We start from the raw sequence: 69,673 nt of genomic DNA, 5'->3' as shown, positions 1-69,673 counted from the left end.
CATTCTTTTCACAAGACACAGACAATTTTAATACATTAAAAAAAAAACCTTATGTTTCAGGTGATACAAGTACTGTACTTTTCATTGATTAGTGACTGCATAGGAAATGATGCTGAAACCGTGAGGGGGTTCATGGAGTATAACTTTACATCTGCTGTGGCAACCCATGCCCTGTGGGCCAGATATTCTTGAATTTGCCTCACCAACCATTTACATCAGGCATGGGAAACTTAAATGCCGGAGGGGGCCACAGTTTTTCGTCAGTGCTACTGAGGGGGCCACCTAAGGACCACACACTTCCTGACCATATATGACAAAAATGCCCCTTTAAATATGGACAAAATACGTGCGTATGTGCAGAATGCATGCTCTCAATATATTTCATTATCTATGCATGCTTTCTCTCTCTCTCGCTCTCTCTCTCTCTCTCTCTCTCTCTCTCGCTCTCTTTGAAACTAATATGTGGCCTTTGAATACAAAGGTTAGCCTGTCCCTTCTTTCCATCTTACTTTAAGTTGCCAAGTGTTCAGGATGCTTGTCGTAGTCTTCCTATAGGCTGCTGCTCCCCTTTGGAAGGATCATTGTTGCTGCAGGAACAATAGAAAGAGTGAGAGGAAACATACCGTCCTTGGATTCTAAAAGCGTCAGCATGGACACACACACAGACGCAAGCACACTTCCGCTTGACTTAAACAGGCAGGATGTTTTTTTTGTCCTCACAGTGTAGATTACAAGTTTTCGTGGAGGATCCATCGAGCCAGCTTTGTTCATTGATCGGAGGGAGCCCCAAACTGTGGGAAAGGCCTTGAGAGGTAGTGTGAGTGCAAACTATGGACAATTTAGAGTCTTCAATAAACCTAACAAGCATGTTTTTGGAATATGGATAAAGACCACACAAATATAAGAAGAACATGCAAACTCCACACAAGAAGGCCTGGATGTGCTACCCGCTATCACACCGTGCCACCATCATACACACAGTCCAGAGTAAATTTAAACTCTTGAAGCGGTCCAAAAGTATCTTGAAACCCGTAAAAAATGCTGAAGATGTACTAGGCAGTGAAATACTGAATATGCTATCAAGCAGTCGCTCCAATTTTTAGTGCAAAAATAAACCTACAAAAATGCTTCTACGAATGGCTACTTGGATAGTCAATTGCCACCTTGTCCAACTATGAGTGTGTGCGTGAGTGTGTGTGTGTGTGTGTGTGTGTGTGTGTGTGTGTGTGTGTGTGTGTGTGTGTGGTACAGTCCAATATAGCATGCTATAGACCACAATAGCAGGTTGTAGTTAGACAGTGGGAACATTCATCAAGATTCCAAGTCTTTTTTGGTCACCGGCTCTCATTCGTCAAACTCTGTTCGTCAGTTTCACATTGCACACACATCAGCGCGCACACACACACACACACACACACACACACACACACATTCCAGCAGTCGAAGCTCTGCAGTCAAAATACCAACTGAGAATGAAAATAGATGACTAACCATACTGTGTGTTTTTGAAAACCACACTGATCTGCATTCCTGCTTTGATATACTGCAGTCCATGCAGCACATGTGATACACATTTATAAAGTGGATTGTTAAAAGCGACATGAATATTGCCTGTCAAGCTTCTGAGTGACACAGGACGAGTATTAGCCTAAAATTCCTTCTGTGACTATATGTGGAAGGCTAACAATTGATTTTTTTGTGCATCATTTTCGATACCGCTGGGGTCATTGTGGGTGAGTTTGTGGTCGAGCGGACTTTGGGCGAGAGGTGGGGTGGTAATGCCATGGACATGTTAGCAGCTAACTGTCACCTAACTTTCACAGATAGGCAAACAAAAAACCTTCACACTCATGTTCACATCTAAGGACTATTTAGAGTCTTTAGCTGAGCTAACACACATCTATTAACCAAAATGCGCAACGTACTGAAACGTCATTCATTTCAAGACTCTAACAGTGATAAATGAAACCGTGAATTTGTCAATTAGTTGACAAAATGCCCTAAATATGAACTAAAGGTTCCAGTGGAAATGCTTTAAAGTAAATGTGTCAAGTCAAGGCCCGGGGGCCAGATCCGGCCCCCCAAGTCATTTTATGTGGCCCGTGGGAGCAAATCATGTGTCTCAACTATCATGATTCTTGCTGAAATCTGTACCAAAATGTCAAATTGTTTGTCTTTAAAGAGTGTTGTTTATTTGCGTTCACCCTCTGACACAATATCGTTAATTTTCAGCATTGTGAAATGTCTTCTTTAATTTTTTTTTCATCTCTCGTAACCTAAAAACGTCTCGCGAAACTTTTGATGCATCAAACAGATGACTTTTCGTCAGGAAATTGGGCATGGTTTTTATCGACTGAATAAATGAGAATTAATTCTGATTCACGAACATACGCACAGTGGTATTACTTGGTATGGTATGGCGTATACCATACCATATAAGTTGTGCGCAGAGTAAGACATTTCTACACGCTCGTTAGTAAATGAGGTCAGTATTCTAAACTCATGAACTGAGCAGTAAAATCTTACTCACAGGTAGCTGAACTAGTTGACAAATTATCAATTAACAGGTTAATGACTTATTATATACTTCCCTGGTACAAATACATAACCATTCAACCTGATCCAGTTCACGCTGGTGTGGAGCTGGAGCACATCCTAGCTGAGCGAAAGGCTGTCAATCACAAGGCACATAGAGAGACAGACTCCACACCGGAAACATTGAGTAAATGATTGAAGTAAAGAAACGAAGAAGCCAGCAGACGAAGACTCTCAATGAAACGTGGAGTGATGAAATTTGAGTTTATTGGTTGTTTTGTGTTTGTTTTCAATCTTCCCTGTTACCTGCGATTTGCCTTGCCCTTGTAGAATGAAACGTGCTCCAGAAACAAAGCATCGATTCGCCACTCTCGGTCCTTAACATACAATGCGTCATACGTGTCAACTTTACCTTCTTTAAATAGCCAAACAGTACATGCCTAAATGTGTATACACACACACACACACACACACACACACACACACACACACACACACACACACGCACACACACACACACACACACACACACACACGCACACACACACACACATGTACGAACATGCCAATGTCAGCTGCTGATGGCAGGATGTCGCCACATGTCAGCTCCAGACACATCCCCTGGAAAAGTTTGTGTGTGTGTGTGTGTGTGTGTGTGTGTGTGTGTGTGTGTGTGTGTGTGTCTTATTTGCTGATGTAAAACAGGAAAATGACCTCTTCCTTTTTTCCTCTCCACCTCCTCTCTTCTTCCTCCCATTTTCAATACATTTGTGTCCTCTAGTGTTCTCCATCCTGAGTGATGCTTTTGTCTGCTCTCATTGTGTCACTTCCTCTCATTCTTATGTACGGACGAGCAACTTGTAAAGCCAGACCACATATTTTGTCCTCTCAGTAAGTGTAAATAAACCCAGTCGGTAACAGCACAATTGTTTACTATATGGCGAGGCAACAACACTGGTGTAAAAGAAAAAAAATGGAAAAAAAACAATGACTATAAGACAACTTGTTGTTTCTGAATTAGAATGGTTATTTACTGAATTAGGTTATTTATGAAGATTTGATTCATCATTGTTGGAGTGAAAGTGATATTGTTTGGGTAATGTTGGAAGTTGTACATTTCGAACCGCGAAGTAGCGAGGGATCACTGTACTTTTGTCTATTTGACACCAATTATTCAGTTTTTGATTACTTTATTACGATTACTAAGGTAATTATTTGGAGGGTTACTTTATTACTTTTACATATGTCCTTTTATTGAAGAGTATAAGGCGCACCTTCAATGAATGGCCTAGTTTTCATATAGAGGGCGCACTGGATTAAAAGGCGCATAGAATTGAAGATACAATAGTGGCTGAGGTTACGTTATGGATCCACTAGATGAAGCTATGCTAAAGCAAATACAATACAATACAGCTTTATTTATAAAGAGTCTTCACAACCGCTGCAGCTGTAACAAAGCGCTTTACAGAACGTCAAAAATAATATTGATCCATATGTCGCTCCCTCAGGATGTAGCGTGAAGCAGACACGAATTCCAGAAAAAAAACAGAGTTTATTTCTTGGCATAAATAAAAATAGCATTACAAAACTATAAATGAAAGACAAAAGTTATGAAAACAAGTGATTCAACAAAAAGGCACACAAACCTCATGAGTTCACATCCTCGAGGGGCTCAATATGCTTAGAGGTCTTGCTTGTCTCCTTCTTCCTTCGTTTAGTCAGTAGTTTACTGTGCTTTTGGAATGATCTTCGTTTCGTAATGGCTGCATAGGGCTCACAAAGTAGTTGTCTGTTGGAGCGTGTGTTGGCGAACGCACATGTCAATTAGTGTCGGGCAGAAGCCTTTTACGTTACAATTGGTTCCTGCTAATAATCACCACCGGATGGCATCGGAACACGAACAGGGAAACAACTCAATGGGGAATATAAAGAGACTGTGCCACTATATATGAGGCACATCGGATTATAAGGCGCACTGTCGGCTTTTGAGAAAATTGAATGCTTTTAGGTGCGCCTTATAGTGCGCAAAATACGGTACATTTTTTTGTGTCCTTTCCCTACATTTGGCCTATCGTCTAGCCTAGTCCAGTCTAGTCTAGTCTAGTCTAGTCTATTATAATATTTACTGTATTCCATAAAATTTACACCGTTTTTTTCATTTCAGTCCACCCCAAATTAGAGACTTGAATACTAAACTGTTATTGGCAACATTCAGTTAGATGTATCACAAGCAGATGACTTTACATGTGCAGAATTAAAAAAATATACAACAGCAGTAGGTTACCCTTGTCAACAAGTACTGCAGGTGCTTTCGTGTGCTGTCTAGTTCTTTTCCTCTTTTTTTGCATTGAAGTTCTAGACTAAGCGGAAGGAGGGCAAAGTTGCGTGTGCAAGTACAAATACAAACAATACACTCGCCTTACTTTCAGTCAGACATAACAAGCGGTTGTTTGATGTACTGCTATAAGATTAGATCACTTCACTTTTTTTTTCACTGTCTCGTTCTCATGCCTTCTTTGTCACAGTAAATCACATTCGAATAAGTGACTTGTCATCACCCATTTAAAAAAAAAAATTAATCTTGTACATTATGCATCATAAGAAAAATGTTTCAGTGTGGGAGACAAACAAAGGATCATACACAAAAACTATTAAATGTTCAAACAAACAAACAAAAAAAAATGTACTGCTTTAAATTTGTCCCCCGACCCCCTCCCCCCAAAAAGTTGATTATGTCACTTGAGGGAATACGTTCCCCCGCAAGACAAGAACATTTGATGCAAAACATTTTCACTCCCTTTACACTTGTAATCATTTGCACATGATGCCGTCACGGCCTTTTCTGCCTCTTTATCTCATTTATTTACTTAGTCACGGAGTAGATTTGGAGCCTTTTGGGGGCGGAGGGGAAGTATTCCTTTGCTGACAACATGGGTTCATTCAGACATCTCTTACTCACTCCAGCACGAGCTGATAAGAGAACTTGCCTTTCAAGTAAAATATATAGCTGCACCAGTTGCAATTTTGCATTTGTGGTAAATGAGGCAACAGATTTTACTGTGATGGAGAAAACAAAACGTTGTTTTTTCTTTATTCATCCATTCATCCTTGACCGCTTGTGCTTATGAGAATCGAAGCTGAACTGGAGCTGATCCTATCTGATAGCGAGCGAGAGGCGGGATCCACCCTGCAATGGTCACATGACAAACATTAATTATTTTCCTTGGTCTTTTTACATCGCAAAAAACCTGGCATTTGAAAAAGGGTGTGTAGACTTTTGTAGCCACTGTAACTTGTTCAGGGCTTTATGGTGTTGGCGGGGTTACCCGGGACAAACAGGTTCGAGGCAAAAGAGTGGCTTAAGTTCCCCTCCGATGACAACAAACAGTAAACGCAGGTCACCGGGTCCCTCGCTCGTGTATCTGATGCCAGAGGCAAACAGCATGGCCTGCTCAGTAATTCCACTCATGACGTCATCTTATCTCGCGTCTTTCTTGCTGTCTACGGTCTCCTCTGTTTCTCTCACCTACTCCTTGCCATCTACCGTCACTTTTGTCATTCATCACAATTCTGAGATTAAGGTAAAGGCCGAGAATCTTATCTCACAGGAATCTTATTTTCATTTTGCGGTCTTCAAAGGTAACTTTTTCAAATCAAATGAGTTCTGGATTAATAGCATGATGCTCTCCCTATTGGCTCAACACCAAGGTTATTGTAGTGAAGAAAAGCTAACAAAATAACGACAATTAACAGTGAATTTTTTTTCACCAAATAGAACTAAACCGAAAATGCATTTAATAAAATGAAAACTAACTGGAACGATATCTTACGTTTATAAAACTAACTAAACACGGGTGTCAAACTCAAGGCCCGGGGGCCAGATCCGGCCTGCCACGTTTGTTTGTTTGTTTGTTTGTTTATTGAACATAAAACATATATACAGTAATAATTTGACAGAAAATAAGGTAGATAAAAAAAGTAAAAAGAAAGAAATCAATCTTCATTCAACACAGTTATTATGTTCAAGGGAGTAGGAAGAAGTAAAAAACGTATCTAGTCCTACCCCGTTATGTGATTGTATCTAATAAATCATTTTTATATCAATCAGAAAAGAAAAAAGTAAGAAGAAAGAAGTCTCCATTAAGGCTCATACTTTACCCTTAACCGTGATATTTTTACAACTTTTGGTTTGTATCGGGATTATATACTTCCACACCCTGACACTCTTGTGTCAATTTTCTCTTGTATTCATAATGGATATTTATATACCTTTCTCTATTTATCAACTTAGTTCTGATTTATCATTATATTTAATGTTTTGAATTTATCATTTTAACTCTGATTGATGTAGGTTGTTTGTACTATTTTTTTGAATTTGTTTTTGAACTCAGCAAGCGATTTACTCATTTTCAGGTCCGTTTCGAGATTATTCCACAGATTAACACCTTTGATAGATACACTTCTTTGCTTGATGTTTGTTCTTGTTTTGAGTTTTTTGAATAAGTTGGTACCTCTTAAATCATAGCTGCTTTCTCGAATTTCGAAAAACCTCTGAATGTTTTGGCAGAGCAGGTTATTGTGTGCTTTGTACATTAATTGGGCGATTTTAAAGTCAACCAGGTCATAAAATTTCATCGTATTTAATTTGATAAATAGTGGATTTGTGGGTTCCGTATATTTTGATCTATTAATAATTCGAATTGCTTTTTTTTGTAGGTTGAGAATAGGGAGTGTGTTTGTTTTGCAGGCATTTCCCCATATTTCCACACAGTAGGTCATATATGGTAATAATAATGAAGTGTATAATGTGTACAAAGATCTCTTATTTAGCACTTCCTTGGTTTTGTAGAGGATCCCTACGGTTTTGGCTATTTTTCTTTTTACGTTATCGATATGTGGTTTCCAACATAGTTTTGAGTCTATTACTAATCCGAGAAACTTGGTTTCATACGCTCTTTCTATCTCATCTTAGGTGGTCCTCCGAAAGACAATCATGTGTGTCAACTCGCATGACCTTGCTAAAATCTGTACCAAAATGTCAAATTCTCATGTGTAATAAATAACAATGACTTTATACAATATTTTTTAAAATCCTATTTACATTCACTTGAACAATAGCTAACCAAATATTATAGTTGACTGATTTCAAAATTAGAAATCCATTAATTTGTTGTGTACAAGTAATTATGCGATGAGACAGTCAAACATTTTTGTGGTTTCACTGTCATAATGGGACTCCGAGGAAAGATGTAAATCCAAAGTGTCCTACGACAAAAATGAGTTTGACACCCCTGAACTACAAGTAATTAGGATTATGGCAAAAAATATTCTTATTTTTCATCTTTGTAAAGTAATACCATATATGAGATTTTAGGGTCCATTTTACGTGTTTATTTTGAAATTGCTGCATGTCTGTACAGAAGGAAGGTCAAACAGTTGTTTGAGAATTGTTGTTGACTTTGTTTGATTACGTGTATTTATTTTTTATTTATTTTGCATTCGACACATACTCCATATATTAAAAAAGAAAAACTCAACTAAAAACAAAGCTTTCCTAAAAATATAAAAATGAATAAAAACTGACAAATTTGGTGGAAAAACGAATCAAAACCAACTTAAGTGTGATTGAAGTGCGTGTCCTGGTTCCTGTTTTCAATGTGCACTGACTACTTTCTGCAGCATAATCTTCAGAAATATAACCGGTCAACTATTAATTACATTGCTGATTGCTTTTTGTAATGACCCATTGTCAGCATTACAATCGGCAAACAAAATCTCCACTGTCACTATGGGAGCTTCCACACCGGGGAACATTAATAAGAGTGCTTGGTTCCTAAGCAAAATGTGACCAACATGTGCATTGTACGAGTGAAAGAGCAGCTGTTTCACAGTCACATGGAACCGTGGCACACATAATCCCGTGTTGTCTTGCATTTGAGAGTTTTGTCACACCGAAAAAAAATAAAGTATTACATTTGGTTGTCTGCGGTCATGAATAGAAACATGCTTTGGTAATTGATTGTTGGGAAAAGATCTTGTGATGATGTTGTTGTCTTGTGACCTGATTGAAAACGGCGGCCGCACTGATGCTACCAGCAGGTCTGACGTTGAGATGGAGCACGCAGCTCTCGGTTCATACGGACTACAGTTCTGTAACGTGAATGATAGATTTTAGATAGCAGTCATGCGTGTCTCAACAAATCAGTCGCTGCAAAGTACTGTTAAAAAAAAAAAAGATGGAATTCCTAATTTATGATTACATAAAATTAGTACGGAATATGCAAGAATAATCCCTCGAACAATCTATATTAGGCACTTTTAGGGTGACACGATGGACTAGTGCTTACCACAACAGACTCATAGTTCTGAGGTTCGCGATTTCAATCTCTGCTCCGGCCTTCGTCAGTTTCCATGTTCTTCCCGTGCTCACATGGGTTTTCTCCCAGATCCTGCGGCTTTCTCCCACATTCCCAAAACATGCCACAACACATTTTCCCACGTGTTCGGGAGATTTGGTTAAAATGTGATGAAGCCAGGGATGAACTTTTTAGAAAAATCAAATTGGTGCAAACACAACACTGCACTCGTCAGAACATCATACCGACAGTGAAGCATGCTGCTGGCAGCAACATGCTTGGGGCTGCTTTTTTTTCGGGTGGGTGGGGCGGGGGGAAATCACTGGTCTTGGTGGTAGGCTTTATGAACATCTTGAAATAGCTGTCAGTGTTCTCACAAAACCTTCAGGCTTCTGCTAGAAAATGAAAGAAATGTCAGGAGAAGCCTTTGAGAAAATCGGATCTTTATTTCGGGTTTATCAGAGGCACTTGGAACGATAGGTGTGCCGTCTCCCATTTAACACGAGTTTTGGATGTGATCGGTTGTCGATTTTGATCTGATCAAAAAGATTTTTTTTAAGATTTAAGATTAAGATTTTTTTTTTTAATCTATTGAGTTGTACAAATTATAGGTCACGTAAATGATTTATCTTGGTCCATCAATCCATTATCCGAGCCGCTTATCAAATTTTTTTTCATTTCAAAAGCCTATCAGGGGTGTGTAGAATTTGTTGTCCTGATGAGATGATGTCATTAAACGTTTGGAAATACATCTGGTTGATTTATGCCGAGGAACCACCATTTCATCGCAAATTACGATGTTCAATGAAATGTTTTTTTTCTCATGAGGAAAAATATGAACAAAACAAGCACACATGTTTCATTTGATCATCTGAGTGATGTAATTTACGATCTCTGTTACTTTTTTTTTCAAGTCACAGCTGGGTCTACTCGCTGAAGGCGTCTTTACTGAAAGTTATCTTCTTCTCCTCTATTCATACATGAAAAGAGGCTGATTCAATCAGACACACTAAAGAACCGAGACAAACGCCCTACCGCTATTCTCCTCTTGTTGCTGGAAATGCTCAGTTGTTCCAAAAGTGTTTTCCAAGCTGCCCTGTTGGTCAAAGCATCACATATAGATCATGTTAATGGCAACTTTCATCTTTTTGGGATGGGGGTGCTCACATGAGGGTCATGTGGACCGACACTAAGTTGCAGTCACCTCTTCCCAAATAAAGTCTATACCAACTGAGATAACATTTGTAAAGATCATGTATCATAACATGTCAGGCAAAAGACAAAAGCAAGAGGAAGCGGACACCCTTTCACTGTCATACAGTAGCATGTTTTGCCATTTTAATATTTGTTGTTCCCACAGGGCAGAGGAAATATATGCCTCTGCGTATCGTTCGATGCAATGTTTGTATGTCTTACTGCTCCGTGTGTGTACAGTAAGCAATTGTTTGAAGATGCTGCCTGTGATGTTGGGCATTATGTGTTAGCATTAAGCTAGCACAGTTTCACAAAGTGAAATTATAAGGCTTTTAGTTGAACATTTTGGTGTTCAAACAGACTTTTTTTTAAAGAGTTAAACTTTGTTTCTTGACGGTTTTCCAATAAAATGCAGCTGCGTGTGACACATAAACAGCTTGAAACAAACACGGTGATTCTTAGCCGTCTGAGCTAGAGAGTGAGTACAGTCATTAAATAATATTTTTGAAAAGTGTGTTGAACTTTAGAGCGTGTGTGAGGAAAAACTATATTTTAAAAAAATCAGGTAGTCTCTCAATATCGCACCTTCTCACTAGCTGCATCTGGAACGTATCCCTTGTGATAAAATGGAGTTTGTTGCATATACTCTTTGGTAGGAAAAATAATACTTAGGAGAAACGTTTGCTAAGTTGTGTTTATGCATATGTGCAAGGTTGTGGTCAGCAAAATGAAGTGGATTTTGACCCTGGCAGTCTTTTCTACAGTGCTATGTGCCTCACTAATGTGCTTATGTAAACACAGTGGTCAGCTGTTGTTAGTCGTCCGCAGGGAGGAGATGTGTCGGGAGACGAGACAGAGGAGGTAGGGGGAGGGATGGTGCAAGTGTACGCCTTACACCGTTTCCCCACTGTGTAAATGTCACATGGCTCGCTGTGTGAACTTTGAGCACACATGCAAACATGGATGAGATCACACATAAAAGCCAGACGCACATACACAAGCAGCTCTCAATGGATGAGGGGTGAGGTGATGGTCTGCGGAGATTGGAGGGGAGAGTTTCATGGGAACCTACTGCAATTCCAACAGTGATAAGAGAAAGATGGTTTAGAGCAGTGGTGGCCAACCCGCGGCTCACGTGCCGCGTGCGGCTCTGTGGCTGGTTCAATGCGGCTCCTGGGCTTTCACACGACAAGCGTGGAAAACGCCTCCGCGGTGGCAATGTCATTCAAACAATGGCGCTAAATACACAGAACGTACTACGTTATCCTATCATCAATCCCGTTACTTGATTGACACAGAGGGCAACCAATCAGATGACTGAATCATCGCTCCTGTGCAAACAACGGCGCTAAGCGCTAAGATAATCAGCGAATTACCTCTGTTTTTCAGGCAGGGCTGCCCAATACAGCGATCGCAATCGACCGGGAGCCAGCGGACTGGTTCCAAGTCGACCGCAAGGGGTGGGGGGGGATTTTTGTCTTTGTGACTTTAGCTTTCGTTCATGTTCGGGCCATTCCAGCGGTTGGTCATCATGGCGTGCGTGCATATGTGCGCGAGTGCATAGTTAGGCACCCGCGTGTGTGTGTGCTTGCACGTGCGTGATCAGATAGTGGGAGGTTGGTCGATTCAAAAGTCGACCTTTGGGCAAAAAAGTGTATGTGTGTGCGTGTGCGCGCGAGGACGGGATCCCCATGTGTATGTGGCTCTTTGCAGTCACACAGTAAAAAAAATGGCTCTTAGTCTCTGACTGGTTGGCCAGCCCTGGTTTAGAGGGTTAATGTGTGTGGGATCACACTTTTGACGGAGAGCTTGTGCAATCTTACAAGAGTAAAATCACTTTTAGACACAATTATACACACTCACGCACACAAACTGTTTCAGTTTATAGTTTGCCCAAAAAGTTGGCGTTGAACTAGCTATCTGTAAATGATTCGACCTGTTGTCACTCTTGCCCCAGTAACAACACGCAATACACACACAGACGACAAACGCACGTACTTTCCCCTTCTCGTGTGCATGTGCATAAGTGACATCTTGCAGCAATAAACACTCAAACAAACAAAAATGTAAATTTGTGGCATGCATCTGTTTCTTGTTTCTCTGTGGAAATTAAATTGTTTTGTGTTGTTTGGATAGCACACATTTCCCACAGTTTGATGTCCAAAAGACCAACATGCAATCGATAAAACTAAGTCCTAAAATATTCAAGATGATGACACATTAATACAGAGGCCTCAAATATGGGCACATTTTGTCATGACATAATAGATGAAAAGTCTTTTAGGCACGCCACAAAATCTGTTGTTTTACCGAACAATTCTATGATTAAATAAAATAGAACTGCAGTCCTGACGCCATTTGTAAGTAATATTCCAGTTACAATCCACAAACGCCCCAACTGCAGGATTTATTCTTAGCTAACGGTGGTTTTCCCAGCCCGAATCTTGTGACCTAAAACATGTCCGGCTTCAAAGCTGAACATCTTATCTAACCTTAACAACCTCACCGCAAAGCCAAGGGGGCCTGGTTGGTTCCCAGACTGAATTCATTTGCAGCTCGCTGCCACGTCACAACCAAGAACAAGGCCACTAAGCAAATGTCACATGACATCTTTCGAAATAAAGAGCTTGCAGAACTTGCTGAGGGTTTTGGCTGCAGCGACTGTTTACAATGATCTGGCTGGGAGATGGACAACTTGAACACACGCTCGTCAGAAAACACGTCTGCTACTCTCCTGTTGTGCATCAGCCGAGTACATCGCGGCCGTTGTTCTGTTTGGTTATCACAAAGCCAAAGCCAAAACATTACCTCGGTCACATGCACATGAAAAGTTTAGCTTTGAGTTCACATTTGGGAGGCAAACAAAAAGTCAGTCTTTGCATCACGCTCCGATTTTATGTACAGCGATCTGAAATGATCGCAGACGTAATTTAGCCTTGCGCGGGAGAATCATTACCAGTGCTGATTTACAGTATATGTACAACACAAACACACAGTACATGAAATGTATCGAAAGAGCCTCGAAACCAAGTATGTATTATTGCAAAGGTCCTTTACTTCTGAAAGTATCAAACTTTAGTACAAACATCCTTTTGGATTGGAGCCCAGACAATCTGGTCTCAAACAACCGCAGCAACAGGTTATATTTGTTAACAAATGCTGAAATGACAAACAAAGAAAACAATCGTTCTGTACTTGGAGTACATGTGTACACCTCTCTCGACAGCCTGCTTCTGTCTTAATGATCTTAAAGGGAGAGAAAAAAAAACTGTGACAAGATTGTGTTTCATACCTCAAATGGATCACAAATTTGGTGTTTCGACTGACAGCTTGACAGTACTAACGGAAGCCGTCAAATGTCACGCTTTGTGCGCGCCACGGGTCAAATAAGTTGAGAGGAACATGAACAGAATCAGTTTAATGCCAAATATCATCAAGTATAAGCAAATGAGCACAGAATCCAGATGAACCATGACATTTGTTTCTCTCGTCTTTTAAATCATCAACATAAGCAGAGGAAGACTGGAAAAAGCTGACAAGGAAAACCGTCAACCGACAAGAGGGTCTGTGTGACCTTTGGCCTACTTCCATGTGCCGTCACTCTGCGCGGCTGCGCATAAACTGCAAGACAGGCCTCTTTGTGCGCACTTTCCCCGCCGACAAACAATGTATCGCTATCAGGATGGACACAGAGGGGCCATTCATTGGCAGCTGGAACATCTGAATGACCAAACAATTCCAATGATACAATCACAGCTTGATACTCAAATCGAAACTTGGTTTTGTCAATCTTGGTTTCCTTCTTATGACCCCACTTTTTCAGGGGGGCGGGGGGGTTATCGCTGATAAAAACCTTTCCGACTGAGGAAGATATTGGAATTTGGATAAACAGTGATAAACAAACCTTTTTATTCTATCGTAATATATTATCTTCATTTGTGCAAATGGGCACATGAACAATAATGCGCGGTCGTCATGCTTTGCCTTCTTCTTACACGTGTTTTCAATAATATGCACTTATATAAATCTTTCCATACCTCAAACTTGCTCACGCCCTTATCCCTTCTGATGCTGACACACGAAACACAAAGACCCGTTTTTACAACTGGACCTTGGAGAAAAGATACACTTGTTGACTTCTGACCTGACTTTGGGAACAACAATGCACAAAGAAGGTGTGGACGGCGCATACTTTATGTTTCGGTATGTTTTGGATGACAACATGGAGCAGAATGGACTGCAAAAGAAGTAACAGGGCGAAGTGGTCATCACTGTTGGACACTATGGAAGATGGCGCACACTCTACCAACAAGAGTATTAGCACATACTCTCTACATGGCATTTGGAAGACACTTTAGGTCCTTTTGAGTTTTAATTCAACAATAATGACAAGTAGATTGCACACAGATCAGATTGTCTAAGTCTACCATTTTACCGTGTATTGAATGTTCACCAGAGTTTGGGGGAATTTTTCAGTTGAAATATTATTTTTCCCGAATCACCCACGAATAACATAATTGTATAAATACTTTTAATAGTTTGATCCATCTTATGATCAGTTTGGTAATGTTTTTTTTTTTTTTTATAACTTGCTTATCTGAGATCAGCGATCATCTCCAAAATCCTGATCATGTAAAGTCTAATGGCAACAGATTTTGAACCATTCTATGCCTCTAAGTTTAAGGGAAGACCCTTCTCTGTTGCAATTGCACAATCGAACCTTATCAAACACTGTTGGGATGAACTAGAGAAGAGCTTGTGAGCCACCGGGGGCTTCTCTCGAGTCCAGCTTCGCTGATCTCACAGCTGGATGAATGGACAAAAAAAACAAAAAAAATCCCAGAGACACATTGCAACATCTTGTAAAAGGCTCTCAGAAGCGTGCAAGCTGTTATTGTTGCTAAGAGGGGCTAACTCCCTATTTTCTTCCATGTTCACGTCCTGCCTGCGTAATGTCCGCATACTTTTGTTCATACAGTGTGCCACAACCCAACAGATAAAAAGAGCCTTCAACAATCTGCACCTGGAAGCTATGATCTCATGATAATCAAAAAGTCTAAAAAAGGAAATGGATGACAGTCGTGGTCAAGCGCGTGCCAGCAAGCAGAGGATTTACGGTTATCCTCACTAGAAGTCATAGCGTTAAGATCCTCGATGCAGATGCAACCGAACAACTCACTTCCTGTTACGGAATAAGACTTTGATACTAATCTCTTGGCCGGGCATTGTCTTGACTTTCTTCAGATAGCATAAGCAGCGCTATGAGCACTTTAAGCATTTTAATCTTGGGCTTTTTTCCAACTGACTTGGTCAACCATCTTTGGGTTGTCTACTGCGGAGAAAAAGAACAGCGGGAGAAAGTTTGGGTCTTTCTTTGGTCTGGTCCATTTTGCTGTTTACATGCTGCGACTTCCATAATGTCCATTTGGTGCACTCGCCGTCAGACGTTCATTTTCAGTTTGGCTAATCAAATAAGTGGACTGAGCTCTAACCCCACGTAAATACGATGTTCAATTCAGGTGCTGAAAGAAGGTCTTAAAGAGATGTGATGTCTTCACATTCAAATAGAGGAAAAGAATTCTCAACAATGTTTCACTTCTTGCTGAAATCAGCCTCCTCCACCGTCCGTTTGCTGCTCCAGCAGGTCACGATAGACATCCCGACAAAGGGTGACGCTGCAGTCGGATCACCCATTGACTGGGCTAGTTCAAGGACACACGTCTTCTTGTTTTTTTCAGTGCATGCCGAAAGAGACTGGAGTTCGGTTGTGAATGTCCCACGTGATAATACAAATGTAACTTTGGTTACCATCAACACTCCTTAAAAAGGTTTGACTCAGGCTCCGAGTTCAGGTTTGTCTCGAAAGTGTTGTCAAGATAGCAATCTGGAGTGCTTTACGCCACACAGCAGTACCTTTTCCACCACGACTTGGACAAACTTTTCATCTTATCGGGCGTCTGCATTTGCTTTGTTCGCCGTTTCGGTTTCCCTCTGGAGTGCTTCTGGGAGCTTTGGTTCTGCAGGCTGGCCAATATGGCCGTGTCAAAAACTTCTTTCAGGTTTTTCTGGGTCAGCGATGAGCACTCCACGTAGGCCACGGCACCGATCTCAGCCGCACAATCTCTAGCATCGGCTGGGTCCACCGGCCTCTCTCGGTACTTAGCCAAGTCGATCAAAATCTGTGGAGAAAAACACGGTCATAACTTTCTGTATCTACTCAAAACATTTATTCATCATTAGGAAGGGAGCTTGCTTTCTTTCTATGACTTGATCGCGTCAATGTACGACAAACTTTAAACTTTTAGAGACCAGAGAGACATTTTCTACAATTCACTTCTTTTTATTTTCAACCCATTTGGGGTGCATTGAATGAGAAAAGGTTCAATTTGCCAAAGGAGAGTGATTTTTATTTTGAGTTGTCCTGTCCGCTCCTTAAATTACCCTAAATGATCACACTGAAACATAGTTTGGATCCCACCTTAATGTTAGTTTAAAATCATGCTGTCCATTTTCTATATAAGATAAGATAAGATAAGATAAGATAAGATAAGATAAGATATCCTGTATTAGTCCCACACTGGGGAAATTTACAGCCTCCAGCAGCAAGAATGTAGGCAGAAAGAAGAAGAAAAAACAAACAAACACCGTCCAATTAAGTGCAATATAAATACAAAATGGATAAATCGCAGTGCTATTTACAGTTGTTTTCCACATCATTCAATTATTAAATATTATTGTTGCTATTTTTTATTCAGCAGCCTGACAGCAGTTGGTAGGAACGAGCGTCTGTTTTGAAGCTGCCCCTCTCCCCCCCGTAGGTTTGGGGTACAAAACCACGCAAAAAAAAATGGGAAGAAGAAATAAATAAAGTAAAAAGACGAAAAGAAACTCAAACAGGGATATGCGCTGCTGGAGAGGCAGCCACTCAGGGGGCGCCATCATAAAAAAAAAAAAGACTTGTCTTCATATGCTGCCGCATATTCGTGCTGATTTTGGGTGCGAGGCAGAGTACACACTGGACTGACTATTGATCTTTTGCATGGCACAACAACGATTTACATCTATAGTTCATTTCCATCCATTCATTTTCTGATCAGCTTTATCCTCAAAAGGGTCGCTGGCGTGCTGGAGCCTTTCCCAGCTGTCTTTGGGCAGTAGGTGGGATACGCCCTGAACTGGTTGCCGGCCAATCGCAGGGCACACATAGACAAAAAAAAAAAACATTCATACTCACAATCACACCTGGGGACAATTTAGAATAAATAAATCTGATACTGTTTACTGTAATACAGATAAATCTATTGCTCGTGTTTGTGAAAACATACACATAATGAGGACCATTGTATCTTAAAGTGAAATATTGAGGAGAAAAAAAAACCCAACAACAGATGAATGAATGATGGCCCAACCTTGACATCTTCTCGGAGGTCACACTGGGTCCCAACGAGAACCAGCGGTGCGAAGGGGGCGTGCCTCCTTATCTCGGCGATCCACTTCTCAGGCACGTTCTGGAAGGAGACGGGGCTGACCACGCTGAAGCACAGCAGGAAAACGTCCGCGCTGGTGTAACAGAGCGGACGCAGCCTGTCAAACTCATCCTGCAGAGGAGGGGACACCCACATGACATCACTCAGAGGCGAGGAGGTACAGTAAGTAGTAGGGGGGTGGGGGGGGGGGTCACACATGAGTGCAATACTGTAGTACTTTTGGGGGAAGGGGGATTGACAAGGAGAGGAAGACGCAAGAACAGATGGAGGAGGGGGGAACAAGGTGACGATGATGCGCTTCCTCTGGTCTTTGAAAAAGAAGCGTGGTCTGTTGATTTTCAAAGATCAGTGCTATATATTTGCATCAGCATCATATAAAATTGTCATTTCTCCCCTCTTTTTGTCCATCCAAGGGTCACAGTGGATCCCATCGAGAGGGACGATAATGAAGATTAGCACAGCTCCACTTTGAGCGAATTGCGATGAATACTTGGCATGCTACGATGACATTCGATACTTGATGTCAGGCAAACAGCTGCAAACGCCAAGCCAGAGAATTATTTCCTTGCAAAAAGACGCATCAGCTGGTGCACTGACTCAAGTCCAACCCTCAAAACTTGACTTTTCACGACATGTCAAAACTTTTAATACATTTTTTTTGTATTAGTATTTTGTAATCTGTTCACACAAAATTAGGCGATGAAAGGAAAATAGATGATTACGAGTTTAGAATGGCTTTGGAACAAAGGAAACACAGATTGGGCTTTCCTTTCACTTGTCTTGATTACAAATAAAGTTACAGGAAGTGTGTGACCGTGCGTGCATGCGTGTGCGTGTGTGAGAGATCCATTACCTGCCCAGCTGTGTCACAAAGTTGGAGTTTGACTGGTTGCCCATCCACTGAAACCACCGCTACACACACAAGGAACACGTTTTTACACAGCATGAAATACCTATTTATATAAATTCAGCATGTTGAGGGGTTTTTAACCAATTAAGGCTAAAATAATAATTGCTTTGAATCAAAGAAAAATGTACTGTATTATGCGAACACATTTCTATGAGATGTTTGGGGGCGGAGGGGGTCACTGGCATTGTCTGTGTTTGCCTAATGGTAAGTCCGCCTCTGTAAAGCAGTTTCTGCCTCATCTTGCACAATATTTGCCATCTTAATTCAAAACTAAATATATATTGCACCAATACTGAATGTATGTCTAACTATGGGAAAAAATGGTCAGAAAACATGATATTAGAGACGTGACGAGACACCGAAACAGGGAATTGACAAGTACAAGCCTCCTCAACCCAGTGAGTGAAGGGTTGCGCAATCTCAGGTGAGGTTTTGGCTGCTCACTGCCACACTTCATGACTCGCCCACGTACAGTATTTGAGCAAGAAAAACGCAAATTCGCCATTTTGTCTGTGAAATCACGCAAATGATTAGATTATAAAATCAATAAAAAGATGATACCAGAGAGCTATGCCTTTAAAATCATAAACTTGCAGTACACATAGGAATACAGCTATTGAATGGCATCGACTGGGAATTTGGGGCATTTTAGACACTTGTTAAACCAGTGAAAAGTATCAGCCGACTACAAACTCAAACCAATTTTACACGGGTGTAATTTTGTTGATGTATCTCAGCAATAAATTATGTTTCCTCACACATAATCTACCAATTAAACCAACCACCTCGTGTACCATAAAGCACGCTATAAACAAGGAAATGAAAAACACGTGGAAATTCATTGAAAAGTTAAAATGGTTTATAGAATGTTTTTGTGTAAAAATCAATGTACGAAAATATATTCCCGTGAAAACGGAAACATTCCATTACTGCAAAACTTTTCAGACTTTACACACACTTGACAACACGTCTTCTTTTTCGTGTATATTGTGTGGAGAAGGTATCAGTCGATGAAGAGCCATCATCTTACCCGAGAAGTTGTCGAAGGCAGTGGGGACATACTCGGTGGGGTAACCATTGGTAGTGTAGCTGACCACCAAGCTGGTTTTACCCACAGCTCCGTCCCCCACCAGGACACACTTCACCCGCCTCTCCGCTCCTCCGGCCCGCCGCGTCTTGCCCAAGCCCCCGTCCCGGCCACGGAGCCTCCTCGGTGGGACGGGCGGAGCTGGAGACACGGGTGCTGTCTTCGGAAGCATCGGGGAGGAGGGGGACATGGAGCCGCCCTACGAAGTGCCGGAGCGACGGCGGCTTTTCGCTTCGCCCATTTTTCTGCTATCTTCCGGGCGATGACGCTTTTTGACTACTCTTAACTTTCCATAACTGGGCGATCGCAACTTTGACTATTCCTGGTCACGAAATGACATCGCATCCATTTTAAGCTACATTGTGCATCGTGGCTTTTTCAAAAGTCAGCGTCCATTTCAAAGTAAAGAGATTCAACGAATGTCCACAGCCCCAAACTCCGCTTCAAATGACATCACTATAGTGTATGTGCGCGCGTGTGTTCTCGCGCGTTTGTGTGTGTGTGAGAGAGAGAGAGAGAGAGAGAGATAGAAAGAGAGAGAGAGAGACTTTAACTAGGAAACATTTACCTTCTGTCTGCTTACTTGTATTCAAGATTTAAAATTTTGGCTTTGTTTGTAATTTAGAAGACAACGCGATGACACACTGTTTTATTGGATACTCTATGACAAGTTGACATTATACAATACACAATACAATACATGCTGATTTATATAGCGCTTTCACAACAGTGGCAGCTGTAACAAAGCGCTTAACAAAACAGTTAACATAAAGTAAAATAAATAAACACAACACATAACATAAAACACGGACTGTCGTGCAGTCGTAACCACTTTTCCGTCACACGCTTTGTTGTTTGAAGCAGTTTGAGATGAAAGAGGAGAGAATCAAAGTGTCCTTAATCGATTAAAGGGGAAGTCAAGTCCAGTTCTCAGGTGAGAAGAAACGATAGTTGTGGTTGATTCAATGACGATGGAGTGACGTGCAGATGCTTCGGTTGTCCGATTAAAAAAACAAATTCTCAATATCGCGTGCAAGATAGGGTAGCCAAATAAATGTGTGCTTCACGACAAAATGAAAGTGCAATCCATCAATAAATATGACACAAAAGTAATACGCAAATTAAAATGAGATACAAGTATGTGTTTTAATTAATGCATTAGCACGAAAACAATTTCCACAAAAAATGCCTGGCGGTTTTATTTTGCAACGTACCCGGTATATTATATGGGTATTTTCAGAGCACAACTAATAAATAGATTTATAGTTACAGTATGCATGACCATATTAAGTCCAAAGAGAGAGCATTGATATCGGATCTTGAAGAATGCTGGCTAGTATTTCTACACGGACATACTTCCGTGTTGGGCCACACATGTGTTGATTCGCGCCGTAGTTCCGGTCTGGCGCACCGTCCAGTTTTTTATCCCAGCAATTAGACGTCATGTCTTCATTGGAGGTCGTTTTGGGTTTCCTGGACGACGCGGAGTCTTGGAGGCTTCGTTCGCCGCAATTCCCCAGTAAGGTCGGCGGCAAACCAGCGTGGCTTTGCCAGCGAGACCTGCCGTCGCTGGACAGACTGGAGTGCGAGACATGCCGCCTGCCTATGGCCTTTCTGCTCCAGGTTAGTAACCCAGAGTCAGGAGTCAACCAAGTTTTAATTCAAATTTCTCGCGTGATTGTCCTGTTGTGAACCCGAAACCGCGGATCAACTTTCGTCAATGTTTTCCTCAGGTGTACGCCCCAATCTCCGGTCAGGACAGATGTTTCCACAGAACCCTCTTTGTGTTTTGTTGTAAAACTCCACAGTGCTACACACACAACGACAGCCGCAGTATGAAAGGTATGTGGGCCCGTCAAAGATACCAGGTTTTTGATTGCCTCACATAGTAATAACAATTTTCTCTTCACTTGTAGTTTTCAGAAGTCAGCTGCCTCGGAGGAATGAGTTTTATTCCTACGACCCCCCACCAGGTTAGTGGATTGAAATAGGAAAGTGACTTCGGAATATATATGTACTGAATATGTATTATGAATGACCTTCTTGTCGAAATATGTGAAATTGTCATTGGAAAACACATTTTATTTCTTTCCTCATATAGTGTTCAGGGGCAATTCCTCAGCTGGAGGTTGTGGGAAGTGTTTATTTGTAAAAGCATGTTTGAGCTGAATTATATTAAATGTTGTTCAACGTATGTTAAGAATTGATTTAGTGGGGGGAAATGTGTTTAGCGTCGATTATAAAGTGAAGAGAAATTTTAAATTTTGCACATATTTTCTGTCAAATCCAAAAGAACAAATCTATATGGAAAGATGGGCTTTATTTTGGCCAGATTTCGCTCCTGGGCCTTGAACTGTATTCGAGGGGTAGCCATTATTTGAGGAAATACAACAATAATCTATATTATGCCACCTCTACCCCTGCACATCTTCAGAGGATGAACCCCCCAGTGACTTGGATCCAGACCAGAGCGTGCTACCTGCATCTGGAGTGAAATTGTGTTGGGTTTGCGGGTGCCCCGGCAACAAAGTCTGCTCTCGCTGCCACGCCGTCACATACTGCGGGAAGCACCACCAGACACTTCACTGGAAGCACACGCACAAGAAGGAGTGCGGCGGATGTAAGGAAACAGTGGACTCTCCATTTGTCTTCCCGGAGTTTGAACTTTTAACTGAGCCAGAGGAAGAGGACGACAATGACAAGGGCGATGAAGGAGATAGCGAGATGGCCGTCACTCAGACCAGTGCAGACACTCCCTCCTTGGCAGAAAGTAAACACTTCCATACTCTGGTGTCACGTTTTGGTGTACAAATGTGCCATAGATGCAGTCACTGTTCAGATTTGTGTTTTACAATCCCAACACAAGGCATATGTATATTTTAAATGATAAAAATCTAATGGCAGACCACCAAACAAAAGTGTACTGTATAATGAAATAATGATGTCATCTCTATCCTCAATGTCTCCTTAACAACATGACATCTGTGCCTGTTTAGTTTTACAGTTATCTCTTTGCGTGAATGGCAACTGGGTATACTGTACACAGGTTAACTATCTTCTGCCATCTAGTGGAAGAACATCAAATTGCTCTGCCTGTCACTGCAGATGGATGAACAAAAAATGTATTTACTGTAAAGTGAATGCATATATTTTTGCAAAAATGAGATGGGCGATGATCTCTCATGGCACGGTGGTTGAGAATTGCTGACCTACGGGACTAGAAGTGGCAAAAATTCCACTCTCCACCTTAGCCTATGTCTGTCTTGAGACATTGGATGTTTTATTATACAACTGTGATAGCAAAACAAGGTGACTACATTTTGGACACATCTGTTTCCTCCACACTAAGCTCGATTGAGTACCATTTTGCTTATTGACCCGTGACCATGTTCAGTAGTGGAAATAACACAATTTTTAATATTGCGAGTATTTGCAATGATGCGTTTGTATTTTATTTTAGTGCTAGCAGAGACGGACTTGGAGGAGATGGCAATGCATGAGACTGAGGACAACAAAGTATTTCAGCGCTTTAAAAAGAAGATTGCACCTGAGCCACAGCAGGTTAAAAGTCTCTGCAACGATCGCAGCTGACTTGTTAGGTTATACTGTTTTGTCTTTTTTTTTGTGCTGTTTGTACAGGTGTTGCGTTACAGTCGGGGCGGCTCTCCTTTGTGGGTTTCTTCGCAGCACATCCCTTCAGATACAGATATCCCAGCATGCACCTGTGGCGCCAAGCGGACTTTTGAATTTCAGGTTGTTTTATTAAATGGTCTTTTTATGTCAACATTGTTCATTGACCCCCTCATATTCTCACCTTTGGGTTTTGTGTGCACTTATCAAGGTGATGCCCCAGCTGCTGAACAGTCTGCATGTGGACTCCACAGGTGTCAGTATTGACTGGGGGACTCTGGCTATATTCACTTGCTCGGTCAGCTGTAACAACAGTGATCAATACTGCCTTGAGTTTGTTTGGAAGCAGGACTTCAGTACAGAGCGGCAAAGCCAAATTAAACAACCATAATATCTCTATGGCCCTGGTTAATATTCATTTTATAATCCTGACACTTTATTTCCCCACACAACTAGTATACCGGTACATAGAAATTACAAATTGTATGCAACAAAATAGCTTGTGTCGCAGTCTACTCTCATCACGAGGCAGAAGAGTGCATGCTCAGTTATTGCTCTACTTATTAATTTGTTGTACATTTATGGTGCATTTATATTATTTATAAAAGAACATAAGACCTTGTGCCTGATCATACCATATTACTTTACCTTCATTTTCCAGCAATCTCAAACAGAATACAGTATGCTCATACACACTATGGTTAAAATACTGACCGTGACTGAAATTTAGATTAGATTAGATATCCTTTATTAGTCCCACACTGGGGAAATTACAGCCTCCAGCAGCAAGAATGTAGGCAGAAAGAAGAAGAAAAAAATAAAAAAGACGAAAAGAAACTCAAACAGGGATATGCGCTGCTGGAGAGGCAGCCAGTCAGGGGGTGCCAATTTTGCATATAGCGCTTTCACAACAGCGACAGCTGTAACAAAGCGCTTCACAAAACAGTTAAAGTAAAATAATAAACACAACACATAACATAAAACACGGACAGTCGTGCAGTCCTAACCACTTTTACGTCACACGCTTTGTTGTTTGAAGCAGTTTGAGATGAAAGAGGAGAGAATCAAATTTGCTTGATTAAAGGGAGAGAGACCTACTTACTGAAAGTTTAGAATAAAACCAATTGTAAAAGTTGTCATCAGATTTGTTCATTTAAAATGTAAAAAGGAAGCTTTCACAAGGGTCACTATGTACAGATTTATTGTACATGGGCAAATTTCAATACTGCATTTTTTGAGATCAAAGCATTCAACTTATTTTCGAAGCGTGTTGAGATCAAATTGGCATTGTTGAAAAAAAAACTGCTAACATCTCAGGAGCGGGTGCTCATGTCAAGTGCAGGAACACTATTCAAAGTATAACATTGTATGAGAGCATTTGAGAAGCTGCCTATCAATGTTTCTTTCAATAGACCAACAAAGAAATTTGTGATTTTAGATGTTACAGTGAGCATACAGGCCAAATGAAAAGGTTCCTGTGCGTCATCACCTTAACCACCAGAAGATCAATCAATGTAACCATTTGTAACTTGTCAACGACAATATTTTGATACAGAAACCTTGAATTTGATAGGACCGTTCCAAAATCTCACACACAAATCCAGCATCTGCCGGCGACTATACATCAACTGAAACATAAGCAGAAAAAGAATCCAAAGAAACTACTTCATTGTATAATGGAACAGCATTTTTTTTAAATGTATAAAACTATTTAAAACCGCTTGAAGATTAACAAAAAAGAAACGGTCAACATTTTTTTCAGACTTATGTACAAGGGTTTGAAAAACCTTTAAAACTAGTGAAAACAAGCGTGAACATGTGTCATAAAAATAGTCGTGGAAATGATCAGATGAACATATACTTGTAAATAGTTATTCAAAATAAAAAGTCACATACTTGCACAACTATCAAATTTGCAGTTCACATGTCAGAAGACGTTTAAAAAGACTTGGGGAAAAATAAAAAAAAATCATGGCCGGGGAAGAAGGTGCCATGGGTCTACGTCGTCTTGCGGAAACCTTTCAGGATGGGGTAGATGTTCTCAAATGCTTCATAGATTTCACCTCTCACCTTTGCACCTTGACACAAATGCAGAAAAAGTGACTTGATAAAATGAAACACTTGAATGACGACCAGTGACCAGGTTGAACAGTGAAACACACTCTTTAACCTGTATATTTCTAAATCTCCAGGAGCGTGAGACTGCGGTCAAATTAATGAGATGAAAGATGACTCCAGAGAAGCAGATATTACCTGTTAATACCACCTTCCCGGAAACAAATATGAGCAAGACGATTCTGGGTTTGATCATTCGATAAATCAGCCCTGGAAACAGCTCTGGTTCATAGCTGCCAGAAAATAAAACAATGCAGGTTGGTTAAAAAAAAAAAGGCTGAAAGAAAATCACCTATGGCACAGGTGTCAAACTCAAGGCCCATATCTGGTCCACCGCATCATTTTGTGGCCCCCGGAAGCAAATCAAACATGCCAACTTACATGAAAATCAAGCAAAATTTAAAATTCTCAATAAGTAATAAATAATAGAGATATTGGAAGCATTTTCCTGTAACCAATCCCCTCATTACAGTAACTTAAACAATCATTGAATAAACCGTTATCATTGATTTTCTTTATTTGGCTTCAATCATAGCGGCCCTCCAAGGGAAAATGCCACTAAAATGTGGCCCATGACAAAAATGAGTTTGACACCCTTGACCTATGGCAGTAAAAATAAATAATGAACACTTTCAACTGTTAAGTTTTAATCTCATATAGAGGTTGTCAACACTTTTCTGTCATTTGCCCGTTGGATGGTCAAGTATCAGGAGGCTTTGCTGGCTCTTTTTGTCAAGTACTATGTTCCAGCGAAACATACCTGCTGAACTGTTGATGCGTGAGGACCAAGCCTTCCAGACGAATGGGGAACTTCACGTCACAGCTGCCCACCATATTCTGAATCTTGAAGTCCAAAAATTTGGCTTGAAAGCCGAGTTTTTGCACCACACGAGCATATTTCCTGGCTGCTAATCGTGACTGCTCCTCGCTAGGAACACAACAGGCTCAATGTGAGATTCAGAGGAAGGTATATGGAAACTGTGTTTATTGCGCTTGAACACATAATCTCTTCTAACCTCTTTGCACCTGTGCAGACCATTTTCCCAGAGCTAAAAATAAGAGCTGTGGTGCGGGGTTCTCGTATTCTCATGATGACTGCGGCAAAACGCTAAAACAGAGGAAGCAATGTAACAACGTTGACCAACGTATTATACCGTACATGTTACTCTGGCCCAAGGATTCCCAACCACTGCGTGTGCTATGCGGGATCAGGTATGTAGCGGGAAATCATCTAATTTCATGCAACTCAAATTAACTACTTAAAATATTTGTTTATCCAGCTTTGCCAGTGGCGTATAATGACAGGCAGAACAAATCAACGCTGTTCTATTAGAGATCTGAAGGTGTTATTGTGTATCCACACAACAGAATACAGTAGAACCTCTATGATCTTAATTCGTGAGCCAATTAGTAACATGAAACATTCATTAATCGAGGTAATATTTCAGAATGAAATGAATGGAAACGTAGTTGATCTGTTTTAGCCCCCAAATAAGTTATACTTGGCTCTTTTTTTCCGTACACTGTATGGTTAAAAATAAATATGCATTAAAGAAACAAGTGAAAACACACTATTATAAAGAAAAGACACACACGCTCACCCCTATTTCAATTTATACATTTTTTGTGACATATATAGTTGGTGGTATCCCATGAGATTTTTCTTTGATACAGTAAAATATATGACTTGCCAGGCTCAATAAATGGTGAGAAGTATGCCTCTACAGTAAAGCTGAAATGACATTTACCTTGGGGTTGTACTCTGCATTCCTGGCTCTCAGTGCAATGGTCTTCAGGTCCAATTTACAGCCTAGATTAACTGTCGACACAATGTTTCTGGTGGTGAGAAAAGAGGAAATGGTTGATGAGATTCATGAACGGACAAAATGGTTGGTCATAGATTTGTGACGTTAATGAAATGTTATTGGGGTTCACAGCCCTGAATGCATTCTCTTAATGTTGAAACATACTGTAGCTGTGGCACAATTCCAGAGCTCTCTGAGGCTGGTGTGGCTGGTGTGATGGGGGTCATGGGGGTCAGTGGAGTGTTGTACAGTGGGGTGTTCCCTGGAAGTGCTGTGGTCGTTGAACCTGTGACTGCCTGGGAATGGAAGAGCTGAGGAGCCTGCCCCGATGTTCCTGGAAGGCCTGGAAAACAGCTTCTCCCTCTTAGAATTATGAACTTCACTAACCGCAGGTAGAGAAAGCATCTGTATTCCCCATGTTTGTTGTCTGCTTAACCAAAGAAATTCACATCTCCAAAGGGATGCAGAAATGATCATGTGTCATGTACCTGCATTGGCCTGTTGTGCTTGTTGCGCCTGTTGCTGCTGCCGCTGCTGTTCCTCCAGTATAGATAAACTGTTTGTGTTTTGAACGGGTTGAGGTGTTAGGCCTGAACCATATGGCATCATGGGACTAAAGATGGGCGTTCCTGGTGTCATGGCACCCTGCAAAAAACAACAACAACAAAAAAACATTTAGGCTGAACAGCCATATTAACATAAACCTAATCTAATGAGATACAGTAACATAATTTGATGAAACATTTATACAAAAATTCCATTTCGGGCATCCTAAATGATTGTGTGAGAATTTCCCTCAAAGCTGATCAAGAAAATGTAGTCACACACGTGCCCGTAAAAGGGACAGCACACACCATTTAAAATACATGTATTGTGATTCGCTTACACATATTGTACATGTGATAGAGAGGGGAGTAGAAATGAACTGGAAATTATGTTACCTGGGGGGAGGCCAGCCCCTGAAAGGCTGGTATGCTGTTGTTCTGATCCATCTTCTTAACTTATCACCTCAGGGAACAGAAACGCACACACCGACACGGTCGCTTGTGTGGCAACCGCTCAACAGTTGCGTGTCCAGTAGTTTGACAAACCGGAGAAACACTTTTCTTAAGTCGGCCAAGAGAAAGTCCTCTTTGCCCTTCTTTCTTGACAGTTGGACCCTGCGTGAAGATGTTTGATCGGAACCAATTACAGTACAACCAGTGGCGGGAAGTAACAAAGACCAAACACTTTATCTGCTTAAGTAGAATTTTCAATGTACTTTCGTATTTATTTTTCTGATGACATGTTACTTTTACTCCCTACCTTTGAAAATTGTAAATGTACTTTCTACTCAGGTGGTGGTAGCTACACGCCGAGCTACTGTTAGCAACAAGAGCTAACGCCACTCACTGTACATGAAACGTGCTACATCCTCAACACACCGAAAACGAGCAATTGCCTTCAAATGAGGCTGCCAACTTACGCGGTGTCGACACACAACCGTATTTTCTTTAGCTTGCAGTTGGTGTCATTTTCTACGTAAGTCGCACAAATTCATCCGGCAACTCCAGTGAATCTGCGACTTCCGGAAGATGAATGCTTTATCTTCCGGTGTCATAGGTCACGAAGGACAGAATCAAGATGGCGTCTCTGAGTGACAAATCAGTTTGGGACGAAGTGGAAGATGGAATCGGCGAAGAGGTGTTAAAAATGTCTACGGAGGAGATAGTTCAGCGAACTCGACTCCTCGACAGCGAGATCAAGATAATGAAGAGCGAAGTTCTGAGGGTGACCCACGAATTGCAAGCTATGAAAGATAAAATTAAAGAAAACACGGAGAAGATAAAGGTGAACAAAACCCTGCCATATCTCGTGTCGAATGTGATCGAGCTGCTGGATGTGGATCCCAATGACCAAGAAGAAGACGGGGCGAACGTGGATCTCGACTCGCAGAGAAAAGGAAAATGCGCTGTCATCAAGACTTCCACCCGGCAAACTTACTTCCTGCCGGTGATCGGGCTGGTGGACGCCGAGAAGCTGAAGCCCGGGGACCTGGTGGGTGTCAACAAAGACTCCTACTTGATCCTGGAGACCTTACCCACTGAGTATGACTCCCGAGTCAAAGCTATGGAGGTTGACGAGCGCCCCACCGAGCAGTACAGCGACATCGGAGGGCTAGACAAGCAGATCCAGGAGCTGGTTGAGGCAATCGTCCTGCCCATGAACCACAAGGAAAAGTTTGAAAACCTGGGCATCCAGCCTCCTAAAGGAGTCCTAATGTATGGACCACCAGGGACGGGGAAGACCCTCCTAGCTAGGGCCTGTGCGGCTCAGACAAAAGCAACCTTCCTGAAGTTGGCTGGTCCACAGCTGGTGCAGATGTTCATCGGAGATGGAGCCAAGTTGGTGAGAGATGCCTTTGCCCTGGCCAAGGAGAAGGCCCCATCTATCATCTTCATTGATGAGCTGGATGCCATTGGTACTAAGAGATTTGACAGCGAGAAGGCGGGAGACAGGGAGGTGCAGAGGACCATGCTGGAGCTTCTCAATCAGCTGGATGGATTTCAACCCAACATGCAAGTCAAGGTAATGCTTCTCAGAACAGTCAACCACACTGCAAGTCTTTAAATTAGGATTCACCAACTTTTCTGACGCTGAGAGCTTCTGTACTTCTTGGGGAGTGATTAAGGTGAAAACCGACAAGTTTGATTGCTCTGAAATATATATTTTTTCAAATTCACCTTTATGATTAAACTTAATGATATACTGTACATTTGTATGAAGGCACTTAACATTTCAATAATTTCTCACAATAATTATCACCTGATTGCTCAAAAGCAAACGAAAAATGTCAGCAAAAGCCGACTAGAACATCTGAAAACTATTTTGGTTACCGTAATCAGATGCACTTTACCGGAAATCATCGGATGTGCTGACTTCCACTGAACATGATTTTGAATGTAATTAGTGAACTGGGATGTAGATCCCAGTTGTTAGAGGGTGTGCAGACCTCTGCAAATACATTATCTCAAATGTCTATTTTTACTTCCCCTCTCAAAAATGAATAAAAGGAAATTATTTATTTTGGTATAATTTTTTTTCATGTTAAAAAAAAGTGTCATTTGAACAAGGATGTGTAGACATTTTATATCCACTGTATTTGTAGCGAAGATTCTCCGTATACGTCCTTGGATGTACTACTTTACTATCTAGAAAGGCAGTAATCATCTTGTCCACACATGCAGGTGATTGCAGCAACCAACAGAGTGGACATCTTGGACCCGGCGCTGCTGCGTTCAGGTCGTCTGGACAGGAAGATCGAGTTCCCCATGCCAAATGAGGAGGCCAGAGCCCGAATCATGCAGATTCACTCCCGCAAGATGAATGTGAGTCCCGACGTTAACTATGAAGAGCTGGCTCGCTGCACCGACGACTTCAATGGAGCCCAGTGCAAAGCTGTGTGCGTGGAGGCGGGTATGATCGCATTGCGCCGTGGAGCCACAGAGCTGAACCACGAGGATTACATGGAGGGAATCCTGGAGGTGCAAGCCAAGAAGAAGGCCAACTTGCAGTACTACGCTTAAGGACACTGTGGGTTCATGCTTGTGGAGGAGTCTTTAATTTGTGAAAAATGTTGTGGCATTCTCTACACTTGTTACAGCAGATTTACATTGAGCTAATAAAAAGACGTGAAAACAAATCATTTTGTTTCCTTTATATTATACTATTAATCTAAGCAAATACTGTATTCACATACAAAGAGGACACTAGTCTCAATTCACCTAACATGCATGCTTTTTGAATGTGGGAGAAACTTGAGAAAACCCATGTTAGCACAGTGAGAACAGAAAACTCACAGGATGGCAGAAAGCTGGATTCAACGCCCCAAACTCGGAACTGTGAATGTGGCTGTGATAACCAGTGCCATCACACTGCACAAAAAAAAAATTGAAGTTAGTACTGATATTCTGAACCTAAAAGCATAGGTACCTATGTCTTTTTTCCTTCCATTATCAATAAAAAAATACCAGTGGATGTCCCCAAAATTGTGTTTTTCTTAGTCCGTGTAGATTCACATTCACTATGGGCATGCTAATCCACAAATTTTGAAATCGAGGAAAGTGGACTCTTAAAACATGGTGTACAATTAAGCTAATGGTAATGTCACTGTAAACAATTGTTTCGTACATTACCCTCGTTTGAGATACTGCAAACAATGTATAAGTATTAGCTAAAACAAACTACTCATTGCCCAAGTAAGTAGCCGATTGTCAGATCACGCAAAGGTTTTTTTCCGAGAGGAACTCATTTTTGAATGCGCGTTTATGTACTTCCGAGTTATCTACCGGGTAACGCTATTTAATTTTATTTGAAAACAACAATTCGACGTCCTCCTGCACGACTTTATCCTACCTCGACGGATTGCCATTTGACAAATGGCATTTGTCAAACAAACGCGCACATTGGAGGTTAAAGTCGCCAGACTGACCCGGAAGTACATAAATACTCATTAAAAATGCATAACCAAAAATGCGGGTGATGGCAAAGTTGTTTTTTTCTTGCTTTTTTGTGCAAGCTTTTATAGGTCACTTAAAAAAAGACAATATCTCAAAAACCGCATGTCCAAGAAAAAAAATGAACCAGCGTCAAAAATACATTTCGGGATACGTAAAGCCACGTCTGATAAAAATAATGTGTTGACCGGTTTTATCATTTCAAAAACATTTTTTTTCCATTGGTAAAATATCAGTCATCCCCCTAACCCCAATACTCCCCCACCCCACCTTTCATGGTGATTAATTATAAGGGCTCATATTTTTGGTGTGATACCCTGACTGTCAGCCTGAAATTTTAAATAAATATTTTATTCAGTGTATATTTCACGGTAAATATCTCATATTCTATATGTAGATATTGTGTATGCAAGTACAGTATATACATCAGTTACTTAAATATTTATAAATATATAATTTGCGGGATGGGTCCCGGTAGTTTATCTATCGCGTGTATTTCTATGCTCAACTCCGGTCTTCTTGTGCGCGTGCACCATGCCCGTTCTTTTCCATCCGCGTGGCCGAGTCATTGCCTGTGTGTCCACAAAGTCGGATTCCATCCAGGGAGAGAAATGCCGTCTAAAAAAGTCCTTGAAGTGATCACAACCATGGAAGAAGAGATTGACACTGCCGCGGACCTTAAAACGTCCAAAGTGAGTAGAATGTTGCTTGGACTGCCTTTTAAACCCAAATAGCTCGTGAAGTGCATCGTGTTCACGACTACTTCCATGCTAGACGACATGTGGTGCGGCACGCTACGTCAAAATGCGGATTAGCGGCTTGTTAAAATGTGACACACTTGTCAGAATTAACTTTTTACAAGCTAGTTACTTGGGTTAATGTTATGAACATTGGATATAACAACAATTTAAAGTCGGAAACAGCTGTATTGAGGTTGTACATTAGCGATCTAGCCTAGCAAGGTGCTCACGTTGACAAGCCGCGTGAGCCAGTTCAGATCTTTAAACCATGTGGACACCGGAAGTTGAGTACGGAATACTTCAAACAACGTGACACGTGCACGTGAAGATCTACGTTTTTGTCCCCACGTTGTTGGCTATTAAGCTTCCGGAAACACATAAGTATGATATCAACTATTTGTATTTAGTGGTTGTTATATGTTAGCATTTGATACATTCTAGCTATGACGGTATGTCGCAACATGTGCTCTAAACGTAATCGAGGGTGCACACAATGGGTTTGTTTAGACTCTAATTTACTTCTCACATAAATGTTTTTTTCCTGTATAAACAATACTGATTTGCATTACAAACCCAATTTGTATTGGCAGCCTCGCAAAGCGTTTTTTAACTGTAACAGGGGTTTTCCAGGCTCAAATTGAGGCAGAGGAAGGTACCATCGTGACAATGCGCGATGACGTGCACGTATTATATAAATTCAACGGAAAAATAAGTGTGTTTCTCATTATGTCTGAGCCAAGTAAATTGATTTAGCCACTGCTTGTCAAAGCCACTGGCTTGTTTTTTAATACCATATGGAAAGAGGAATAAAAAAATGTTTGAATCACAAACACGTTAACTCTATTTTGACTTTGAAGTCTGATCTTAAAAGCCTCCATGTTGAACAAAAAAAAAACAAGAACAATGTTGTTTTGCCTTATGTCATGAACAAATCTTTTTTTTTTCTGGAACAAAAATGTCATGTTTTGTCTTCGCAGTGTAGCGTATTATGATATGAACAATTTCTTTTGGCCTTAAGTCCAACCTTAAGTGTAGTAAAAATCTAGTAAAAGGTCTACATTTCACAAATGACTTTCCATACTATTTTTACTCCTTGTAATAGAATAAGCTACATCTTATTTTTGTCCCGTCATTATTTTTAAAGAACTTTATTTTATTGTGTAAGTGCTTTTAAATGTACAGTACTTTAATTATGTGATTATATTATACTTTACTAGAGTTTTATATTATATTGTGCAGATACGCGTGGTGCTTCAGTGTATTGTATATAAATGGCCAGACCGCTTTTCATGTAAATGTGGACTAAAAATCTCAAAGCAATTCAATTTTCTTTCCTGAACATGAAGATGAAATCAAAGGATGGCAAGAAACTGAAGAAGAAGCTGATGCAGGAGGAAGAAGAGGAGCCGGACTGTGAAAGTCCTGTACCGAAAAAGAAAAAGAAAAAAGACAAGCTGGCAGAGGACCAAGTTAATGGCCACATAGATGAAGCCATTGACCTGAATGGCAACACTGACACTTCTGAGCCACCAAAGAAAAAGAAGAACAAGAACACAGAGGCAGTCGAGGTTAGTACTAGTCGTTTTACCAAGTGGTGCAAAAAATGAACTACACTACAATCATATCGGTAATTTATTTTTATTTTTATTGCAATTAAAAACAGTTACCGGTATTCTACATTTCTTGGGTTTAGATGAAAAAGAAGCAAACTAAAGCAATCGTTAAAGCTGAAATCAATGGACATTCCATGCCTGACACACCAGCTCCAACTCCAAACCAGACACCATCTCAGTCAGACGACTCAACCAGTGAGAGTGAAAAAGAAACTGTAAGATTGCTATTATATGTACATTAAACCTTAAATAAGAAGTTAGGAATGTGTGATACTGTTACAGTATCACACTTTACACACAGTAGTGACACTTTTTTTCCTAAATACTGTTATGTAATTAGAGGTAATTTAGCATTGACCTTTATGTAGGGATTTTTTTTCCTCCCAAGTTTTGAAAGCCCTCATATTTCATTTATGTTTTCTAATTTTTAGGAGGAAACGCCTGAGCAGAAAGAAGGAGCCTTCTCCAACTTCAGAATTTCCCAAGGCACCATTCAAAAACTAAGCGGTAGCAATCACGTTTCCGTTCACACACACTCCACACCAAACTGTTGTCAAAAACTGATTTGAGTTGTTTTTTGGTTGCTGAACTACAATTTAGCTCTTGAATGAGTAAATCAAACTCCAGCAAACCTTGACAGAACAATCCAATTCCTTTGTTCATGGCAAAAATAAATGTCACCACTAGGTGCCGGCACTCTGTTAATGTGGTACTTGGAATGATAAACAAAATGGTGTTTTGATTCCGTTCTTCATAATGCTACAGTTTAATTTTTTTTTTAAACTTTTTACTTGGAACTAACACTCTTGTCACTTCTCTCGCTCTTTCAGCTCGAGGAGTCTCCTACCTGTTTGACATTCAGGTCCAGACCTTTGATCACGTATATGATGGGTATGACGTACTTGCTCAAGCCCGCACGGGAACAGGAAAGACCTTCTCCTTTGCCATCCCACTGGTGGAGAAGCTCCAGTTGGCTGGATCGGAGCGGCCAAGAGGCCGCCCTCCCCAGGTTTGCACACTCATTAAACCCATTAATCTAGCTGTTGCCATATCCTCACTACCGACAGATCAGAACAGACAGGGTTTATTTATTTATTATTTTGGTCTCCCCCACCCCCTCACCTCATATCTGTCTGCAGGTGTTGGTGTTGGCTCCCACCAGAGAGTTGGCTATCCAGGTCTCGAAGGACTTTAAAGACATTGCCAAGAAAGTGAACATCTCCTGTTTCTATGGAGGCAGCTCGTACAACCCGCAGAGTAAGTCTTCCGTGAACAAGCATTTATTTATTATGAAGAACGCTTTTCAAAAATTGGGATGTAAGTGGTACCTTAACTTGCAAGTGTTCCTGAATGTCCTTAGCTCCAGTGCTGGAGTCTTCATTTAAATACACCATACACCAAATTTTACATTTAGATAAATTGCCAAAAGTTGATTCATGTATTTACGTTGACAACAGGGAAAATTGTTGGAATGCTGTTTTGTGGCCCTTGCCACACTTTTCTACAAAGTTGGAGTGTCAAGTGTTTATGTACACCTTCTTGGTGGAGGAAACAAAACTTTATATTTGGTTGTCATCCTGATAACAATTGTGATCATATTTTTTTTTTAACCAGTTGACGCCGTCCGTAACGGAATTGATATTTTGGTCGGAACCCCTGGTCGTATCAAGGACTTCATCCAGAATCACAAACTAGACCTCACAAAACTGAAGCATGTCGTTCTGGATGAAGTGGACCAAATGTTGGACATGGGATTTGCTGAGCAAGTGGAAGAAATTCTAGCCGCCTCCTATAAGAAAGGTATTTGTATGGTTGATTTTGATGTACAGTTCAGAAATGAAAGTCGAGGAAAGCTACATAAAAAAACACACACACACATGAAAACTTATCATAAGCATTCAGAAAATTATTGTTCTCTATCAAATTGCGGGGTGTCGGGGGGGGTGGTTACTTTTCACTCATTGGCACGGTGAATGTTTGCAGCATTTGTGGACAACAGTGGAACAAATTTCGGCTACCTAATGAATGAATAATTATTGCATGGACAACACTGTCATGTAAATGGATTTTTATAAATACAATAAGAACAATCCATTTTTTAACGTGGGTCTATCTGCAACTTTTGTTTTTAAATTGGGATGATCAGTTTAACTAGTGCCGTAGCATAGCCCTAAAGGCAGATTTAAAGTAACATTTAAACATTGAAATATTCAAAAAAAAACTTGATGACTGAAAACTGAAGTGCAATAATGGAACATTGCTTTTTTTGTAATCAAGTATTCATATTTTATTTGCAATTACTCACAGTTTGCGTTGTCACAGCTTTGTCTTGATTTGACAACAGTGCCTACTTGTGTTTGCATTTCACACAAGATGGCGACGCCAACCCCCAGACTCTCCTGTTTTCGGCCACCTGCCCTCCATGGGTCTACGATGTGGCCAAGAAATACATGAAGCCCGATTGCAAGCGTGTTGACCTGATTGGAAAGAAAACGCAGAGAACTGCAACAACTGTGGAAGTAAGTATGGGTGTGTGTCCAAATGGTTAAAGGCAGGGGTTAACAAGTGTTAGGGCAAAGGTGGTCCAAAGAACAACACCATGATGTCTGTAATGGGAGATACGTCCAAGCAGGCACTACTCATCTGCTCATGGAAATGAGTCCAGACAGAAATTTTCATTCATTCTTATGTAACAATTTATTGACTGTAAGTTTTCCCCATTGTTGATCCGGGAAATGTAGTCATAGATCATGATAATTATCGTAGCGTGAGGTTCATATCGTGATAATATTGCATCGTATCATGAAGTTTGGATATTGTTAAATCCCTAGTCATCTGCCCATCTCTCTTCAGAGCAGCAGCAACAACATCACCAATCACTTAACATACACATGTTCTACCCCATGCAGCATCTGGCCATCCCATGCCACTGGTCACAGCGCGCGGCGGTTTTAGGAGACGTGATCCAGGTGTACAGCGGCAGCCATGGCCGAACCATCGTCTTCTGTGAGACTAAGAAAGAGGCGAATGAACTCTCGTTGAATACATCCATCAAACAGGTAAACCATGTGCAGTTAATGGGCGCCTACTATTTTACTATTACAATGATTATACTTCTTGAGCTGGCGGTGGGAGAGGAGAGAACTATTTTTTTTTTTTTTTTAATGCTGGTAAAGCAATAAAATAGACACACACACACAGGAGCTCATCCTCACTTGCACAGATATGCCAAGGTCACACATCACCCTATTAAGCGCTGCCTCCGAAAGGCACACACATGTACAGCCACTCCTATATATGTGCAGTATATTCTATACATTTTATCCATTTAATATTCTTCTTGTATTCAAATACGCTTGCCAACTGTTTTTTAATACATTTGTATTTTGATCCTTCCTAAATGTTCAAAGTGAGCAGGAGGGGAGAAGCTTACATTTGGTCTGTATTTATTACAGTTTTTCACATACTGCGGATGGTCGAGAATGTATTCGCTGTGGTAACTAGTTTCACGGGACTATGTATCATTTAAGAGCAGTACAACTCTAGTTTAATTGAGTGAAATTGTATGTAAAAATGGTTTGAAGATGAAGCGTATGAATCTTTTCCACGTAAGGCATGTCCCAGCATAAAAGCACTTTGTTATGCCACGCTTATCCGAAATCTTTCTGTTGATTGAAATTTTTTTCATCAACCAGTTGCAGTGTTTAGTTTGTTCCAGACGTATCATATTTATATTGTGGTGTGTGAATAACATCTCTCCAGAGTACCCAGTCCCTTCATGGTGACATTCCCCAAAAACAAAGGGAAATTACCTTGAAAGGCTTCAGGAGCGGATCCTTTGAGGTTTTGGTGGCGACCAATGTGGCAGCCCGCGGGTTAGATATCCCCGAAGTTGACCTCGTGATTCAGTGTTCTCCACCCAAGGTGTGACACCCTGCTCAGCTGAATTTTCTTGTCAAGTTTAAATTAAAGAGCGACTGTCCCATTTACTCTCCATGAAACTGTTGACATCAACCTCTCATCTTGAATTGTTAGGATGTGGAATCGTACATTCATCGCTCAGGGAGAACTGGCAGAGCTGGAAGGACCGGAATTTGCATCTGCTTTTATCAGAAGAGAGAGGAGGACCAGCTACGTTACGTGGAAAACAAAGCGGTCGGTACCTGTTGTGTGTTAAACCAAAAGTATCCATAGAACTTCTAAAGAATTTGTGCCACATGGAAATCTCAAATAAAAGCATTGCTGAATTGTAGCAAGACAAGCCGAGATATTAATTTTAACGCCAAAGGTTGAATGTATTTGGTTTTGCTGCAGGGCATTTCATTCAGACGAGTCGGTGTTCCCACTGCCAATGACATCATCAAGTCATCGAGCAAGGATGCTGCACGGTGCGTTCGGGACACAAAATGAGTATGCCTAAGGAGGCATAGGTTTTGCGTTTGCATACCTGTACTTAAAAACAGTGTGCTGTGGGAATACAACACCGCATCATGTGCAATTGCCTGATTTGAATGGATTTATGTTTTTCCATCCAGGTTCCTGGACTCTGTTCCAGCGGCAGCCGTTGACTACTTTAGAGAGTCTGCCGAGAAGCTTATAGAGGAGAAAGGAGCAGTGGGTGCGCTGGCTGCTGCCTTGGCGCACATATCTGGAGCGACGTGTCTGGAGCAGCGGTCACTGCAAAACTCAGACGCTGTAAGTTTAACTGGACAAACTGCATGTGAATCTGCTCATCTCGTGCTGCAGGCCGTGAATGCTCACACAATATTTTGTTTAGGCATGGTAAAAAGGATTGTAGCTTAAAAAATATGGTAGCATGCATGGACACGAACGTATGTTTTTAAAAACGCATGAGGAGCAAAACGGAGAAAATTTCACCCTTTTAAATGTGCCTTATTGTCTTCAAAATATGGTATATTATGTTACTGTTTGTTTGCCCAGGGTTACACCACCATGCAGTTGATATGCTCTCAGGAGATGCACTCTATGGGTCTTGCCTGGAAAACCATCAAGGAACAGCTGGGAGAGAACGTTGAAAACAACATTTTTAGAATGAACTTCCTCAAAGGAAAAATGGTACATATTGTTGACTTAAGTGATTTTCCAATGGTACTGAAAGGCTACTACATACGCACACATTTTGAAAGCCACCGACGTATAGATGATGTGAATAATGATTTTTTTTTCTTCCTCCCCAAAACAAAGCTGTAACCATTAAATTTAATCATTGCATTTTATCAAATGTGTTTCCAATAGGGCGTGTGCTTTGATATCCCAGTTGACAAAGTCAAGGAGTATCAGGTAAGCACATATATTTATTCCTCTTCTTAACGTCTGGATTATGTGCAAAACAGGACAACAATGGAGAATGTAAATTTTTTTCTGGATGAAATTACACTCTTACTACATTAAGAGAATGAAAATAGTGTGAAGAAGAGGGTGCTGAGGCTCCATTTTACATACAAATACACACGACAATGGTAAACGAATAAAACATTTTATGCTGCTCGAGGATTGTTATTTTTCCAGAGGAATTTTTAGCTGTGTGTCAAGTGTAAATGCATGTTTGTGATAGTAAACCCAGCAGCTGAAAACACTTTGTCAGGAGGTACACATGTTGAAGGCCTGTGTGTTGATGTACTAAGTTACCATTTTACATTTTGAAAAACACATTTTTTTTGAGGGGGGGTGACCCGGTGCTGGAACAGTTTGATGGCGTTTCTATTGGGAATGAATGAATTGAACTTGTGATTCAAGGCACCACTGTAGTTTGTTTGGTCATTGAGTTGCATCCTGCCTCTTGTTCGTTAATAGGAGGGCTGGAAAGATGGTCGCCGCTGGCAGCTGACCGTGGCCACAGAGCTCCCCGAGCTGGAGGAGAAGCCGCACAATAACCGCGGCGACAGAGGAGGAGATAGAGGAGGAAGATTCCAAGGAGGACGTTTCCAAAGAGGACGGGGCCGGAGTTTTGGTGGAAGAGGTGGGCGTGGTGGCAATGGGTTCCGTCGAGGCAGCGGGGGTGATGGCAGGAACAGAGTCGGACAAAAACGCTACTTCAGCCTAGCGTTTTGATCCCTCAACTGCCAACCCTTTGGACTAATAGGACTGACTGTCTCGCCTTTGGGGGAGCAGTGTTTTCTATTGGCTGTCAGTTGGAAGCCACAATTAGCATGTTCAACTCCCCTCTATGATACTGCGGTGTCAGGTATTCATAACATGTTTTCAAAGTTTATATTCAACGTAACATACAAGGAGGTTCATATGGAAATAAATAGCACAGCTTGGTTTCCTTGTGGCTATCTAGGATCACATGTTGGACCAATGGCCGCCATTTATACGAACAGACTTTGCTGCAACTGACATGCTGAGCGTTCACTTTCCAAATCAGTACATTACTGAAATCCAAAGTGAGTGTGAGTGAAAGGAGGAGTATGTCACTGTGTTGCATAACTTGTTTTACTTACTTTGCATTTGGGGAAAAGTGGCAGCGCCAGGCTCTCATGTAGGAGTTATTTGTGCGCCCCCCCCCTTTGGGTGAAGTGATCAGAGGTTGTCAACCTTTATAGTGGTGGAGTCACTCGTGTTGCTTTACCTCAGCTGAAACATTCTCCCCAAAATATCGGATGATTGCTTTGCAATTGCATCATTTTACTGCCTATGTTTGACTGCTCTTTTAGTGAAATGTGTTCATTAAAAAAAGGTCAACCCATGTTGTGTGTCTTCACTGCTTGAAATGTAACCACTTACATCGGCTAAATTGTTCTTGCTTTTAAGGAGACTCACGACAATCACCGAAATTTGCCAAAATGCATTTTGACAAGCCACAAAGCTTTGCACACTGAGATCAAGTCTCTTGTCACAGTTAATGTCAAAAATGAAGACTATGAAGAAAAGAACATTAATTGTGAGACGAGGAGGAGCCGTTCTCTTGCTTCGTGTTTTGAATCTGTAGGATGCACAATCAATCGCAAGGCAACCTAAACAGTCCCTGTTACGAAGTGACCAAAATTTTGGTCTCAGCTGCAGTGTCAATTCGTCCAGCGGGTTAGTGACCAGCAACACAGATGAAAGCACACAAGAATGGCCAAGAATAAAACTGTCTTTGAAATGGCCTTTACTGAGTCTTTAAGTCCTAAATATCTTTTGAAGTAGCAGAACATGCTAGTGAAACATGAAAATAACATTTTCGATTTGCAATGTTGCATTGTCTGCCCATATATAGTTCTACTTGAAAAAATAATGTTGATGGCAACGTCAACAAACGGCACAATTGTGTTTTCGAACATTTTATTGCAGTACTATGAAAAATATTACCGGTAATTTTCATCAAACCATTTATTCATGATCTGAACCAGATTTAAAAAAAAAACATCAAACCAACAGTATGTCAAACGGTACAAAGTCAAGTCAAGTCAACAGTATTTATAGAGCACTTTCAAACAGCCATCGCTGCATACAAAGTGCTGTACATGGAGCAATTTAACATGCAAAGTCATAAGTATTTCCCCCAATAATGTGCAAAAGTAGCAATTTAAATCCATTTTCAGGGATGGACTGTTCAGATTCCAGATTGTAACACACGACCATACCAAGTCCCACAGAAAGGCAAACAGTTACCCTCGGTTCAATCCTAATAGAGTGAAACTGACATTCAATATATCGAAAATTTAGTTACTGATTTTTCTATATTCCTTTGACAATCGTGAATGTGACTCAGGGTAAGTTGACAAAAGATAAAACTCTCGGAATGCTTTATGACACCTTTGACTTTAGCTTCATAAAACATAACCGTATGATAAGCAAATTATAGAGAAGGACAGCAATGAGGCACAAATACAATCACAAAAGGCATCCAGCAGCTACAAGTCATCGCTTGTGATGCTGAGTCCACTGGTGTTATGGTTCTCTAAAATCAAGCCATCGTCGTCATCCTCCTGAAGAATGAATGCAACAAATTTTAAGTATACTATCGCAGGACTTTTGATAGAGTAAATAAAAGATAATGAGCTGGCTTTATGTTGTTTTGCCCATCTCTGATTGAGATTGTAGTTTTAATCTTTCGAGTGTGTTGAAGGTTGGCTGTGTACAAGAAAGTACCAACGGCATTGACAGATTTGGACCCATCCGAAGAAAACCCTACTCAAATAGACTTGATTTTTAAGTTCTTACACACACACACGCACGCGCACACACATATATACAGTATATATATATATTGGTTGATAATAAGAATAAAAATCTACATGCAACAGACGTGCGCGCCCTCTTTAATTTTCTCTGAATCGATCTAACTGCTAGCTAAACCAGCTAACCCATCCGCCTGACCCCAACGGGTCCTAGATTATTGGCTAACAAGTCATGACGTCATTGGCAAACAGGTGAAGTTGGCCTGACTAATTGATGTTTGAAATGTGCATTAGTTAGCGATGTGCAGAAAACAAACTGGGACTGTTAACTCTAGACTAGACTAGTAAAACAGTGAGAAAAATAAACTCTGAGGTGAGCGTATCGAAGTCATTGTCGTTACGTACCCAATGGATTATTAGCAATATGAGCAATTCCAACAACTCCAAAAACGGACTTGTCACATTGCTCATCTTTGCAGCATTTCACAGGATTTCTACGGGCGGAATACGTCAAATGATGGTAAGCAAATCAAAACACGTCTTTGCTTCTGAATGACAAGATGTTATTGCTTTGCTCTGAGTGATTACGTTTTAATGAAATATACAGTCTAACATTTTTGCAATTGGCAAACATTTACCTGAGAAAATAATTTGTTTACCAGTATGTCAAGTACTGCACAGTTCTATTTCTCCTGTAGTTTGTGTAACTTGATATTTTAAGTACCGGTATATATTTCGGACGAAAATGTCCCTAAATATATGCACTTCAACATACCTCTGCATCGAAGTGGGTGGGGGTGCTAAGGATGGAGGTTACCCAACCCTGATTTCAAAAGCCTAATTTGAAACCCTTTGTTTGTGCGGCGGATGGGAGTTTTACAAAGTGGATGCTCTCAATCCCAATTTGCTTCCACATGCCCATAAATCAACAATTGGGGTTGCTGTGCTATGGTTGCGCCTGCTCAGGTAGGTGCTCGGGGCTGGTCCCACCTTCTGCACGGCACTGATGTTAAGTGTATTCAAACAAGTAGTGCATTGGTTATATTGATTTCATTTTTTTGTTTTGTTTTTGTTTGGTGGGATTGTGTAGCTCAATACTAAAGTGACGGAGAATTAATACAATTGCAAGAAGTGTTTTGTAATTTTGTTTATACTTCTCGGTCACCGGAGATGACTTGTGTGTTGAAGATTTTACTATTTGATGAGGATCTAATTACATGACATGACAGTTAGTGGATTTTATTGTGTGTCACTTACATCATCTTTCAGTTTGTAGTCCTTCTCTGTGCTGCGGTATGACACCACATGGATCAAAGTGTAGACCCTGTAATCAAATGAAACTCGGGTAGATCAGTGCTTGCATACCACTTAACCTAAGGCCCTTAAAAAAAGATGTAAGTAATACAACATTTGTGGTTTTGTGGAGGCACCGTGTGTGTTTGTGTGTACCTGTGATACAACATGGCGATGAACTGGACGAGGAGAAGGATCGCAAAAGACAACAGAAACATCAAGCTCAGAGGCTCCACCTGTTACAACATAAAAAATGTTTTACACGATATGGGACAATTCACAATGGCATCACACATTGTTCGAGGTGGTTCAAGTTTTTGTCATCGTTTCAATCGTGTGTGCACCAACCTTGAGGACCTCTCCAGATGCTGTTCCGTTTGAATAGAATTTAGGGATCTTGATGCTGATGACGTCATTTCCAATGGCTTGCAGGAAAAAGGTGGCAACCACCCACAGCACATTGACGATAAAATAGAGGAATACTGCCTATGGGTTGTTGTGGGAAAAACACAAGTATTTGTCTGTGGCTTTTGGCATCCTTATTTCGCCAATTTATTGACTTGAAGTCAAGCCCTTTGAAAAGCAGACGTCGGGAATTATTTGAAACAGAAACCCAATGGAAGCTTAATCAGTTAACAAAAAAAAAAAATCGATCTATCTATAAATAATCCATTATAGACTGAAATTATAGTCCTTTAAAACCTTTAGCAATTGTACAGGCCAATAATTTAATGTTCTGGAAAAGAAAGAAGTTGACCCCTAATTTGCATATTGTTACATTGTTTGCCTACATGTGTTACTGGAGCATTTGTATTCAAATATCCATAGCTTAAGCGCTTACTACTGCAACAGTGATGCGAGTTTGATTTGTTTCGAATCATGTGTTAGCATTAAGCGAGCAGCTATGGTTTACCTACACAATGTGTTTTATATTTAACTTTCAATTGAGAATGGCAATAAATAGATAGAAGCAGTGTTCAGCCTCTTTTTTTGGGAAGAATTCTTCTATGTGCTACTTGTGACATTCCCTGCTACCATTTAGCACTTGTAACTGAATTTTTTTGCTCGCGACGTAAGACAAAATAATCATCCCAGCAATGTTCGTATCTCGAAAAACGCTCGTATCTCGAAAAATTTGAAGTACCACATAGAATTACTGGTAGACAATTAAAAAACAAAACCGTGCAGAGAAGTTTACTGACCTTGTTGCGCAGCGACTTGAGCTCTCTGGTGACCTCCTCTAGATGTGCTTTAGTGTCAACAATGGGCTTCAAGTAGCGCTCGATCAGCTTGTTCCAGAAGTCATTCTCATCCTACACCCACACACATCCAACAGATATGTGCTTAACTTGCTCATCATTCATTTAGTTTTTTTTGGGGGGGGGGGTGGGCTCTACTGTGCTAGCTGTCAGCAGCTTCCTCTCCCAGACCTAATGGCTGAATGAGTATCTTACCTCTTCTAGTTTCTGCACCTGAGGGGCAGTCAGAGTTTTCTCGATGGCTCTCTTGACTTTTTTCTCTAATCTTTCCATGCGACTGGTCTTCAAGGTGTGCCGAGCCTGCGCGCGCGCACACACACACACACACACACAGAATCAATCCACTGGATTATATTTCCTTCCGTGTTAAAAGATTATTGTAAATGCTCCTTTCATGTATTTTTTTAACAAACAAAACCAACAAATTAATCTGTATTACAACAATCAATATCAGATTTGTTATCCATTAATATTTGGATCTTTATATGTTAATCTTACACAAATTTAAAGGCGAAATTAGCCATGAATGTTGTTGCTCTGTCCGTCATTATTTTTACCTGTTGGGTCAATTCCTGTTGTAGTTCCTCCAGTTGGCTTTCTGTCAGAACATCTTCAGGTCCAACTCCGTATAGTTGTCCACTGAGTGTGTCTGTTAACATTAATATCAACTCCTCACACACGTCCTCTTGATTCTTTTTGCGGAGGGAGTACCTGGTTTCAAGAAAAGAACAAGAACATTTGTCTGGAGAGTCACAGTCTTTACAACACATGAATGGCATGATGTGACCAAGAATTTCAGATTTTTTTTTTTGTAATCCTATTCCATACCGTATTTGTTCTTTCAAGTTCCTCTTTAAATTGGCAAAAGTCAACTTCTTTAAGAACTCTTGTTTCACTGGACTCACCCATTCTAAAAAGACCCATTCACAAAAACACAGTTCTTGATTTTATTTTTATCCTTATCATGCCAACATGTACCGTTTTTGTCTCAGTTTCTCGGGAATCTCACCGCTAATAGGAATGTCTTCGTTGTCCTGGTTATCGCCGTAATAATCATCATCATCTTCGTCATCATCATCTTCAGATGCACTTGATGATAGACTCACCTTTTTCATGCTATCATCACTACATGAACAGACACATGTACATGGGTGACTCTTTGGAAGTTGTAACCTTAAGTGCATTTATTTGCATACTAACAACAGAACAAATATAATTGACTGTTAGAGCTCATTTGGCTTGGCGAATATCTATCTATCAATCTATCTATGGCCATTTTGTTTGGCTCCATTTGTGTAAATGGGAACCCTTTCCTAAGGGGATTAGTGATAACCCAAGTTATGGACTCTGAACACATTTTTACTGTGACAGTGACTTTTACCATCTCTTAACACTTGCATGGCAATAAAAACCTCTTAAACTTCAATAGTTTCATGAATCACAATTTCTTCCCCTGAAAATAACTAATTATATGGGATGAATCACACACATTTGAGCATGAATTGTGTTGGGTTCCCTTCCTCAGGGTCACTGTAATTAACAAAGAGGTGAATTAAAAAGAAAAAAAAAAGTTACGTGTTTCTGGAAATGTTGTCAAAGCGTTTCATCTCTCTCCTCTCTCGATCGGTCGGTGGTTTCTGTCCTCCTTGCTGTGCTATTTTGGTGGTGTCAGGAGTATCTTGTGGCGCCACATTTGAAGCGGCGTGTTGATTCGTTTCCTGGGCTGTGATTGGAAGGGGAGGGGCTTGCTGAGCGGCCTGTCCTTTGATTTGTTGAATCATCAGGTTCTCCGTTTCCTGAGTTATCTGTTGATTCAAACCGGAGGTGCGATCAATTCACTCATCCAGAAGCACACATTCAAAGGGTGTACAGCATGTCGGTAGAGGTTCATGTCACCTGCAACTTCATGTCCCAGCAGCAGAGTCTGCAGTTTCGGTCACAAAGCATGTTGTGATTCTTCTTTATCTCTGTTCCTCCCCTAACAGATTAAACATAAAATAAAAAGAGCAACGGAATGATCATGTTGACTGCCAATAGCGAACATCTTCATGCTCTCAGTACACCAAATATTTTAATTTAAACCATTTTAGAACATGTGTTTAATAAATAACTATTTCTTAATTGTAAAAAAAAAAAAATGTCTACAGATCAGTCATGCAATAAGTAATGAATCTGCTAATGTTGATAATCGGTGCATTACTTATTGGATTCTCTTGTGCCCCAGGTTACAATGTGCATGTTAACCAATGAATAGATGGTAAGTAGAAGGTAACCACTGGGAATGCAGATGAAATACATCAGGCCATAGAAGATCATTGCTGTAGGAGAAAAAATACCATCACAATGCACGCCGTGACACCATCGAACAGGAATGCGCGAACGCTGGGGACAATGTAATCTTGACATACCAAACTCCTCGGGGTGGAGGATAGCAGTCACCAAGTACATGATTGTCATAGAAACCAGGAACACACCAGTCGGGGTCAGGAACGTACCCTGAATCACCATATCGCCTGAGGGCACATTGGAGCATCACAAAATGCATCTCGAGAGAATCACAGAGAAGAGTTGCAAACGTCAACGTAAAGTCACAAAGATCCACGTATATGCTCACCGATGATGGAAAACAAGGAAGCCGTCATGAGGAAGGCATACAGGACGCTCATAATGCCAGCGATTGTTATCTGATTGTTTGGTTTGGCGATGAAACAAATGATGAGGTAGAACACAGGTGGAATGCTTGCGATGATGATGGAAAGTGTGCCGGCAATTTTAAAGACAAACTGGAAAGCACCTACAGGAAACGACATCACGGAATACGTAATAGTTTAGTTTTATGCAAATTGCTGGTTGAAAAAAAAAAGCCACGTGGACGAGTTCAACCTACCTGCCACCATAAGCGTCACAGAGGCTGGTCCAAGAATAGAGGAACTAACCGTGAACATCTGGTAGAAAATATACAGTTTGGATATGGAGGAGTTTCTCTTCACTGTCTCTGCGCCACTGTAAACATCAAACCAAAAGACTTCATATTTATCTGACTGCGCTGCATGACATCATTCTGCGAACTACAGTAATGGGAAAGTCTCACAGGGTGACGTTTGATTTCACCGTTTTAAAAATCATTTCATCGCTTACTGACCTGTGCAGGAGGTCCAACGTGTTAGCCAGTGTGGATGGTCCCCACCGTCTCCTCTGGTTATAAAACTCTTTAAACTCTTGTGGTGAGTTGGTGTAGGCATCGGATGCAGCATTGTATTCCACACGCCACCCTTGCTGCAGTAGCAAAGTACACAACCAACGATCCTCCCCTGGAATATTTAAAGAGACCAAAAATAAATAAAAAAAAGTCAGCTGTTTGCAATATTCTTCCATCAAGGAAAGAGTGATGGAAAAGTCTTGACCTTGGTCATATTGTACGTATTCCGCAGCTCTAGTGGCAGTCGTCGTGTATCTCTTCAGCACGTTGTCATCCATTAAGGCCGATGCTCGAAACAGACTGAAACATCCTGGACTGCACAGCACTGATCCAAACACGTGTTCTGCTGTCTTCTGCAGCCAGTGACCCACTGCATACTCAAACTTCTGGTACCACACCATGGGACCTGAAGGTTGCAGGGACTCAATTTCTTGCCATGTCCTCATGTTGATCATGAACTAATGACAGCAATTCATCTTAATTCCCGCTGGGCTGGTCTGCAATATACGCTACACGGGCCAGTACTACAGCTCGCCTTTAGTTTCTTTTAGTCCATGGATCCATTTTGAAATCGGCAAATACAATGCCTCCATGACACCTGAATCCAACTATCACATTGTCTTAGAAATGTACTAACTACGCTTCAGGCAGGCAATTACATTATAAATGGCAGCGACTGCACTACCTTTGTTATTATTTGCATCATGGGAAAGTTACCCCTGATTACTAATACTAAGTATTATTATACCGTACTTTTAAAGTTAGCGTGAGGTTACTAAGTAATGGTGTGAATCGGTTTCCAAATAAGAGCACAAACAGGAAGTGCAGTGTGCACTGCCCAGCGCAAGTCGAGCTCAAAGTGCAGTCTAACTGTGCACATGGGTTGAGTTTTCTTTCATTTGGTAATTTGTGGTGAAAATAGAAACCGGTGATGTACACGGGTCCCGCATGAGTCCTCCCGCCCAGCTATATAAGAATTGGACACCTTCGTTCCCATCAGTGGGAATCAGACGCAATTGTGAGTTAAGTTAAAATGACAATTTCTACCACTACAGAGTGCAGTTACCGAGCTAGCTATACCTTCCATCCATCCATCCATTTTCCGATCCGCTTATCATCACAAGGGTCGCGGAGTGTGCTGGAGCCTATCCCAGCTGTCATCAGGCAGTAGGCAGGGTACAGCCTGAACTGGTTGCCAGCCAATGCCAGGCTATACCTACACCCCCAAAAATTTATCTTCCCTGGATGCCGCAATTTCCAGAGCGGTTATGTTATTCAGGCTACGTAATTTAGTTTGAATCCAAACTGTTGTGGAAAGTTGTGAAGTTAAATTGCAAGAAGAGTGTTCTCCAATGTCTGTCATGACATGATCCGATCTCTTGTACTGAAAAGGAGCAAGTGCAAATGTCCAACATTTAACGAGACTCTGGCTATTTTTGCGCCTCGAGACGGAAACGCATCACAAATCAGATGATACAGATGAACGAAACAACTTATCAGTCATGAACTCTGTATTTATCTTGCTCATTTGAAAATAAGGTATAAGCTGCGCATATTTCAGACTCTTGTCATTTTGTAACTGCGTTTTTATTCCTTGTCAGTCAAGGTAATGTGATGAGTAATAGGTGGAGGACAATGACCGAGCATTCGCTTTTGGCCTGTCACCACTGAATTTAAGACGGTTTATAAAAACAAACATGGATCGCAAATCAAGACATTTTTGCTTACCCATTCCAGTAGGATGGATTCGTCCACAGGCTGCGCCAACATTGTCATACATCCTCAGCCTGTCAATCAAAATGTCAATTGTCATCAATCGGAATGTTAACTACCCTTAAAATTTTGTCCTGTTGAATAAAATCCGGCCAGAGTGTTGAACACAAAATTATTTGAATGATATGATTTACCTGCTGTGTCATTCAGTTTGTGCGGGAAATACGAGTGTGTTCGGCAAGGCCGCGATAGAATACGTTTGTCTAATTCTGACCTGTCCACAAGCAGAATTACAGCTTTAGGCTGGAAGTCGGTGTCCCCGTCCAGAGCCAGGATGTAGACGTTGTCATCTGAGATTAATCTTCTTTTGTTGTCATTGTCATACTGGGGCATGATGAATATCTCACCATCCATCGAGATGAGAGATTCTCTGCATACGAATTGACGCTGCAAAAACAAACAGAATTTAGTTTAGGGAGACTGTATATCACACTCTTGTATAAATTTAGGTGAGTATAAGAGCCTTACTTTGGTCTGAGGGCTTTTGGAAAGGTAGCCCTTCCAGCCAAGTAGATAATACATGTACATAATCTAAAAGATAACAATGTTTGTTACACAATGTCATTTTCGAAAATGTGATTTATTTATTTATTTTGTTAAACCACATGTCCAAGTAAAAACGGTGTCCTGTGTAGCTGAACATTTTATGTATAGGTCACCTGCTTAGTTGAACGAGACGCTTAATTGCCTGCTGGCTATTTTCTTCCCATTCTGTCCCAAACAACACCGCCCCCGCTGATTTATAACGGAGTGATAGACCCAAATGGTGCAAGTACATACCTGTGACCATCTTTTCTTGTTCCTGATGAGACCTTTGTCTTTAAGATGAATGTAGAGCATGTTGCCTTCTGGCATAACAAAGACGAGTCTGCCACCATATGGAGTTTCCACGATGGATACGTCATCAGGCTCTTTGTTGGTAAAAACCCTGAATGAAAAGTCATTGTTTTAATGAGAGATATGTTTAATGGGGATGAGCGTTTCACAGGTGTTGTTCCACTATGGGGGAAATGAACAATTATTCATCAATAGTTAATCAATGAATTCCACACAGACAAATAATTTAATTGACAAATCAATTATGGTGCCAATCCCAAATTCTTACATTGAAGGAGAGATCTCACCTGTAAACCTCGATGACGACTTGAGTCAAATCGTTAACGTATGAATTCACCAGCCTCTTGCCCGTGTCCTTTTCAGTCATAAACCCGTCATCCACGTAAATGTGACACTCAAAATCAAAGCAGTCCTTATGTTCCTCTTTTGGATCACCTCGGTAACGGTCTAACCTGAACGCAAAAACAAACAAAAAAACCCCCAAATCACTACCGCTGCACATGACTGAACATTGATTATTTCACTGCTCGGTCGGGTCACGTGTGGCCGCGATGGAAACCTGAACATGGAGGTCAGAATCTTCAGCATTTCATCGTAGGTTTCATGCCACATGGTGGCACAGAGATAGATCACGCAGTTCTGGATGTCGTCTTGGCTGCAGCAAAGACAGGAGAGCTGCTCAGTGTTTCAGATCAAATCAGTATTACACGTATATCACAATTGTGTGACAAAATCTGTATAAAAATGAGTATTTATTTTTCATTCGACTAATGTAGCTGTTGAAAGCAAAAAAAAAAGTACACCGGCACTCTGTAATTAAGAGCATGGCCAAGGTTGGAAAAATCAATATGGCGTTTGAGATTTGGCCCAATTGTGGAAGAAGGTGGCTTTGGATTTCATAGTCTTGCCTGGTCAGCAATTTATTTTATGTTCTCAGAAAACAGTGTGAAAATGTATTGCATAGTTTTATTTTATGGCAGTTGGCGACGTTAAGGTGCATTGCTGCCGCCAACCATGTTGGCGCGTGGACCAGCGCGACTATCGAGACATGGCATTTCTCCAGCTGAGGTCATCAGCTCCCAGCTTCCATCTCGAGTAGCTGCTGTAACCGTGCGCATTTTTGGCAATATACAATTACATTTTCGACAGTTTTTCTTCTCCTGACGCGGATCACATGGCTGTGTTGGGTGTTAAGTAGATAAAGCGTGTTCATGAGTTTGTCACGCTGGAGCACAACCTCCTCCACCCTTTTATGTAGAATTTGACCATTCAAAATCGCAGTCAGAAATTTATCATCCAAATTTTGTTGTTGCGACTCTCACTTGCATGATTTGTTTGGCATGGTTTCTATACAGAATGCCTTTTTTGAGTTGAAATTGGCAGTGGATCAGAATAAAAATGAACATTTGTTTTTTTAGGACCCATGCCGTTCTATTATGACATCACAACATTCATTCATACTTTTGTAGGAAAACCATTGAACCCTAAAACTTGAGCCAAGCATATGATTAACTTATTACAGGCTCCAGATGCAACATGACATATTTGCATGGACTGTGCTTGTTCGTACAATAAAATTAATAAAATATTTGAAGGACGGTCACTACAAATGTCAATGTTTTCGTTGAATCGTTTATAGGTAATCCTGCTAGCAACCCAACTAACGGGTTAAAAAAAATCCTCTCATTCTTGCGTTTTCACATTTGGGCTTAATAATACTCATTGCATTGTTTGTGAATATTTCCATGAAACGCCTTCTCACCTTTCTTGGTTTCGAGCCCGAGAGACCTTCATCTTGGTGTTGAGTAACATAGACAAATCGATGAAAGCGGATTCGTAGAGCCGCCGAACGAACAGCTGAGAGGTTCTCTCTATGCGCTGCACCTACAGTAGGAGGTAGTACATAAATTTAGCCATGTCATTAAATGTGCCGTGTGCGTGTGTATTTATTTATTTATTTTTTCAGTTGGGATTTATTTGTTCCTTTCTTGCATGCAAGAACAGTGCGTGGACAGCAAAGTTATAATAAAAACAAATTAAATAAATCATTAATGAAAAAAATTAAAACAAAGTGCTTTTTAAAAAAAAAAAGAACACTAACAGGAACTGCATTTTACATTTAGAAAACTAATTAAAACTATAGTTTTTAAATTTTTTTCTTACATGAGGTTTCAGAGTTTGTGTTGAAGTCGTTTGGCAGTTGTAGTTTATTACATAATACACATTGGGATCATGTATTTTGATTTTATTTATTTCATCTCACACTCAACAAATACTTCCTACGTACTGCATATACGACCGCCCCCCCACCACCAATACTATACCTAATAAAATTTAAACTAAAACGAAGCATTCTCCCCATAAAAAAACACTAATAAAAGCAAACAAACCTGCTTCAACAAACCGATAAACACTGAATTTAAAAATCCAATGTCAAAGAGACATAAAAATACCCTGAATGAAAAATCAAAATCTATTGTAACCATGGTGTAAAGTAGGTGCGTACCTTTGTCTTCCATACGTAGTAAGTGCATGTCACCAGTGCTGACCACATGCATACTCCCTCAAGAGCCAACATGGAAAAAGGCCATTGCAAGTAATAGCTGTAAATCAAATGATCACCTTGTTAAATGAGTTGCATGGGAGGGAGCAAATGCTTCATTTTATACTTTACTGTAATTCCCACATAGATATGTAACTTAATGTACATTCGGCAAACATCGCAATATACAGTTAAAGGACAGGTTACCTGTTAAGTGAGGTCCGGCAGATGCTCCTCGTGAGTTCTAGGAAGACCACAGGGGTTGTGTTCTTGTCGCTCAAGAAGGACAAGCTTTCACAAAACTCTGCAACGGAAAACCACACGATAAGTTTTCGTAAGACGACGAGTTTTCACATAACTCACCTGTGATGCTCCCGTGGTTTGCTCCATCCAATTTTTCTGCTTGGGTGATGAAAAGTATAAGTCCCAGTAGAAGCACTGAAGGTCCTGTGCAACATAAGGGCAAGGCGAAACTCATCCTGACAGCATGAATCTTGCAGGCCACCACCCCAAACCAGTGGCACGCTGCTGAGCAGAAGGCCTTTGGCAAGAGAGAATGGGGGCTTGTTAGTGCCGGCGATGTCAATACCAAATGAAGAGGAAAATTTGATTAATAAACGTGGACAACAATTTTAAAAGGCTTTAGTGAGCTTGCTTTTGACCTCCACCTACCTGTAAGAAGAACAGCACCAATCCAATTTGTAACAATTCACCTTCATCACCCTTTAAATTGAAGTCTGGCCAGATGACGGACTCTTCAAGAAGCACGTGGTAGAACAGGTATACAGCTCCTAGGAATGGAAGTCATAATCTTATTTACAAGGCTGAATGAAAATGCACACATGTCCGTAATTTTCACTCACATACATACACGTTGTCAAACAAGTTCAGTGTGTCTTCAACAGCCCTCTCATTTATTTCTCATTGGGAATCTAATACATGGGTGTGTCCAACCTAAAGGGTGAGGGCTGTTGAAGACGTATCCAGATGTGTTAAATGTTGTTTGCACATTTTCGCGAGTGAGTGTTGTTCCAGACAGTGAGTGCAGACAATTACCGATGACAATTATCCGCAGAAGACTGCTGATGACAAACACAAAGTCCCTGAAACCATCCAGTTCTGACAAGGTATCCTATAGGGACGTACAAAAAAAAAAAAAAACAGTCTCAGTATACAGCGTTTTGTAGTTCAAGCGGGATTAATCGAGAATCTCAAACGTACGGATTGACGATCAAGCACATAGAACATTTGAAAACACAAAAACAGTCAACCTTACACATTTTATTCTGTACTGATTGTAAAACATTTTTCACCCCCCACACTATATACAGTGCATACAGAAATATGCCCCTTTTGTGAGTACTATGATGAAAAAGGATCCAACACACATAAACCTGTCCAAAAATGCTCTCATGTTTCTGTGATAAGCAGTTAACGAAGGTGATTGTAGATGGAACTCTGAAAAGACGAATGAGAATGAAATTATTCCACCCAGGTTACAGGTGACAGAAAAGAAACTTTGACATTACCTGAATACGATTAGTAGCTTGCATTGGATTCTCCCACCAGCACAAAGAGATAAGAAGTGAGGCGAAAATTCCAACTCCCACATAGACAAAGCAGTCTGCACTCTGTCTGTCCACAAAGGACGATACACGGACATAGTAGTCGGTTCCTAGCAGGCAGTATCCTGTTTGGGGAAACATCAATGAATGTAAGGCGACGTGTTTTTGGCTTCACTCGCACAGAATTGACATCAGGAGAACAAGGGAACAGCATCTGTGTCAAAATATGTATGACAATTACCAGCACAGGTTAGAATGAGGGAGCAGATTGGGAATATAATTTTCCAAGTTTCTGTCTGTAGTCGAAAGACGATCTGAAGTAGTGCGGGCACAATACAGACACCTCCACTGATGAACAGATTTGTCAGAACGTCAAACCGAGGCATCACCACAAGTACCAGGATTGAGGTGCCAAGCGACACCAGGCATTCTATGGCGCAAATCTGCAAAAGAAGCAGGACACCATTCCACTTTGTTCATTAGTCATTTCATTGGTCAGAAAACATCAGCGATCAATTTGGTGCCAACGCATAAAGTCTGAATCAGGTCTATAAATGTCACCCACAAATGACATGGTCCTCAGGTTGGGCTGTACGAAGCTTTTGAAGGCACACCTCCACAGGGATTTTATGAACACCAGGAAGTTTGGGCAAACCAGGCAGAACACCAACATCAGCATGTAGAACTGCTTTTCCTTTGGACTGCGCATGGATTTTGGACTGGACAATGTTGACAGCACCAAAAGAGAGCCCTGATTGGTCAGATCAAAACAAGTTCAACCTGATAGTTTCTTTTCTTCCATAGATGGCAATGTGTCTGAGAGATCTTAAACAAAGCAGATGATGATTGAGGGTAATTTCAATCTCAGTGGCATCTTTGAGTCCTACCTTAGCAACAATGGCACTGGTCAACACAGCCAAACCCACAATAAAAGCCACCAGATACTGGGCCAGTTGGAAACACCTTCTCTTCTGTTCCTTCTCCGCACCTATTGGGTTGAGTTGGAATGGATCCCATCTTTCCCTGAGTCACACACACCCATGCACACACAGGCCATTGTTAAATTGTAGCATTGATAATGCAATCACCGTGACTGGCTGATTATTATTGCACAATGACCCGTAGTAAAATAAGAGAATTATATCATAGCCAGCGTACGTCCTTGGAGGAGAAACCCCTTTGCTTTATTGTGACAACTCGCATATATAAAAGAAACGTAAATGCAAGAAAGCAATAGATTTTCAAGCATCTCAACTGCAAGTGGTTGTTGTCACCCCCCCTCCCTCATTCCATCCTTCCCGTTCACTACATGTTAAATTTCGAGATTTGTTGTACTTGTCTTTTAAATGTACGCGACGTGCGGAGGTTTTTTTCTCAGGCACAAACCATGCTCGCCTTTAAGGAGAATGGTTGGAGTCTGTCGTCTTTTTTTTTTACCACCCTCTCCTCTTCTTTTGTTTTATTTTCACATCGACGATATCGGGGCGCATACTCCTGTTCTGTCTCCCCCTGTTGATAATTGTTTTGTTTATGTTCTTCTGAACCGTTTCTAACTGGGAAACTAAATTCCTTGTGTGTTTTACATACTCGACCAATAAATCTGATTCTGATTCTGACATATATAAATTTGCAAAGGTATTCCAGATCATAATGAGAAATCCGCGGTTGCCGTCGATCATTTTATGCCACACTGGGTGCACGGCCGTTGTCTAATGTAAGATATCTGTATTGGAAGTTGTTCATCCAAACAGTGAGTGTCACCCCCCCCCCCCCCCCCCCCCCCACCCCCTTATACTGTGTTGTACGGTATATGCCAATAGCCGGTCAGGATTATGCTCGAAGCAGATTGATGGCTCAAGATGGTTGTGGTGAAACTTCCTTGTTGCAAAACATGTGACAATCTACTTGTGGGGGTACATTTGCGCCCATGTATAAAAGTTTGACCCTGTGTGGATTCAACAAATCTAAAATAGCACATTTTTAATGTGAAAGATTTTCAAAATTCATTTTTGGTTGTTTGTATTAGTTTGAAGAAAACATTTATTTTTCCCCACCTATGTCGTTATGATGTTTTTTTTAATTCAGTTTCCTCATTCTTTTAGACATTATGACATGATAATACTTTATTGATTCTTGGGGGGAAATTACAAGGAAACGTTTGTTTACTTTATTTTATTATGGGTTTACCTTGCATTTTATGCAGTTTACAATGCACTATTGCCTAATATTTGGATTTTTATGGCACAAAGTGCATTTATACCCAGGCTCATTTTCCTTGTTTCTCAATGTGCATTTAAACACAAGTACATGATTAAGTCAGCTCTGATTTAGGCTCGGTAATTAATAAGGATCCTATTCAGCACTGTACTACGGCACTCTAATTATTGATATGATTTAAAAAGTGGAATAAGTCAATCACCGATACTTTAATCGATCTCTTGCAAATTCTTGCATTGTATTAAATAAAGCTACGTGACAGAAGTTATTTCTCTCTGGAAGTAGTCCGCTCTCCACATCTAGATATTTTTGCCCAACAGTGCCAATTTTGTTCAGTGTAACAAAAAGCCTTCCGGAGACCACCGGGTCACAAGAATCAAATCCCTTGAGAAAAAAAAAAGATTTTGTTCTTATGTTTAAGAAAAAATATCTGCAAGACCAAGTTGGAATAATTTGGAAACTGTCTATTGAAGCACACCGCCATTTTATAAAATATATGGCTATGGATTCAATGTACCAATCTGCACAGTAAAAGTGGAACCAAATTTAAATTAGACTCCATATTATTTCTTACTTGTGTCGTTCCTGTATGACCTTTAATCTGGTTTTCATTTCCTCCATCTTTCTTGTCTAGTTTTGCCTCTTACGGGGCAGGAAGAAGACCACGTTATTCTGTCACAAAACAGAAAGGTACCCGATCTGTTAAAACCTTGAGAATAGTTTTTATATTGCAACATGAATACAATTAGTCAAATTTAAGTACCGGTACACATTTTACCTTCTGTTGTGCTTTCTTTTTGTTGTCGTGTCACTTTCTGTAATTTCCTCCAGTCACTCCTGTGCCTTGCCAACTAACAACAACCAAACCAGTAAGTCATAAGGTAATCTGAAGGAGCAAAGTTGTGTCCACAAAAAAATGGAATCCTCGCTAAATCTGACTTCTCTGAAGACCAAAGTTGTCTTTCACTTTTTATTCATTCCTTTGTCGTCACCGGTTTAAGAAAGAAAGAGGAAAAAATAGCTGTGTAACTTGCACCGGAGCTCACATGTGCAAGTGCCGCGCTCCACGACGTGTGCATGTGTCCTTCGACAGATACTGTTAGATAACCATGTGAGGGATGCTGTAAAAGCTTCTACTGTAACCACCCAGCCCGACTTGACTGCGCATGAATAATAAACAAAATCTCAGTAATCTCTCCTGTTTTTATGGAAGAGTCCATAAAAAGGTCCAAGGATCATATTTATGGACACGCACATACACACGCCCTTTCCATGACTCTTAAGAGTTTTTAATTAACTGAGCCAACACCTTGCTTGGTGCTCTCAACCAGAGATAATCATGAGCAATGACAATGACTATGTCATACATCACAAATACGCACTGGCTCCTTCCTGTAATTCCAAATCTTAACAACACATTCTTGGTTTATTATTTTGTTCCTGCTGAAGCCAGATGGATCTTGACATTTTTTTTCATAGTAGACTTTTTTTGTCGACTATAAGGCAAAGGAGGTAAAGCAGTAAGGCTGTGATGCTTAGATGCAGCGTTACAAACAAATTTGGTATCCATGAAAAGAATTTGAGGGGGGGGGGGTGGTAAACATGGTGGAGTACTTGGCCAAAATGATGGAAATAGCTCTAGTGAACATTTTCTTCTAGAAGAGGTGGGAACATAGGGTGACCTACAACAGTGGAGGTCGGAGCCCGCAGGTGGATTAAGTATTGTGCAGGCGATGAAATCACAAGGAAGTTACTGACTGTAACGTGATGGGTGGTAGGTGAGAGTGCTCTGAGAAGTTGATGAATGAGGAAAATGAGAGTGCGAGAAGGGCCAGGAAGTAGCAGTGATAAGTAAGGTGGGTTGCAACAAGTGGTTTCTCTAAGAACATATTTGTTGATTAATCGGTCGATTAATTTTTTTGGATTAACCTATAGTTAGGTTGATTGTTTTTAGTTATCATACATTTGCATATTGTAAATGATGAACATGCCAACAGGAAAGCCGGAGCCGGAATCAAACGCTGCACCTCTGTACTGTGTGGCGGACGTGCTAACCAGTCAACTTCTGTGCCACCGAATTTGTTTCCGATGGGAACAAAATGTAGGTTGAGGGGTTATGATCCACCTTTTGAAGTTCCACACCATCTGAAACTCTTTTCATAAATGTGAATGTGTCTCAACCGTTTGGTTTTATCTTTATCTACCAATGTGTCCATAAAGCAAATGTCACACCATTACCCAGTTGCACTATGGCAACTATTTCCCCAATGTCACGTAATAGCACTGTATAAACCTAATGTTATTCTGTCACATTAATCTCAAAATGCTTGTTTGCTGCAGCATTCGGGTGTTGTATAAATATAACACATACAACATTGTATATATTTGAATGAATATCACATATCATTCAAGCTCTGCATTCTTTGGCTTTGTATCAAAATAATTTCTCCCAAGGGAAAAACATTTCTCAGTGCCGACCTTGTAGGTCAGGTCTTGTATTTGGTTGTTTCCACTGGGTGTCAGTACAGAGCTGTGGCTTTGACTCGCAGGAAAACACAAATTGTCACAGTCAAGTGTGATAGAGTAATACCGCAGCTTGCTGGATTTGTTCATTTGAATTTCACTTTGGTGTTTCTTATCGGGTAATGTCAATTTAGCACAGTCCGACTCCTATGTGATCAAATGTATGAAGGCATGGACGCACCCATTAATGCTGCTGTGCACCTCTGTCGTTGGGTACTGAAAAGAATGTCTCTGTCAGGTTTGGACCCTCATTAAGATGTGCTGCCAGCTCATAATCAGCTGGCCATATGGTCGGGATGGAGGGACCCAACCACCACCCCCAGCCCCTCACACACACACCTGCAGTTTGACAGCAGTCCTACAATAATTACATGTAGCAATGACAGAGCAAGTTTTTAGCTTGAATGGGTCATAGAAAAGTAATTTCAAATCCAGTCAAAATACTATGAGTCATTAATGGATGGAGTCATACACTCGCAAAATATGCGTGTGACCACAGTTGGGCACTTTAAATTTCGCAGTCTTATGAGTTTGACAGTCCCGCTCCCATGCCCGTGAGACGTTCACATCACAATGGTAATGTCACCGAGGGCATTGTTATAATGCAGCTGATGCCTCTCAGATTGACAAAAAGGTCGGGGACAAGGCTATGGTTTGAGCTGACTGAATTGTTCAGGTGTAGTGGTACATTCGCCTGACTTGTGTGCGGGGGGCATGAGATTGGTTCCCACCCAGTGACCGGATGAATGATTGTTTGTCTTTCCCTATGTGCCCTGCGACTGACTGGTGACCTGTTCAGGGTGTAGTCTGCCTTCCGCCCAAAGTCAGCTAAGATGGGCTCCAGCATCTCCCCGCAACCCTGTTCAGGATAAGCGGTGTTGAAAATGGATGGATGAATTGTTCAGTGCCAAGCTATAATTAGCAGCCATATGGACTGTATGTTAAGAACCATTGCTTGCGGTTTACTCTCAGGCAATTTTTCTTTAGTTGACAAGGGAGTAGCACGTGAATTAAATTTTAAACTTCTAATTTGGAATGTTTTTTTTTTTAATCCCCCAAAGGCTCCAACTGAACACCAAATAAGTGCTTATTGCAGAAGACATTCTCTGCTCCAGCTGATTTATAACCGGAAGCTTTATTTCAGCCATAAGGGACTTTAAGCTAATGGTTTCAGACAGCAAAAGAAAAAGCAAAAGAACTGAAATGTTGTAAATATTACAGTACAGATTGAAATATGCATACATGCCATAGTGCCTAACTTGTATTTTTGTCTTTCCCATCCATCTCTAATCGACACATCATACATGATGCACTTGTGGATGCTAAGGGATTGAGTGTGCAATCTTAAGTGTCACTTTATACAGTCTTCTCCAGCTACCAATTATAAAGAGCTCTCGTGACCATTGCCAAGCGCCCAATATAGAACCCAGAGTAAAGTGCTCTTCATGTTACAGATGTGGCTGGTTCAAATTTGAATAAATCTCGCTCATCACCTGTCGATGGAGAGATTGTTTGCGGGTTTGTAGTGATTGAGAGGGCATGCAGTATGGCTTTATTTCAACTGAATGACCTGGGGCACACTCTCCATCACTGATTGATGAAATGTTAGGGGCTGGACACTAATTAATTGTCAAGTCCTGTAATAATTTTATTTACTGGAGGGAAGCGAGGTGGTCTTCCTTACAGTACTGAGTTCTTGGGCTTTGAATTTTGGCTTGGGTCTTTCTGTGTGGAATTTGTGTGTTCGCCCCATGCTTGTGTGTTTTTTTTCCTCCGACAATCCACAACAGGCACATTAGGTTGCTAAAAGACTTCAAATTGTCTATGAAATGTGAATTTTAATGATTTTCTTTTTATGTCTCCCTGTTTCATATGTCTGTATGTGCCCGGTAATTGACTAGTGAAATGTTCAGGGTATAGACTGCCTCTCGCTCCAAGTTAGCTTGGATAAGCTCCATCTCACCCTAATATAAATATAAACACGCATAGAAATGGAATGGCTGGATATACAGTATATGACACAATGTAAAAACCTCATGCTTACACATTTAGTTGTTTTATGTCGGCATTTGTGCAGTTTGGTAAATGTTTTTGAAAAACGGTGAACCCCTCCTATTCACAGGCTAAAAGCACATCCTTAGTGCGAATATTACAAGTCTCCAAGGGTTCAGCAAATGCAGTATGTTTATTATGACAATCAGATATGAGCATAACAAACGAGCATTGTTTCGTTTCATTTTGTCCCCGCAAAATCTATCAAGTCCCTTGGTGACTTCTTCCACTTTTTTCTTCACCATGTCGTGGAATCACATTTGAATATTTTGCAGACCGTAATGGCACCAGCCTCACGCTTTTGCCTCATCTCTCGTGAACTCATTTCTTTTTCCTCTTTGTCTGCCTTGGAGTGTGTAGATTCTGTTTGCAGCCTTCATTGATATCAGATGAGGTAAATGAAGTCGCTGTAGCAGCACAATAGGTGCTTCCAGTTTTGTCACGCTTTTATTTTGCTCGCGCAATGCCGTGCCATTAGTCAGATATCACAGAGGCAGATCACAATCGGCAGTCGTGTCTGTTCTTGTTTGAATTCAGCGAAACCCCAGTGTGAAAGAAATAAGAACTTGGTGGATCCAACTGCTTTCCAAAAAGAAGCCAAAAGTACTTGGAAGCTTCTTATCAGGAACTGATGCAGATTTGTGTTTCCTTTTCACTCTCGGACAGTGTGATGCTAATCTTTTCTTTTTGGTCTCCTAAATTGCCTTCATGCTCATTTTTCACAGTCGTTCCACCTCGATAATAACATTGTTTTTGGGACGATCTCTCTCTGAATTTCTGTTTTGATGCCAGCGTTAAGCAGAATAATCTGGGTAGAAGTATCTTATCTTTCCATAGCTGACGTTATGTTTGCCTTTGTCCTTCACACAGCGCCTGCATCCTAAATCTCAATTCTTATGACACCCACCCACGATATGCAAGTGTCATAAAATGTGATCCTGTAGATTGAGACCTTGACAGTCCAGCAAACAGAGTACACATGGATGTGAAAGTAAAAGGCGGAAACATTTAAAGGATGATGAGGTGAACAAAAAAAAAAAAGATTGGTGTTATGAATGGTCAAGAATACAAGTGAGACTAAACTATATACTTGGTAGCCAAGGTGTCGGAGAAACAAAAAGGGAAAGAGGGAGTCCCACAAAATATGTTCAAGTTTAACCTGGGAAAAATGGTTACAATGAAAATGGGTAATTAAATGGAAATGCCTCTCTTGTTCACTCAGGCTGAAAGTTGAATTAGTGTTGACATGCTTCTGGCTTCACATTGCCATGCATTGCATGTGCATGTGTCTTTGTTTTGGCAACTATATCTGACTCTAATAATAAACGTATGTTCTTGTTATTCTTTTTCGACTTCACTGAAGCAGGCCCAATCTCGTACGTTTGTTTGCCTTCATATTTAAATACGAAATAGAAACATACAGCACAATGGATAATAACTGTGCTTTTAATAAGCAAATGCGTCTCCAGTGTTTGTGACCAGATTGACAATTTTTATCATTGTATTGCCACACTAGTACATTTCACTCTTATTATTATCTTCAGATGGGGGGAAATTCTGGATTTGAATAAAGTGTGTGCGTGTGTGTGTGTGTATCGAGTCCTTACAAAGCGTCCTTTTACAAAATCCTACGTCTAGCTTCTTACAGTATTGTAATGCGGAGGAGACACATGCTCGGTGAGTTTTGCACTTGGCATTAATTGTTGGAGCACTTCTCTGGATCCCGCGATTCATTTTGACCACTGGCTCTCACTTGATATGGCAGTTGCATTTGCAAACGATCTCATCCGTCATACTGTTCCTCCCAGAAAGGTTCAATGAGGTGTCGCAGAATGATCGATTGAGTATGGCACAGGTCCACAATAAAAAAGCTGGCAGTCCTGCCGGACATAGCCGAGGGTTTAGTTGTTTGCCCATGCGCGGTGTTAAAACCTGACTTATCCAGGTGATGGACTGTATCTTTAGCATAGCCGCATGTGAAATGTAGGGCCATGCTTTGAAATCATCTTGACAAATAAATCTGATTGAGCAAAGTAATAATTTAATTATTCAGCCTTGTTTCGGCGACCGTCGATTTGGAATTTCCAAAAAGACATGGATGGAGCAATTCCTCTAAAATTGGTAGATGAGACAACCGCTTGTGGGGTTGTCAGACAACTCATTTGGTTTGATATTTTCAATTTTAAACAAAATCCCTCATGAAGACTTCGAGCCTGTGTGCCATTGGTTCAAGCCTGGGGTTAGCCGACTCCGGAAACTGAAGAATTAAATCCTCAATTCAACTCTTCTTGATTTATATAACGCTTTCACAACAGCTGCAGGTCTAACAAAGCGCTTTTTACAACACATAACCTATAAAACATTAACAATAATACAACAGAGCACAATTTACAGTTGAGGTAAATCCTTACAAGTGAGTTGCTTTGTTTTATTTGTTGCTTTGCTCTTTCGCTTTGATTGATAGAATCTCACACACACACACACACACACACACAAATAAATAGAAAAGCTCATCGATTTGCATTTCACTCTGCGACTTCACTTGTGGATACAACTTGTTTCAATACAAGACAAATGTAACACGGCAATGTAAAAAGAAATTTGGTTCCCTTCCCCAAACAGCGTTTGCATTTTATTTTGAAATGCTGGAATGAGGATGGCCACGTGTTGACAGCCCTCCTGGTTTGAGAAGGAGACTTTGGTCAAGGTCTTTCATATTTTTGGTAGGCAGTGTCAAGGTGCAATGTGCAGTCGACTGTGGGGATCACAGAGGGCTTTGTGTCTGTGTGATACATGCTTGATGCGTTATTTCTTGGCTCAGGCATCCTGCTCAACTCACTGGCAGTCAGAAAATAAGTGGAGATTCGAAAATGAACGAGGTCATTCATGTGTCAAGGTGTGGCATAGCCATGTATGAAAGCGTGTCTCACTTGGGATGAAGAGGAAGAGTCCCCATTTTACTTGGAATCATCTTATCCCTGGAGAATTAATGTTCAACCTTGAACACCTGGGTGTATGAATCATGCATGCGTGTGTACAAGCTGTTTAGTTTACGTCTTTGTGGGGCGTGATAGTGGGCCCTTTTGCAATAACTTAAGAAATAAATAAAGCAAAAGGCCACAGCTGTGCTTCAAAGTTGTATGCAATTTAGGCAGGTGACGCGCTTCCTGTCTTTCCTCTTGCTATAGAATACCTCAACTCAAGCCTTTCATCACAGACCAACTGACATGATTTTTCACAACTGACACGATCTTTACTTCGTCATTGCTTATGACCAAACGAACAATTTTCAAAGAGAGTAAGATGATCATTTTTGGTTATAACAAAGGCGGGCGGTGCATTTGGTACCTAAAGCGACAACTGGTAAATTTCCCCGCTGTGGGATCAATGAAGTGTTGTTGTGCATTTCGTTCGTCCTCATCATCATCTTCTTTTACCTGACTTAATTCACCTCTTCACAACACTATTGCGTTCCAATTACAGAAACCATCAATACTACACAAAAATATATTGTAAAGGTCTGCAACTGTGTGATGTCCATCATCTGGAGCAGTTCAGACTGAATATTTAAGAACATGTCACGAAATAACAGGACTTGAATACAATACATCTTACTCACCAGCAATTGGATGACCCGTCTACCTTTCTGAGCCATCATTAATTGTATTCCCCACACTGTCGGTCAGGTAATAACTGTTCAGTGAACTGCTAAAGTGGAAAGTGGAGCAGAACTTGATTTCATCTCCCTGGATCAAACCAACAAATCAATTGAATGAAATGTCAGAGTCCCAGCTACTTTTATCAGCAATTCTAGTTTGTGTGCATCCGTGTGTCATGTCTGTCTTTGTTTTTCTGTCGCGCTCTGTGTCTTTATGTTCGGAGCAAGTAAGTTAAAGGTTGGGTGAAGGTGACCTGAGATACCACAACAAGCTAATTAGCTGCGAACTTAATTAGCCTGCGTAAAAATGTAGCTAAGAAAAGGATAGCAGTAAAAGATAAAAGACAGTCACTTCCTCTCCATACCTCCCGTCTCCTATTTATTAATGAAAATTGCGTGCGTCTACCCTACATAATCAGAGTCTTCTGGGCACAGACTGAAGCTTAACCTCCTGAAAGTCAATTTATCTTCTTATTTCTTTCTCTGCCTTGTCCCTCAGTTTTTACTCTTTTGAATCTTGTCCTCAGACTCCCCTAATTTTAGCTTTTTCTCTGCTGTTTGACAGCAGCTTCCTCTGGTCATGTTTACTCGGGCTCGGCACTGCCCTTCTTCCATACGTCTAGCTGACTTTATGCCAGCTATTGACGAATGCAAACCTGATTCTTCAAGAATTGTTATAGAAAACAAGGCAACTTGAGTATAGAACCAGTCTGTCCAAACCAGGGCTCACAAACATGGTCTGCACGGGCCCCAGGTAGTCCCCGAGGTGCTCATTCGTAGCTCATGTATAAGTACCTCATCAGTAATGGGATATTGTGATTTTCCTTAGAATGTTGTAGAAATTGGTTTGAACAAATGTAACCACTTCCACAGATTTTTTTTTTCTTTTTCAAATTAAGTGTCATACAGATATTTATTTTTCTTACCTTGTTAAGTCATTGTTGATAATTAGTATGAAAAATCATTAACATAGGTGTCTTTACATCGATGAATATAATTAATTATTAATATTCACTGAAATAAAAGATAAAATGTTCTAATTTCCAAAAGCTTGGTGACCGCTCTTCTAAACATTATGCTCAGTAACTTGCATACAAATGATATTCTGTCTCAAGCTTGTTTTCAGGTCGGCTGACTCACTCTGGAAAGCGCGGTGTTACTCGTGTGGTCTACGGGGGGGAATTAGGAGCGGTTGACTGAGATCAGATGAACGTCTGGCATGTCAGAAATTTGGCTGGGTTCAAAAATGATCAAACACATTGGAAATAGGGTTAGGTCCACATTTCTAAAGTCTGTCCTGAGCTTACTAAAATCATGTTAGCAACACTCTGGGAAGGCTTGTCAGTGCCTCTTTCTTTGAGTTTCTAGCACATACATGATTTATGTCATTTTTACCGATGGAATAATACAGTTTGAAATATGTATGTAGACCTTCTGGACCCAAGTGGAATAGGATTGTTTCAAATGTAAAATGTGACTGAAGTGGTCTAAATTGCTTCATTTCTTTCACCCCTTTTGATGCCGACTTAAAATTATATAACAATAATTGCAGTTAAAAGTCTTTAGTTAAAAAAAATTGGGAAGGAGAAACCCAAACTGTTATGGACAATTTTTGCACTTGAAAAGCCATCCATCTTTGTTCTATGTGGTTCCAAAAAGATTCCAAGGTCATCAAAGCATTGCAAACACTGTACCTTGAGATCACCTGCCTACTTTTGACCTGTGGGCCTTGATCAGGCTTACTTTTGTGAAAACAAGCCTTTATTGTTAAACATCTGCTGTCAACATTATTTTCCTCCACAAGACGACTGATACTTGGTTCATTAAAACAACGTATCAGGAATCATGGTCTTCATCTGTTTTGAGTTGTCACATTTTCATTGGTTCCATGGTTGTCGTTGGCAGCGACAATGCTGCATATAAATCAAGAGTTTGCGACATTGATGTTGTTAAATGTGTCTTTTGAATATTGGATTATAGTCTGAAACATGACAGAAGCACATTGAGATAGCTGTAATCTGTTGCTTTATGGTGAATAAGGATTGCTATTAATTTCATAATCAAAAAAGCGATGCAAAGGTGGGAGAAACTGTTTCAACTTCAGTTCTTGTAGCGGCTTCATTATGCCTTCCAAGTAAATGTCACCCAGCTTTATTTGTTGACTACTTGCAAAAGTCAACATAATTAAAGATCATCTGAAATGCTTTCAGTTGTTCCCCATTATGAAAATCAATATCCAATACAACTGCCTTTTGCTATTAGTCTATACAGTGACTTTTTACTCACTGACCTGCCATTTCATAGATGAGTATAAATTGCTTTCTGATAAACAGAACAAGATCAGATAAGAACATGATTGCAGTGCGCTCCCGAGGAGTTTAAGGAGGTTACTTAGCCACCTCATTTTGAACTCTATGATGGTTTATCGACCCATGTTAGACTACACATTAAAATTTGATAAAAGACTGTTTTCACCTTCATTGGAACCCAGGACGTTTCATTCCAGGGGATGGTAGGAACAAAGGGGTGCAGTGATTTTATTGAATATTCAAGAGCAATGTTTTATTTGTATGACAGAAATATGGCAAACACACATTGGCCCTAGGTGTGATTGTGTGTGGGAATGGTTCTGCCCTCTGTAAATCCTATCCTGCTGATTTGGGACCCTTGGCTCCTTATCTAAATCCAATAGTCTCGAACTTGGGTCTTAAACTGGACAGTGATTTTAAATTGGACCGGCAATTTGAAGTTGTTGTGAAATCCAGCTTCTTCCATCTCAAGCAGCTGGCTATAGTAAAGCCTCTCCTTTCTCAACGGTGGTTTGAAACAATAATTCATGGTGCGATCATATCTAAAGCACTTTATTTTGGAGTCAGACGATCCTCCATCAAGTGTGTCCAGTTGGTCCAAAATGCTGCTGCAACTGGTATTCGTAAGAGGGAGCATATAACTCCTACTCTGGCAACCCTTCACTGGCCCCCTGTACTTTTTAGAGTTATTTTTTAAAGATTTTATTATTTTTTGCACCTTTAAATAGCCTCACCCCAGATTACCTCTCTGAGCTCCTCCACGCCTCCGAACCGTCCCGTTGCCTCAGGTCTGTGGACCTGACACTGTTAGAGGTACCGAGGACTAAACAAGTACTTCGAGGGGATTGAGCCTTTTCCGTTGCTGGGCCCTATCTTTGGAATAACTTCCTGCTAAATGTTAGGCAAGCACCCTCACTGCCCATGCTTAAAACTTGTCTTAAAACCAAGTGTGAGATTGATCATAGGATGCATTGGACTAGGACACATCATCAATGATGTGCACGAGATCATCGGGGCTTCGGGTCTTCCAACAGCATAACCTCTCCCTCAGGTGATCCAGCCAGGGTTGCTCAGACCCCGGCTTATGTCTCAGAAGCTTTGGCCCACAGATTGCTTCTCCTTATCTTGAGCCATCTAGAGGCTCTCACTGCCGCCTGGGTGACCATGATGGCCTTCCTTTTCTCTGCACCTGTGATGCCAAGGAGAGTGAACACCTTGCACAGTGAGCGGCTGGAACTGTCAGTTCTATCAACACTCACTTAGTTTTCGAGTTTTAATAATCCTTTTCGTAAAACACTCACTGAGAGCACACACAAATCCCATTTCAATCAGCATAATTTTCCCTGTTTTGCCATCGCTGCTTCTCACTTGTAAAGACATTGTGTCACATTGGCTGCATTTCGTTATCCTTTAAAAATAATGTATGGCCAGGCATTTATATCTTAACTACCATTTCATTTCACATTCATACATCGTGACTCTTTCTTATGATGTTAATGTTTAAAGTTGGCGTTCTGGGACAAAGGCAATTGAAGGTTTCATTCAACAAAGGGAATGTGGTTGAAATTAATCCCTTTGGGTGTTGAGGGAGGCGTCAGCACTCTGACTAATAGGTACTCTAAAGGCTTTGCTATGAGTAAACATCACAGCGATGGCAGCTTATCACCCAAAATTATGCCCAAATTGAACAGAGACTTGGGGATTACCATCGTTAGGTAAATAAATTCGACTTCAATCACAAGGAATCAGAGATTTAAGACTGTGTGAGGCATGCGTAAATCGCAGCCGGCGTGCAGCGGGACAGTCGGATGAATGATCAAAGAGACAGATGGATACGCATCCAGATGACGCCTGCTTAATACTGACAATGTGCGCAACCTCCGGGGGGGGGGGGAGCTGAGGGATCAATAATTTTTCATGGATTAGAAATTAACTCGACTCAGGAGGGTGCATGCCTTTCTGTGGTGCAGGAGAGAATGAGGACTTAAAGGGGTGAAAGTCGAGGCGCTCTCCGATATCAGAGATGGACATCAGAGAGGCGGCGGCAAAGGACGAAAGATGGAGAGAAAGAATCATGCAAAGAGAGGAGTTTTGAAAAAGAGAGTGCAGAAGAGCAAGACAGCAAGAGAGTGACAGAGATCAATTGAGAGAAGTGGGCAGAGTGAGAGGAAAAGGAAGTGAGCAAGGCCGTGGAGATGAAAGGCTATTTGCTGACTTGTTCCCTGACTGGAGAATTGAAATTGATCTCTGACCTGTGTGTGTGTGTGGCCTGTCAGGATGCACAAGATTAAGGAGGGCACTGTTGTGTGCTTTTGCGTAAACTGTGTGTGTGTGTGTTTGTGTGTGTTCTGT

At 40.8% G+C, this 69,673-nt stretch overlaps 6 protein-coding genes across 11 annotated transcripts; 3 read left to right on the top strand and 3 right to left on the bottom strand.

Moving 5' to 3' along the window:
* Positions 1 to 13,120: 13,120 nt before the first annotated feature.
* Positions 13,121 to 20,015, bottom strand: rhoua (ras homolog family member Ua). Its single transcript, XM_086107144.1, has 4 exons — positions 19,513 to 20,015; positions 18,426 to 18,484; positions 17,495 to 17,683; positions 13,121 to 16,264 (listed from the first exon to the last, which is right to left on the bottom strand). Exons 1-4 carry the CDS (start codon positions 19,757 to 19,759, stop codon positions 15,980 to 15,982), a joined length of 780 nt encoding a protein of 259 aa, XP_085963270.1. The 5' UTR covers positions 19,760 to 20,015; the 3' UTR covers positions 13,121 to 15,979.
* A 908-nt stretch (positions 20,016 to 20,923) lies between these two features.
* On the top strand, positions 20,924 to 23,821 carry pdcd2 (programmed cell death 2). The gene is made up of 7 exons (XM_086107140.1): positions 20,924 to 21,192; positions 21,303 to 21,411; positions 21,486 to 21,542; positions 22,004 to 22,339; positions 23,030 to 23,130; positions 23,209 to 23,322; positions 23,411 to 23,821. Exons 1-7 carry the CDS (start codon positions 21,013 to 21,015, stop codon positions 23,588 to 23,590), a joined length of 1,077 nt encoding a protein of 358 aa, XP_085963266.1. The 5' UTR covers positions 20,924 to 21,012; the 3' UTR covers positions 23,591 to 23,821.
* Positions 23,822 to 24,383: 562 nt separating this feature from the next.
* tbp (TATA box binding protein) lies at positions 24,384 to 28,707 on the bottom strand. Of its 3 annotated transcripts, none has more exons than XM_086107143.1 (9): positions 28,425 to 28,707; positions 28,061 to 28,279; positions 27,608 to 27,764; positions 27,285 to 27,462; positions 27,063 to 27,150; positions 26,331 to 26,422; positions 26,075 to 26,242; positions 25,453 to 25,547; positions 24,384 to 25,277 (listed from the first exon to the last, which is right to left on the bottom strand). In XM_086107143.1, the coding sequence occupies exons 2-9, from the start codon at positions 28,109 to 28,111 to the stop codon at positions 25,198 to 25,200; spliced, it is 909 nt and encodes a 302-aa protein (XP_085963269.1). In that variant the 5' UTR covers positions 28,112 to 28,279; positions 28,425 to 28,707; the 3' UTR covers positions 24,384 to 25,197. The 3 variants fall into 3 exon arrangements, with proteins under 3 accessions (XP_085963269.1, XP_085963267.1, XP_085963268.1); XM_086107141.1 differs by having other exon boundaries at positions 28,585 to 28,707; XM_086107142.1 differs by having other exon boundaries at positions 28,061 to 28,707.
* Positions 28,708 to 28,721: 14 nt separating this feature from the next.
* psmc3 (proteasome 26S subunit, ATPase 3) lies at positions 28,722 to 30,801 on the top strand. The gene is made up of 2 exons (XM_086107138.1): positions 28,722 to 29,687; positions 30,347 to 30,801. The coding sequence occupies exons 1-2, from the start codon at positions 28,743 to 28,745 to the stop codon at positions 30,683 to 30,685; spliced, it is 1,284 nt and encodes a 427-aa protein (XP_085963264.1). The 5' UTR covers positions 28,722 to 28,742; the 3' UTR covers positions 30,686 to 30,801.
* Positions 30,802 to 32,141: 1,340 nt separating this feature from the next.
* Positions 32,142 to 40,677, top strand: ddx21 (DEAD (Asp-Glu-Ala-Asp) box helicase 21). 2 transcript variants are annotated; one of them, XM_086107136.1, is made up of 16 exons: positions 32,142 to 32,307; positions 33,702 to 33,923; positions 34,049 to 34,183; positions 34,400 to 34,475; positions 34,799 to 34,977; positions 35,108 to 35,225; positions 35,583 to 35,768; positions 36,342 to 36,487; positions 36,878 to 37,027; positions 37,731 to 37,892; positions 38,004 to 38,123; positions 38,283 to 38,356; positions 38,504 to 38,663; positions 38,910 to 39,044; positions 39,225 to 39,269; positions 39,783 to 40,677. In XM_086107136.1, exons 1-16 carry the CDS (start codon positions 32,227 to 32,229, stop codon positions 40,038 to 40,040), a joined length of 2,247 nt encoding a protein of 748 aa, XP_085963262.1. In that variant the 5' UTR covers positions 32,142 to 32,226; the 3' UTR covers positions 40,041 to 40,677. The 2 variants fall into 2 exon arrangements, with proteins under 2 accessions (XP_085963262.1, XP_085963263.1); XM_086107137.1 differs by lacking the exon at positions 34,049 to 34,183.
* Positions 40,678 to 41,383: 706 nt separating this feature from the next.
* Positions 41,384 to 57,400, bottom strand: chs1 (chitin synthase 1). Of its 3 annotated transcripts, none has more exons than XM_086106902.1 (34): positions 57,354 to 57,400; positions 55,450 to 55,585; positions 55,128 to 55,313; positions 54,804 to 55,005; positions 54,527 to 54,687; positions 54,054 to 54,129; positions 53,670 to 53,788; positions 53,361 to 53,538; positions 53,205 to 53,301; positions 52,962 to 53,058; positions 52,218 to 52,339; positions 51,015 to 51,110; positions 50,743 to 50,907; positions 50,399 to 50,546; positions 50,087 to 50,149; positions 49,833 to 50,005; positions 49,574 to 49,632; positions 48,051 to 48,251; positions 47,789 to 47,957; positions 47,534 to 47,649; positions 47,261 to 47,440; positions 47,055 to 47,159; positions 46,847 to 46,964; positions 46,543 to 46,624; positions 46,222 to 46,451; positions 45,656 to 45,771; positions 45,475 to 45,556; positions 45,204 to 45,357; positions 44,842 to 44,946; positions 44,590 to 44,700; positions 43,736 to 43,873; positions 43,544 to 43,623; positions 43,352 to 43,418; positions 41,384 to 41,902 (listed from the first exon to the last, which is right to left on the bottom strand). In XM_086106902.1, exons 1-34 carry the CDS (start codon positions 57,398 to 57,400, stop codon positions 41,828 to 41,830), a joined length of 4,254 nt encoding a protein of 1,417 aa, XP_085963028.1. In that variant the 3' UTR covers positions 41,384 to 41,827. The 3 variants fall into 3 exon arrangements, with proteins under 3 accessions (XP_085963028.1, XP_085963029.1, XP_085963031.1); XM_086106903.1 differs by having other exon boundaries at positions 41,384 to 41,899; XM_086106905.1 differs by having other exon boundaries at positions 45,656 to 45,773; positions 46,263 to 46,451.
* Between the last annotated feature and the right edge of the window lie 12,273 nt (positions 57,401 to 69,673).

Source organism: Hippocampus guttulatus, chromosome 3, assembly GCF_054856545.1.
Source record: "Hippocampus guttulatus isolate MCC_2025c chromosome 3, RoL_Hgut_1.0, whole genome shotgun sequence".
In the NCBI taxonomy this organism is placed as follows: Eukaryota; Metazoa; Chordata; class Actinopteri; order Syngnathiformes; family Syngnathidae; genus Hippocampus; species Hippocampus guttulatus.
The sequence above is the reverse complement of the archived record's forward strand: the minus strand, read 5'-3'. Positions and strand labels throughout refer to the sequence as shown.

Excerpts from the sequence above, each read along its gene's own strand:
- rhoua (XM_086107144.1), bottom strand. The coding sequence starts at position 19,759 with ATGTCCCCCTCCTCCCCGATGCTTCCGAAGACAGCACCCGTGTCTCCA. Across the intron at positions 18,485-19,512 it reads TGCCTTCGACAACTTCTCGG|CGGTGGTTTCAGTGGATGGG; the intron begins GTAAGATGATGG and ends TTGTGTGTGTAG. Across the intron at positions 17,684-18,425 it reads TTTGTGACACAGCTGGGCAG|GATGAGTTTGACAGGCTGCG; the intron begins GTAATGGATCTC and ends CCTCCTCTGCAG.
- pdcd2 (XM_086107140.1), top strand. The coding sequence starts at position 21,013 with ATGTCTTCATTGGAGGTCGTTTTGGGTTTCCTGGACGACGCGGAGTCT. Across the intron at positions 21,193-21,302 it reads CTATGGCCTTTCTGCTCCAG|GTGTACGCCCCAATCTCCGG; the intron begins GTTAGTAACCCA and ends TGTTTTCCTCAG. Across the intron at positions 21,543-22,003 it reads TTCCTACGACCCCCCACCAG|AGGATGAACCCCCCAGTGAC; the intron begins GTTAGTGGATTG and ends GCACATCTTCAG.
- tbp (XM_086107142.1), bottom strand. The coding sequence starts at position 28,111 with ATGGATCAGAACAACAGCATACCAGCCTTTCAGGGGCTGGCCTCCCCC. Across the intron at positions 27,151-27,284 it reads GGAATTGTGCCACAGCTACA|AAACATTGTGTCGACAGTTA; the intron begins GTATGTTTCAAC and ends TCTCACCACCAG. Across the intron at positions 26,243-26,330 it reads GTCTGCACAGGTGCAAAGAG|CGAGGAGCAGTCACGATTAG; the intron begins GTTAGAAGAGAT and ends TTGTGTTCCTAG.
- psmc3 (XM_086107138.1), top strand. The coding sequence starts at position 28,743 with ATGGCGTCTCTGAGTGACAAATCAGTTTGGGACGAAGTGGAAGATGGA. Across the intron at positions 29,688-30,346 it reads AACCCAACATGCAAGTCAAG|GTGATTGCAGCAACCAACAG; the intron begins GTAATGCTTCTC and ends CCACACATGCAG.
- ddx21 (XM_086107136.1), top strand. The coding sequence starts at position 32,227 with ATGCCGTCTAAAAAAGTCCTTGAAGTGATCACAACCATGGAAGAAGAG. Across the intron at positions 34,978-35,107 it reads CAAGAGGCCGCCCTCCCCAG|GTGTTGGTGTTGGCTCCCAC; the intron begins GTTTGCACACTC and ends ATCTGTCTGCAG. Across the intron at positions 38,357-38,503 it reads TCGAGCAAGGATGCTGCACG|GTTCCTGGACTCTGTTCCAG; the intron begins GTGCGTTCGGGA and ends TTTTCCATCCAG.
- chs1 (XM_086106902.1), bottom strand. The coding sequence starts at position 57,400 with ATGGAGGAAATGAAAACCAGATTAAAGGTCATACAGGAACGACACAA. Across the intron at positions 53,539-53,669 it reads TGGTGCTGTTCTTCTTACAG|GCCTTCTGCTCAGCAGCGTG; the intron begins GTAGGTGGAGGT and ends CTCTTGCCAAAG. Across the intron at positions 49,633-49,832 it reads GTAATTCTGCTTGTGGACAG|GCTGAGGATGTATGACAATG; the intron begins GTCAGAATTAGA and ends TTTGATTGACAG.